The sequence below is a fragment of the Cupressus sempervirens genome, chromosome 9 (genome assembly GCF_028749045.1).
Source record: "Cupressus sempervirens isolate cs-2001-9-10 chromosome 9, ASM2874904v1, whole genome shotgun sequence".
NCBI lineage: Eukaryota > Viridiplantae > Streptophyta > Pinopsida > Cupressales > Cupressaceae > Cupressus > Cupressus sempervirens.
Genome location: NC_143126.1, coordinates 186,292,480 through 186,364,568, shown reverse-complemented (window position 1 = coordinate 186,364,568; position 72,089 = coordinate 186,292,480).

Sequence of the window (72,089 nt, the reverse complement as noted above, 5' to 3'; positions counted from 1 at the left end):
TTAGTATCAAGGTGGATGAGAAAATAATTGGAATAGATTTTGAAATGGTTTGAGATATTTCAAAACTATAGATTTTTCAAATTGCCACTTTTTGGCACACCATGATCTTGCAGATACCCTATTACTTGATATATTATTGATATACATTTATAATTTATTTTAATACATGAAGATTGATTATTTATTATTTAAAAATTAAAATAAATGCTAACTTGATTTTTTATATATAATATTATCAATTCACAAATGCAAACATATGTGAGTAATTGAGAGAGTGCAACACTTACCAATTTATAAATTTAATATAGACATAAAATATTAAACTTACATTCAGTTCAAACATACATACATCACTTTAAACTACAAGATTAGGGTTACATGATTTAGTTTTAGAAATAACATTTTAGGGTACAAGCTGATAAAACTTGGTTAGGTTTAGTGTTAGTGTATGGATATCAGCTAAAATCATGGTTTACATTTACGTTTAGAATATAGTGTCTATATGGTAGGGTTAGTAATATAAGGTTTGAAACTTAACTTATTATCTATAGCTAGGCATTTAAGGATTAGAGTTAGATTTAGGATTGAAGTAATGGTTTCAAATTATTCATTATGTAGGGTTCAGTTAGGATGTACATATTAGGGTCAATGTTACTATGGCTCTAGTTAAGATTGCATTATGGTTAGCATTCAAATTAGGATAGAGTTATATAGCCAACTGATCTCATTGTTGAAGCATAATTTTTAATAGACTAAAGGATAGAATAGGGTTATGGTTCAAGCAGAATGAACTATGAACTAGTTATAGTTAAGTTTAAAAAGTGAATTGTAGTTATGGTTCAAGATTATGGTTAGAGTTGAATGAGTATTATAGTTGAATTAGAGATTATAGTTACCTAAGACTTGGATTATAGTTGAATTATGGATACAAATAGGGTAATAAGTTAATATATTAGAGTTAGAAAAATATTTCATAAACATGTATTTAAGTGTAAATTGTAGATTCAAGTATAGGGTTTATACAAATCCTAAACATAAAGTTTGATTAATATTTAATATGTACAAAAAACTAATTTACAATTACTATTTAGTTGAAATAAATCTAAAACATCAATGTGATTACATGCTTAAACAATCTAAATATCTAATGATTCTATCTAATCATCCATCACTTTAACTTCAATTATGTGTCATATAAATTAAATACATCCAAACATCTAAAATACTAATTTTCTAATGAACATCTACAAAAAATTAAATTAAATGAACATCAAATTATTAAAAAAATGGATAGAAGACATAATCTAAATATAATTTGAATAATAATCCATACAAAACAATAATTTAAAATGGAAATCTAGAATTTTACATATATAAAACTATTAATTGTGAAAAAAACAATAAATTGATGAAATACTAAGGTAAAAAAATGAAATAAAATAATAGAAAATAGATTAGAATATGTAGAAGAGTGAAAAAATAGGTGGGTTTCAATACATAGCTCAAATTGGGGTCCCATTTCCAAGCATAAATTAGGCTCCCAACTCCAAATACTGATCAATAGTAAAAATGACAAAAAATCCCACCCAAAAATTAGTTTTAATATTTTTACAAATTGGGTACCAGATTTTGAAAACTGGATAACTGATTTGTTTAAAATTGGGTGCCAAATTTTTCAATAAGGATTGGACACTCGAACCATAATGGGTGCCTATTTGTAAAGAGGTCTCATTTTGTAGAATAAACTTCCATGAAATTGAGACCAAATTTCTTGCACTTACCCTATAATATAATAAGGAGGGAGATATATATTATGGATGATGTCTTTGGCATTGTTGTCAAATAGGGAGAAGATATGTATAGTTACCATCCTATATTTATGTAAGTGGGAGAGGTGTATGCAGTTACCATACAAGAGATACAAATCAAAGGGAGAATATGATTAGAGGTTTTGTCACTTGATGATTAGAGTTAGAAGTTGAATTGCAAGAAGATGATATGATAGGAGAAGCAATATGGTTGGTATTATAATTGGTGTTAGCACTTAAGAATATTCTGGTATCATAGAGGGAGAAGTTTGAGTGCAAGATTAGAATCTAAATGAAACTAAGGGTATTAATGATTATTTGTATAAAATTATAGAGGAAGTTGTTACTGATAAATCATAAGAATGTATTTTGGATTTGTATGGTAACTAGAGGTGTCATCATCAATGCTAAAGAAGGAGATTATTAGAAACTACAATTGCAACAATTGTTATGTTTTGATTGATGGAAAACCTACTAGAGAAAGATTTACTAATAGTGTAGAGTGCCATATCTATTGATTGTTGAAGAGAATTTTAAAAGATAGATAACTAGATAAACTATTTAAGTTCTTGAGTGATGAAGAGAAAGTATGCTAGAATTACAATGAGCTCTTGATTAGTTAGTTTTTGACAAGATGATGTACTCTTTAATTAATGTATGAAGTATAAAAGTGTTGAGTTAACAACAAGCAAAGCTTAGTGAATAGTAGCTAGTTAATGCAGGAGTTGAAATAGAAGATTAAGGAACTTAAGATTTATGTAGTGCCTACCCTCATTCACATCTTTTCTAGACTTATTGTTATTAGACTATGTAGACTAGTTTTATGTTGATGGTTTAGTGGTGTTGTTTTGACACTATCAGATATTATGATAAGGATTTAGTTGATATATGATGAGATCATTTAGACTTTACATTTCATGTATGTATGATGATCATTACATCGTTTTCAGTTATTAATGATGATTAATTAGATAGTTTATTATCTCATGTGTTTTATTATGGTTACTTACCCCATACTTGCATGTGTATGGTGTGTGTGTTTTCTTATTGTATGGCGTTTCTGATGTGGTTAAGGAAGGGAGTCGTAGTCACCTGCTTAGTTGGGATCTACATGATGCACCACTTCCTGCATTGTCTATTTAGCTTAGCATTATATATTGTATGTACATGCATGGTTTTTCTGCAGGTTGCAGGTACCGGGTATCGACTTCTCTGAATTGCCAGGATGAGCGTACCCTATTATACTATCTCAATGATAAGAGAAGGGAGATAAATTCTCAAGTCCAAATCCCAAACCTAAAAACCATTTGTCCTAGTGAGTTAGGACAAGTATCAAAGTTGAATACCCATCGAATGTGTCGGATGACATATTTCGTGATTTTTAACCCTTTAGATTTATTTTGTATGATTTGTTCTATGATGGGTTTTCATATTTTATCTTGGAGGTCTATGGTGAATTTTTCATTAATTAAGTCTTAACAAATAGATTTAATTAATAAATTATTTATTTGAGAAGATTAATAAAATATCATGATCTTTGATATTTTGATTGTAATGTGAATTATTGGGGAAAAGGAATTAAATAAAAGAAAACTAGAAATTAAAATTAATAATAATTATAAAATAATAATAAAGTAATAAATAAAATAATAATAATAAAAGTTATAAAAGATTAAAATAAAAGTTATAAAATTTAAATAGAAATTATTGGAGTTATAAGCTTACATGGGAATTAACATGTGTCAACAAAACGGGAGTTAGTGCATCAATTAAGCACAAGGTGTCTACAATTCTATGACTCATCAAAAATAATTGGAAAAGACCCATGCTTAGTTGGTGACACCTTTTAGCGCTTTCAAGAAGCATTCCAAAGGTTTCTTGAGAGCTCTTTGTATTCAGGCATTCATAGAAGCTTAGGGAGAGGGTGGAGAGCAATTGGGAGCATTGGAGGACTCAAGAACTCTAAAGAAGGGAGCTTGCTCTGGGGGTTTTCTGAGGAAGAGGGAATTAGCATCAGAATCCGGGTAGATTCTTGTAATTTTACTTATGCTATTTTTGCATCATGCATTTCTATCTTCATCGTGTCTATTATATGTGTCTGAAACTTCTCTATGATTGAATCTGTAATTTGAAATTGGAATCTAGATATGCTATTTGGTTGAGAAGAAAACAATAGAAAAACCCTAGATCCAATTAAGGAGAAATAATTAGATATGAACCGGATTTGGGTTCAAATTTATATTAAATTAGAAAGACAAGATTTGAAAATAAAATAGAAATTTTATGGTGAAAATTCAAATGATTAGATGTAATATTTCTATCAATTATATTTTTAGATGCATATGAATAAACCCTTTTATGGTTAAATTTAGAGAACAATTATTTTAAGAGGAAATTTTTAATTCATCACAAACTGCCCTATCGTTGCTCCTTGGATAGACCCGAACTCAGTTATTCATAATTTTTTTTATTGTAATCAAATTTATTCGATCGCTCCAGTCAGAATTGGCGCGACTTGGCCCTCTCCAACATATTTCAATTTCAGCCCAATCCAACGGTTTATTAGGGAGATATGGCCGTCGTACTGAGACTGTTTTATTCAAAGACAGATATTTCTCCACTTCCCATAACCAAGAGTTCTTTATGCTAAAAATTCACAAGAAAAAAAAAAATATACCAAAGCATGGAATGGATTAAAGATATTATTGCAATCTTCCCTTATTAGAATCTTATTAATATGCATTAGTTTTATATGGTTTATTATCTAATCTAATTAAATCAAATTTAATTAAGATTAGTTATTAGTAGAAGTGTAATTAATTATTAGTCAATCTAAGTAAATGGATTTTTAAATGAGAGAAAATTAAAAGAAAAGAGATTTTCATATCGTGTAATTTTTATAATGTATATTGAATACTATTTAATATATATTAAACAATTTTAGAGTTGTTTAATGAAGATGATAATGTTAAGAATTTGGAGATTATTCATGTTAAAATCTACAATGAGTCTTATTGGTTTGGTGATAGGGATCTTTTTCAAACAACGTTTATATAGACAAAATATTATTAGTACAATTAGCAAATGGAGTCTAGTAGTTTTGAGGAGAAACTTTTATCTATCAAACAAATACATGGGTTAGAAAAAATGTGAAATTTCTCCACTTAATATAATTTGGGAATACGTAAACTGAGACTTCTAAATTCAAATTTGAAAACTTAGCAAAACCAAAACATGTGTTTGCATCGTGTATTCTATATGCTTCTTGTTTTGGATTTTGGGTTAACTAGTGTTGACCAGTCCTAGGTTGTTACCAGAGGCTTGGGGGTTATGAGATGTGTTGGCATGTTGATCTTATTTGGTCTCGATCTTTATAAGCCCAACCATGGTAATGTGATTGTATGCTCTATGAAATGTTTGTATTTACTGTTTGTATTTGTTCATCAGCCTTCATATGTGAAGCTGAGATGTATGTGTATGAGACACTTGAGCTAATCATTTTTGAGTTATCGATCAGTTATCCTTGATTATTTTCTAGTCACCATGATGGGACTGAGATGTGAATTTATTCTTGATGATGTCATGTTGTGACATGTTTGACTCAACCATTTCTGGAGTCTTTGATCAGTATGATTGAGATATATATTTTGGTTATTGAGAACCATTGGATACTTTGATTATCAGTGATACTTCAGTTGCCAATAGAGAGCTGTTGTGTTCATGTTTTTCTATGGATGTTTGCTCATGGAGATTTGATGCTTTTATGCATATTTGATGATTTTATGGATTATCTTTTGTGATTTTGAGATTTATGAGTCCATGAGCATTAGGGTAGGATATCTGCATGTAGTGATGGGAAGTGGCTTGCAATGGGGGTCGGAGCCCTAAGAGGCTGCTAGGGTAACTCATTGTAAGTTGGATTAATAAGTGATAACATTCACACCTAATACTAACAAAATGAACCTAAAAAGATAAGTGTTTTGTTCTCGCCCATGTCTTGAGTGCTTGTACAGGCTAGGATGGGAGTAGTGAGATGCATGGTTGCGACCTTGCATTCCGTAGTATGCCTCGTCAGTATGAGAGGATACTAGTGGACACATGAAATCAGTATGGACCCATGGAGTTTAGCTAACTACCAAGGTAACTTGTACGTGATAATTGCGATGACACTTTCCCACTTGCATAGTAGGTTCCTACATGTCATTGTGTGCCTCTGGGAAGTAGATGTCAGTTTCGTGATTGGAACCTTTGAGTTAGTATACTTTTAGGATTCCTGGACTATAGAGATTTGTGCTATGTGTTATGGATAGCCTATTTGGGACTTGAGATTATCTCCTTAGTACGGTGGGAGTGGACCACTTAGGCACCACGTGGTCAGGTGGTAGTGTATTTTCCACTCTTATCATTTGAGATTCATCGAGACATCGTGGCTGATGCGTCCTTCGTGATGGTGGATATGTATCCTTTCATTGATGATAAGCATATGTTAGATGATGCTATCTTATGCTTATATTTGCATGTTAGATTACTTTCTACATATGATTTTGTATATGTTAGGAGTGACATTCCTACTATGTTAATACCGATGATCCCTTCGGTGATTTGGGATGTTACGCATAGAGGGATGGCTAGGGCCCACGATGGTCTAATGATGCTATTAACGGTTGGGAGGAACCATGCACTTAGTTTATTTTGTTTGATCTTTATGATGGATGTATATGTCTTCTATGATGATGTATCATGTGATTTTCTTTGATGTATCATGGATTAGAATAGGATGATGTACCTTATTTCACATATGTATATTCTTTTAAGCCTTCATACCCTGTGACATGTACAGTGGATGATTGAGCATTTAAAAATGTAATGTATGAACATTGGACTTATCATTATTATTTCATGTGGTTGTTGTACTAGATGGATTCATGTATGTAATTCAACATTAAGAGATCTTAAAGAATGTAATTTGTTATGTATGTTATGTTTACTTTTTAGATGGACATTGCTATTGCTTCCGTTATTGTGAATGAGTTATGTATGGTATTTACTTTCATGTAAAAAAAAAAAAAAATGTTACCAAACTTAGTGAAATTCTAGGTTAATTCTTTGGATCCCTTGGCGGTGCATTACAATTTAGCCAAGTAACAATATTACTAGAGTCTTAGTTATGACCAAGAAAGATGAAGAAAAATATAGTAGTGACTGAGTGTAGTGAAGACTGAGTGAGCTAGTGTAATTTGAGAAAGACAAAACAATAGAGATTGAGCTACAATATTATGACTAAGTGTTAGTAAAATTATAGTTTGTGAAAGAATCAAGTTTAAGACTGACATAGTTGAATTTTTGGATTAGTCAATAATGTGTAGATGATAAGAATTGATGTGTTAGCATATTAAATAGATGAATTGAGTTTTTAATATGATCAAAGGGAAGGATTTGATGATAAGTTTCTAAAACTCTCATGAAAGAAGTAAAATGACAAAATGATCGATAGATTTACTAAATCTAACATATCCCTAAGACCTGTGGTGATGTTTAAGAGGTAAAAGATATAAGCTACCTATTTAAGGACGCATAAGAGATATTTTCTAATGTTGGTTCATTGTTGATTGAAAATTTTATGCAAAACCTATAAAGAACAAAATAGAAAAGGAAAATAAAAAAGATTGGTGAAGTTTGATTACTTGAATAATTTCCAAATAGATCAATTAAGGAGATGATAATGAAGTCTAGTCACTGAACTAGAAAATGAGATGAATGAAGATATGAATATGCAAAGTGATTTCCATGTGAACATATCAAACTTGTTGTTACTTTCTTACCATTATGGTAGTTAAACCCTTTAATCAAGATGACATTCTAATGCAATGATATATAGTCATCTAACCAAGCCACTCCTAATAAGGTGATTAAATAGTGATTAAATAATTTAATAGGGTTAGACCTAGTATTGTATCTAGTAACCTTTAACAAAATTATCTCTTAATCAAGCTCACTTATAGAGGGTAAAAAGTGATAGCATGCTACTTAGTGGTTTTTCCCAAATTAAGTTTCCACTTTAAATCCTCGTGTCATATATGTGTGAATGTTATATGTATGATGTATTCTATTTATTGTTTTTTATTTATAGTTAGTTGGTATATACTAGACAAAGAGTTATGCAATTAATGAACATGTCAAGTTGGTGATAAGTCCCAATATGGACCAAGTAGTTTTATGAGATTTTTAAAGTTGTTTGAGTAAGTAAAAGTTGAATTGGTAGATCTGGATTTAAGGATAATTGTTTCACCCCCATCTCCCTCTCAGTTATTCCAAATATTCTAACACACAAGCTACAATGAGAAATATTGAAGATATCTAGAATTGACAGATCATTGATTCTAAATATGATTAGTAGGCTTGAGCATGGAATGATACATGAAAAATACCTTATTTAAGTTTATTTGCAAAAATTTGAAATTTTCCTTAAAAGATCAAATTCATTTTCAAAACTACAATTTTGTCTTATGAATAAATTGGTTTCAAATTTTTTTTTCACTTAAACTAAAATGTACTAAAATACAAAATTGTTTGACTTTCATATGCAAAATGGAGTTAATAAAATCATTTGACTTCCAAATTACAATGTTCATGATTAAGTTGAAGTGGATGATTTTGAGGTCATATGTATTTTTCTTATATGACCAATGATTCTAGTTGATAATATATAAATAAGTATTTTTTCCTTAGAAATGTAAAATCTAAGTCTCTAGTCAACTCAAGCTTCAAAGAAATGCAAAAAAAAAAATAAAATAAAAAATAAAAATCCTTGTATAGCTGAGAAAAGATAGAGCATAAATTTTGAAGAAGGTATACAAAATATAATAGTTCAATATGATTAATGATGTGCATATTCAACCAATGCAATTTAATCAACTATTGATATGAGAGCTTTCTTGTATTGATTAATTTAATAGACATGACTAGTTAGATGATGATAAGTAATCTTATGTTGACTATATCATGTTTCCTTAATCCATGATATTATATTCATCATTCTAGGTAAGATCATGTATTAGTTTATCAATGTCAATCTTTTAGATCATTCTAATGATCCATCATTAGGATGAGAGAGGCAAGAACACAAATAAATTATTTTTATGCATTCTTAGATATTTGGATCATTCTCAATGATCCATCATGAATGATAGAGATACGAATGTACATAAATTATTTCTATACATATATTGATGCTGATAAAATCACACATAACCTTATGCATAAAATTTAATATAATACTTTATCATATTATTTTCTCATGGTTCTTTAGGCCAGTGACCACAAATAAAATTCAATCATGGTCATGTTTGACTAAATTTATGTCATTTCAAGATCTACAAAATCCAATTGGATTATTATAAACAATAATTACTAGAGATTAATAAAATTTATTCTTTATTATATATACCAAAAAAATAACTGATTAAATAGAATTGACTTCATCCTCTAATAACTAAACATCCTTAAACATGAGAGTTGAGATTATAAACTAATACAAAAAATACACAAAAAAATAATATTTTATATCTTCAAACTATTTCTATAATCTTAAAAGAGTTTCTATTTTTGGGTAGTTTCTTAGCTGAGGTAAAGTGGAGTCAATTAGAAAACAAGCACCACTTAATGGCATCTACTACTTGTTATAGTGTTATAGTTAATTACAATAAAACTAAACTTTAAATAATTTTAATAGAAATAGAGAAACTTAACAAAATAAGTAAATATATTGTGTTATTGTTTGAATATGGAAATTTATACAGAATTTAGAATTTGAATAGTTAATTACTTAAGTGAAACCTAGGTAGTTGGAAAGAGTATGTAAATTAAAAATTTAATTACCTAACCAGTTTTATTGTATATACAAATATTTCTCTCATATAAATTGAATTATTAAAAAAGTAAATAATTTAAAGTAATGAAAATGCACTAAAGTAGTGCAAAATAATTTTTAAGGTTAAATTAAAAAATCAACTAACTAACAAGTTTAGTTTTATACATAAATATTGTTGTCATATTAAAAAAATTATTGAAAAGGCAAAAATAGTTCAATATGGAGGAAGCATTTTTCTCCTTGGAAAGAAGCATCCCTATATAAAACAAATTTGTGCAAGTCAATCATAATTCAAATAATTAATTTATAAAAACTATCATCATTTAAAAAATAAAGCATTGGTGAAAATTAACTTGACAAAAATTTGCATCATAATCCTGTTCAAAGAAATGATGTTGAACTACCCACCTTATAGAATATCAATCTTTCTTAATTATACAATTTGAAGATTTGAAACAATTCTAAAATATATTTTAGCCATTTTGGATGTAGGATCAAATTTATACCTACTAGAAATTTATAGTGACAAAACTAAATTATCCTTCGTCGAGTTCGTGTCCATCACCATCATTGTGTCTATCACTATCGTGTCCATCACTAACGTCCAGTCCATGCCCATCGTCAAGTTCATATCTATCATTACCATTTCCATCACCGATGCTGAGTCTATTTCCATCATCAAGTTTGTGTCCATCACCATCGTTGTGTCTATCACCATCATGTTCATCATTGCTATGTCCATCACCACCTATTTGTTGTCGAGTTCACGCCCATCACCCTCGTGTCCATCACTGACATTGAGTCTATATCTATTGTTGAGTTTGTGTCCATCACCATCATCATGTCTTTTACCAATGTAAAGTCTATGTCCATCGTCGAGTTTGTGTCTGTCATTGTCATGTCCATCACTGATGCCAAGTCTATGTCTATTGTTGAGCTCATTTCTATCACCATTGTTGTGTATGTCACTGCCATATCCATCATCATCATGTCCATCACCAACATCGAGTCCATGTCCTTCATCGAGTTCCTATCCATCAGTGTCATGTCCATCACCAATGTAGATTTTGTGTCCTTTGTCAAGTTTGTATCCATCATCAAGTGTGTATCCATTGTTGTAGTTGTGTCCATCGATGGTGTCATGGCTATCGCCATCATCATTGTAGCTGCATCGATCACAATAGCTACATTTGTTGGCAATCAAACATTGCTCATTGTCAAGGCTCTATCCATCATCAAGGCTTCAACTAGGGTTTTTCATGCCATTGAGGTTTTACCTGTAGCTATAATTTTGTTTGCAATTGAGGTACTCTCCATTCAGGTTTTCTCTGCCAAGGTTCCATTTTTTGACATACTCTTTGTTGAGGCTCCCATGATCACAACACCATTCACGAAAGCTCTTGTCATCAAGATACTCACAGTTGAGCCCCCCTTCACTGATAGTCTCATTACTGAAGCTCTATTCTTCAAGGTTTCATTTGTTAGAAATATAATAGTGGTTGTTGTGATTGTGTCAGTGGGTAAGTTTGGGCCAACATCAACATTTTTATGCATGACCATACACAAAGAGATCATTGAACATAATGACATGAAAGATTTAATCAATTTTTTTCACTGGGATCCTAGTGAAGGCTATGATAATGTTTTTATTAGAGTGGTACAATAGATACTTAACAATAGTGTGGTGTAAGTGAGGTTTGATGACATTTTACTCATTTCACTTGTGTGTTTGGTTTGGGATCTTGGTGACTCAAGATACGACAAAATTTATATTAGAGTGGTCTTACAAAAGTTTGATGGCAATGTGGTGTTACAAAGGATTGATGTCATTTCACTTGTCTTGCCCTCATTTGATTTGGGACCCTAGAGCTATCAATGTTTCATTAGATGACAGATTGCTTGAGGGAAATCAATCTTTGGGCAATGAGGATTCGTCATGTTCCCAAATTTTATTGTAATAATTAAATTAATTAGTTCTAGAATTTAAATAATATAATAAAAGGACCTTTAATTAGTTACTTTAATTAATAAATATTTGTATTTGTGATTCCAATTGATTTAATATATCTTGGACCTATTTTTATTTTAGTTTTTGTTGGTAACTGTTGTCATCGACTATCTTTGTACACTCTCAAAAAGGTTTTTCCTGATGGGTATTTAAGCACGGCTTGTAGGTAGTCATAGATCGGTTGTTTAAATTATTTTCTTTGTACTACAAATTCCTATTTGAGATATCTTCTCTACTTGGCCTATAATACTTTGCTTGGATCTTTCAAATTGGAGCACCATCTTTGTCTATGAGTATTAATTGGAGTATTGGTATTCAATATTAATTCATGCTTGGCATTTATTTGGAGTTGTGTTCTAATATTATTTGCATATGTGTTTGTATGTTCTTTCCAATTTCTATAAAATACTTGACCTACTCCTCCCTTCATACTCCTCCCTCCATCTATACTCCTCCCTCCATCTAGCATACTACCTCCCTCCATCCATACTCCTCCCTCCAATCATACTCCTCCCTCCATCCATACTTCTTCCTCCATTACTCCTCCCTCCATCTATTGTAATACCTCCCTCCATATGTACTCCCTCCAATCATACTCCTCCATTTGTACTCCTCCCTCCATCTATCATACTACCTCCCTCCATCCATACTCCTCTCTCCATTCATATTCCTCCCTCCATTTGCCATACTACCTCCCTCCATCTATACTCCTCCATCCATCCATACTTCCCCCAACATTTTTCATACTACCTCCTTCCATTCATACTCCTTCCTCCATCCATACGTCCCTATCCATCTACCTTTCTTTGTACTCCTCCCTCCACCAACTTCCATCTTGCAACTTCCATCTTCCATCTGCCAACTTCCATGTACCATCTTCCATCTATCATCTTTCGTCTGCCAACTTCCATCCACCAACTTCCAACTGCCATCTTCCATCTCCCAAACTTCAACCTTCCATCTGCAAACTTCCATTCACCATCTTCCAACACCATCTTTCATCCTCCCAAATTCTTGTGTGACATTCCATTCCTCTACATAGGCATATCCATTCCACACTATGACATCCTGCTCCATTGTATGGATTGAACATTTTTCCTTTCAGACTTGCACAAATAGTAAGGTTTGAAAAAGGAAAATTACTCTCTAGAGCCACAAGTTTATAATGGATGGCTTCTCTTCTTTTTTTATTGTATATTATAAGCTACTTTATGTGAATTTCTATGCATTTTGAATCAACACTAAAACAATATTTTATCGTACCCAAGTTTTCTAATAATTTAGATTTTATCTAATTTAGTCTTAAGAATGTTGTAGGGATTTATTTATAATATCATGTCTAATGACTACAACTTATTTTAGTAGAAGGTACATGATTTGGGACAAAGATTGAAGCTAAAACTAATCTAATTACGTCATAAAAAAATGTAGTATTCTTCTTTCTCTAATTCACAAGAGAATTTATTTGCTTCTCCTTGAAATAATTTAATAGAGCTACAAATAAATATCATATGTTTTTTGAATTACTTTTATAAATGATGTATCTCTCTAGAATACTTTGATTTGATTAGTGATTAACATTTAATTTAATATGTTATGTTTTTTAGCTAGAAAGTTATGATAACTTCCATTTGGTCTAGAAGTTGCCCAGCAAGTGTTTTTGGGTTAGATATATGTATAATGAAGATATTATTAGTACTTATAGTAAAATTAGAAACATCTTAATTTGGGAAATGTTTGATATTAAAGAAGGTGGTTGGTTCGTTTAATGATATTGACTCCCCTCTAAATTTTTTGAGCTCTTTTTGTTAAGTTAGCCCCCATTTAAAAACAATTAATTTAATATTAATTTAATATAATGAAGCTGGGAACTTTAACATTGTAAGAACCTTGTCCTACTTTAAAATTACTACATCAACAAATTGCAAAAAGAGCGGAAAAGAACCAATCATAACCAATGTGGAAAATTCAAGACTCATTATCCACTAATTACTTATTATAACAAATAGTTTATTAGCAATTTTAATGAAACATTAAGGTGCTGATTTGCAAGTTCACATCTTTAGAATATTTCAAAAATGTTCATAATTACATCATGATGGTGATGATTAATCACATTAACACATCACTAGTTATGTTAGAGAACTAATTAACACTTAAACTAAGTTGCTGGTCCAAACATACATCAGCTACAATGAATACATCTACATCAGTTTCCAAACTTAAATTACCCTTATATATAATTACATAGCATAGATCATCTCAAAGATGAAAATAAAATAAAAGATAAGTTTTCAATTTCAGTCATGACCTTCAACATAACCTATCTCCAAAGCCATAAGATGTTGTCCATCTACAATATGAGATTGGAGTGTGGCCTAGGCGCTTTTACTTCACCAACCACAAAGTGATTACTCCCCCAAGATTATTTCTGACATGAAGAATGCCCCAACCCTAGCACGAGAAACCTAGCTTCCTTGAAAAAGATGGAGTGGATGGATCCAGTGCAGTCGTGAAACATACTACATGCAATCATGTGCCTAGTAGCCTAGTCACAAAATGTAGCAGGAAATAAAAATAACACTACACATCTACACATATGTAGTAAAACCAAATAAGCATAGCCGCACATACATATGCATTATCTAGACCACATAATTAAATGCGGAAAAAAAAGTGGCTTGGTCAAGCACTTATAGAGCCAAATTGAATGGTAGGAGAAACAAGAACAATATATATCCATTCTATAGAACTGGCAGATAGAAGAAACTAACATGAAGTATCCATTCAATCCTTCACATTGTTGCTACATTACACCCAATCATGAAGGAAATGCACATTTATATGTTGACTTACAACAAGACATTCAAACTAAATCTGATTGCATCAGAATAATACACATAATGCATATGTTCATTCTCTCCTTATGGTATAGTCAATCCCAGTAATGTTGGAATGAGGACTTTTGCTTCTGAAAAACACATAACATAAATGTCCATCCTTTCCTTATGGTGTAGTCAATCATAGTAATACTGAAATGAATTCTATTGTATCTGAATAAAACACATATGATCTTTTTTTCCATATGGTATAGTCAAACACATCAATGCTTATTGAATACTTTTGCAACTGATTAAAACACATATATGGTTATTCTTTTCAGCACAGAAAGAATAAAATGAAACTTTTTTAATAATATCATTAGAATAGTTAGGTACTCAAAAAACAAAAGTTAACTTGGACAACCTTGTTCTATCAAGAATGCACACACCCCCACCTATGTCACTCTATAATTTTCTAGTTGTGACTCCACAGGTTGGTTAGGAATGAGTGGAATGACATGCAAGGTCCAATGTCTATACGCATTTGAATGGAAGGAAATATCAAAAAAAAAAAAAAAAACTATGTGATTTCAACATATTATGATATCTTAGCCATGGGCCTGTCTTTTGTTTTGGCTTTTTATAGGCAGATGCACAGGGGCTGGACTTTATTTAAAATTATTATGTCAGATATGATGTAAAAACTCTCAGGCGCTTTAGGATCCCTGTAAAACCTATTTTTCTTAATAAAAAATATATTATTATATCAATAATCAGAAAATAAAGTAACCACTTGAGAATGCTTTACAATACACACATGTACCTTCTTAGATGTAAACCCAAAAATGTGATAAGTTTGCTAATAAAACTTGGTTCTTATTAATCATAGTCAAAATAATGAACATGAATAGTATAGATGAAACTTTGATCTCAAAAACTGTACATGAAAACACTCTCATCCTCACATAAGATACTAGAAAAGTAATTGCAACACCCAAAAAAAACAATTAACCACTCTTAGCAAGCACATAGAAAACTATTAGCATAAAGATTATCAGAACACTAAACTATCTTTCCTTTTCTTGCGATATATGAAAAGACAAAACAAAGCCATCCAAAAAAACAAAAAGGCATGACACTCTATTCATACGAAGAGAATCACTAAATACCATCCGACAACTGTTACAGGATCACAAGATAGCAAAAAAGATAAATCGATGACTTCATTGTAAGATATAGAATCATATTGCCAAATAAATCAGATTGGACTGGGCAGAGTTTTGTTTTAGGAACCCCATGTCAATTGAAGTATTTCCCAGGTTGGCAACCTATGGCTGAGCAGGGGTTTTAAAGGTGGATAACACATAGCCCTACCTTCCACAAAGTCAAAACAACTAACAAGAAGAGAAATGATGATGACATTAAGAATTGAAACAAGCTGAATCAACTATGTATTCATGGGTTTGATAGATAGTTTGGAACCTGAAGGTGCCTGCAACCGAATCCTTCTGGATGCCATTCTCTCATACTGATGTGGTGTTTGTTTAAACATTCCTCACCCTAACCAATGACTTCTATAACCCATGACTGAAGTTTCTTTCTTTTGCAGACTATGGTGGGTGACAGGAAAATCTATGCCATGGGAGTTTTCCATCTTAGAGCTAGGCTAGAAAGCAGATGCTCAATCATGCAAGACTCAAATTCAAAGTTACATTCCATTCAACAAGGGTTCGAATTCCAGACTTACATATGAGTAGCAAGAATTACATTCCAAAGATACATTCTAAATAGCAAGAATTACATTCCAAACTACATTCTAATAGCAAGATTCAAATTTAGAAGAATTGTAAAGAAAAGACGAGAACCTAGAAATCCTTCATGCCTGACCTAATCCTTCCAGTCTCCAGTCGCCCATCATTTTCATGCCTAGCCCCCTTCTTTTAACAACATCCCGAAAATATAACTGACCTAATTCCAATGTGGTGGCTTCCTCTTTTTAGCTTTGGAATTAATAATAAAAAAAAAAACAAAACGTTCATTTAAAATTATACCTTTGGAAATTAATAATTAAAAAAAAAAAACATTCATTTAAAATTATGGGGCACAAGTATATTAAAATTAAATTCTAAGTTCCTATTAAGCATTCAAAGTGGGATTTTTGTTTATATATCATAAGAAAAAAAACTTATCCATTAGTGTTATATTATAATAAAAATCTATATATACATTTTTTCATAAAACCAAATCAAATGCAACATCTGAATTTCAACTTGAACTTTCAAAGTTAACTTTAGTAAATGTAATGAAAAACAACATGAAATCCTATGTGATGTGTGTGGTGACACGGTCATATCTGATGCATCTCCTTCCAAGAGGCTAGCTCTCTCTACCTCACCACACTCTCATCATGACAATTCTTGCATCGAATCAGACACTCACAACCAACAAACAATGAGTCAGTACCCATCATAATCAAACATATCACAACTTAATTACACAATCATTAAGAAGTAAATACATCAGCATAATCACATTGACATTTAACAACACATTTTATGGAAACATTATCATAACATAACAAGTTATGTATTCTATCTTAAAATAAATCATTTAATTTTTGGTGTAATCTAAGATGTTAAACATCATTTATCTTAAAACAAGATTAAACCATCTTAAACCAAGTCAGCATTTAGCTATTCACCACAGAAGCAAGAGAAAGAAAATGATTTAAGAAGAGATGTGAATTTTTAACTCTTTTTGTTAAATTAACCCCCATTTAAAAACAATTAATTTAATATAATGAAGTTGGGAACTTTAATATATATCGAGGAAGGCTTGGATATTGCTTCTGAAATTACTTTTCAATTAATCATTGTTACAGATAGGCAATACTGGCTGTCCAACTTAAGGGATCAACTAGAGCATGAATCATGCCTTGTGCATCTTGATGGCTTAAATGAAATTGTAGTTCAACAGTGTTTATTGATCCCTATCTGTGTAGGAATTCTTGGGCTTAAAAGCTCAGTCATCTGGCACTATATTTTACAGTGAAAAGGATTATAGGAATGGTAAAACTGCCCTGCTGTTCCACTTCAAATAGGCAGCAGTAGGATTCAATATATTATTGTGCTCCTAAGTTGGATTGGGTGACCAATCACAAAGATCTTTATTAGCATGGGATGCTTGTGCAAAATCTTACAGTACAAGAATTTATAAATGCCACCTTGCTTCACTCTACTTTACTGAGTCGTATTTACAGCTTAGCGAGTTTACCCCTGTAGACAGCATTTTTTTTGAGAAGGATTAACAGGTGTACCAAGCTGTATTCCAAAATGGTACTGTTGAAGTCATTGAGCATCTCTATGCCTTTTCGAGTGGTGGATGATCTGTGTAAGCATTCTTTAGTGTTTTTATTTTTGGCAGTTTTCATGTAGATGTGGACAATATTATTAGAGATGGTTTGTTGCTCGTCTCTCCGTTGTATAGAGTATTTGCATGGGATATGTAGGCCTTTCTTGTTCAGTATGTTTGCAAGAGACTATTTCGTGGTCTGGTTACTTTTTCTCATTGTTATAATTATCTTTGGTAAATATAATTTATAATTTATAATTATCTTTGGTAAATATAATTTATAATTTAATATTCATTTAATAATGTCAAGATTTATTATTGTATTTTAGTGGGGCTCAGAAGACTCATCTTTCTGTATGTTCCATCTTAATCCATTTCTGATATTATAAACTAAAGAAACAAAACATAATCTTAAACATTCTTATTTAGTATCTTAATTAAAGAATATCTAATTAAATATTATTTAATCTTAGTTTTATAGACACATACATATATATACAGACAGATTTATAAGCCCCCATGTGTGCACAAATACGTTTACATATACCCAGTTTTGATTTGAGATTTTCAAGATGATTTTGAGGGGATTAAATATCACTTTCATTAGTGTTTATGTTAATAATATGCTTGTAGTCATAAACAATGAACCATAGTTGCACTTGTATGTTGCAAATATTTCATCATAGAGATCTAAAAGTTTGAAATGTATCTTGAACAATTGAATTTATTTTGAAAAATTAAAATTTATCTTATCAATAAATTGTCTTCAAATAAAGAAAATGGTTTTCACATGAATGGTTCACTTAAAATAAAAATAAAACATGAAATTATTTGACTTTCATATTGTAGTGCCTACCCCTAGTTTACATTTTTCGAGCTACATTTATGATATGATTGCCAAACTCTTTTAGGCCAATTTATGTTTGATGAGTAGTATTATTATTTTAGAGATTATCAGAGGATGTTTACACTCAGTTTATTATATGATGAGATTACTTGGTACTCTATATTTCGTGCATGTATGATGATTATTCAATGGTTTTAGTTATCAATGATGATTAGTTAGATGGCTTATTATTTCATGTGTCTCTTATGGATACTTACCCCATACTGCATGTGTATGGTGTGCGTGTTGTTTTATTTATGTATGGTGTTTCTGATATGGTTAAGAAAGGGAGTCGTAGTCACCTGCTAGTCGGGATCTACACGATGCACCACTTCCTGCCATTGCCTGTTTAGCTTAGCATATTGTGTTTGTACATGCGTGGATTTTATACAGGTTGCAGGTACCGGGTATCGACTTCCCTGAATTGTCAGGATGAGCGTACCCTATCGCACTGTCTCAATGGTAAGAGAGGGGAGATAAACTCTTAAGTCCAAATCCTAAACCCTTTAGCCAATTGTCCTAATTGATAATTAGGACAAGTATATGAGTTAAGTACCCTCTGAATGCATCAAATGATGTAATTTTGTGATTATAACCCTTTTTGTTTGATTTGGTATGTATTTTTCTATGATGGGTTTTCGTATGTTGCTTTATGAGTCCTTGGTGTATTTTCTATTAATTAAGTCTAATTAAAAAGACTAATTAATGATTTAATTTAATAAAGAATTATTATGATATCTTTATAGTTAATTAATTAATTAATTAATTAAATAAAAGAATTAAAGTTGGAAATTAAAGTTCTAGATATTTTTAGAACAGGATAATATTTATTTAATTTAATAATAATATATTTGGAGTTCATTTTAAATAAGTGCTAAATACTATTGTTATTTAAATTAATTAAATATGTTATCAATTAAATTCTAAAATAAATTAAAAAGTTGAAAGATATTAATTTATTAAGAATTCTAGATCGCATGATCTAAACATGAGTTAAATATAAGAATTAAATTAAAAGATTAAATTATAAAAATTAATAATGTTATTTTAATTTCTTAAAAGTGCACATAAGATTTAAAATAATAAATTAATTAAGAATTGAAGTCAAGTGAAATTTTAAATAAAGTTATTTAATCATTCAACTTAATGTGCATGAAAGTTGAATGCAAAAGAATTAGAAAAGATAATAAAAGTTAATTTGGAGTTAACTGAGTTGTGCAAAGAGTCTTCTCGGGTAAACGCACAATTAGTGCCCCGAATTGAGGAGAATTTGCTTATCACAACTTTGGGGGTTCATTTTTGGGGGGATACGAATTTGGACGAGAATTTTTGGGGAAGACAATTTTTGGAAGCAAATTTCAGAAGGCTGATACGAAGAAAGTCTTGAAGGGGAAGGTTATTGAGAGGAGCGAATTCGCATACAGTTCCTGGAGATTGCATAATAGCATCAGGATCAGGTAGGGTCTTGTGTTTTTTATCCATTAAATATGCAATTATCCCTTCCTGCCTTCTTCGTGTCTGGGGTTTGTAGATCTGAATTCTCTGTGATGAAAGTTTTAAGCTTTCAATATTGTGAATTTATTAATTATTCGTCAATAATTTCTGTATCCATGGAGACTGGATGAATTAATTAGAACCATTGTTTTCTTGATTTAGAAATTAAGATCTAATTTGATAAGGGTTTTGTTTTAATGAAATTGAAAAGTTCTAGATAAATAAATAAAAAAATAAATATATATATAAATATATATTTATATTTTACATATTTATCCTTTGGAAGAAATTTCTTTTTTATTAAAAAAATTAAACAAAATTAATTTTGTTAAAATAAAACTTATTTTATTGTTATTAAAATAAAATAAAATAAAAAATATATAAAAAATATATATATAAAAAAATATATATATTAATATAATATAGTGGGGGGGGAGGGAATCACCCCGTACCCGTCCCCCACTGTCGGCAGGCCGACAGTACCTGCGTCGCAGGTACTGCGACGGCAGGTACAGAGTACCTGCCGCCGCAGGCCCTGCGACCGCAGGCCTGCGGCCAAAGCCGACGGGCTATAAACGTGAGTGACAAAAAATAAAATATAAAATTTTGTTTTTTCATTTTTTTATTTTTTTTATATAATTTTTTAAAAATTATTAAAAACGAATTTTATTTATTTAAAAATTTTAAATAATAAAATTATAATATATTCAATTTTTATAATAGATTAAACTTTTTAAATATTTAATAAATAAATATTAATTGCATAGATATAGTTGTAAATTTTAATTTATTAATAATTTTGCTTAAATATTAATAAATTAACAATTATTAGTGGGATTAAAATAAGTAATTAGATCTAATGAATATTGATTAATTTAATTAAAATTAGTTTAATTAAGTTAATTAATAATGAATGTTATTTGACTAAATTATAAATTTGGATATTGATTTAATGAAAGTTATTATAGAAATGGGTTATTCGAAAAAGGGTAGTTGTGAAAACTTTGTTACTTGAATTCGACATTAAACTAAAACACAAACCTTACCTTAACTTAAATAATATACTTTCAGATCCAATCTCTGAGACTTTGATGTTGTCTTTGTACTTTGAATGTTTTGGGGTTGGTTTAGTGTTGACCAGTTCAGGTTGTTACTAGAGGCTCGGAGTTGTGAATGTGATGTCATGATGATTTGGTCTCGATCTTTCTTAACCTGACCATGGTAATGTGATGAAGTGCTCTATGACATGATTGTGTTTACTGTTTGTTATTGCTTTCCAGATTCCTTGTGTGAAGCTGAGGTGTATGTATTTGAGAATACCTAACTTAACCATTTTTGAGTCTCGATCAGTTATATTTGATAACCATTTCTGAGTCTCGATCAGTTATACTTGTATTACTTTCTGGTTGCTCATTAGAGAACCATTGGATTTTGTGACTTATTATTGATGCCTTCAGTTGCTGATAGAGAACTGTCGTGATTACATGATTACTATTTGATGTTATCTGTTGCTCATGAAGAACTGATATATTTTGTGGATTATCTTTTTATGATATTTTCAGTTGCTCGTATAGGACTGAGATGGTTTTATTATGATTCTTTGATTTATGAGTTCATGAGCTAGGGTAGGTTATCTATGTGTAGAGTCGGGAAGTGGCTTGCAATGGGGGTCGGAGCCCTAAGAGGCTGCCTTGAGAAACCCATTGTAAGTCATTTTTAATAAGTGAAAACATTTACACTAAATGAGAGAAAATGAACCTAACAAGATAATTGTATGTTCTCTCCCATGCCATGAGTGCTAGTACAGACTAGGATGGGGTAGAGAGGACGCTTGGTTACGACCTTGCATTCCATAGTATGCCTCGTCAGTACGAGAGGATACTAGTGGCCGCAGGATCAGTAGGGACCCGGGATTCCTAAGGGATTGCTCGGGTAACTTCTACATGACTTTTGCGATGACACTTTCTCGCTTGCATATTAGGTTTCCTACGTGTCTTGTGGTACCTCTGGGATTTAGATGTCGATCTTTTTAGGAACCCTTGAGTTAGCATACTTATAGGATTTCCTGGACTTAGAGAGTATTTATGATTATAGGTTTTGTTATCCTATTTGGGATTTGAGACTATCTTCTCAGCGCGGTGGGAGTGGACCATTTAGGTTCCACGCGGTCGGGTGGTAGTGCTTTTACTCTTACCATTGAGATCCATTCCGTGGTCACCGTGGTTGGAGATTTCGTGATTGGCATTTACCTACACTATGTTCTTGGATTAGTATGATGGATGGTTAGATTTTATGATAGATGTTTTATCATTATGGATGTATGGATGTATCATGTATGGTGAATAATTTTCATATATTTTTACTGTAGTTTGTATCATGGATTTGAGGATGTTGTATCTTGATCTTTACATATGTATATTCTTTTAAGCCTTTCATACCCTGTGACATGTACAGTGGATGAATGAGCATTCCGAATTAATTTGCCAAGGAGCATTCGGAACAAATGTATATTATGGACATTGGAGTTTCTGATTATTCTTTTCTATGTATGTGATAGTTGTTAGACTTAGAATTAATTAAATTTAAACGTGACTCAACATCTTGGGATCTTTAAGAAATGTAATTTGCAATGTATGTTTGTCGATGATTACATGTTATTGCTTCCACTACTATTTGTTTGATGTGTATGTCATACTTTCGCATTTAAAAAAAAAAAAAAATGTTTAGAAAACTTAGTGAAACTTTAGGTTAATTCTTTTGGATCCCTTGGCGGGGCGTTACACATATGTAAAATGGAATTGATTTAGAAATGATTATGATTGACTTACATTTTAATGCATGTATTATAGTGGTATCTTATGAGTGGCTCACATATCAATGCAAATAAAATATATTTTAAAGATATGTAGATGTTTCAAGCATGTCAGAAACATTGAATGGTGTTTACATAATAAACGTATTACATATAATTCTAGGAATATGTTAGAAGTGTTGAAGATTCATCTCATTCCTCTTTATGCTAGTTCATTCTTTATATGTGAAATCTTTAATATATGAGACACAATAAAAAAAAAATCTTAGTGAGATGCATATGTGACCAACACTTTTAGTTTTATTTGATAATGCTGAAATAACTAATTTTTTCTTAGAAACGTAATATTAGAGTCATTGTCCTTATTTATTGTTTTTCTCCAATTTTGTTTCTTTTGGAGTTTCTCAATAAATAAGTTGTATAAGGTTCATTAACATGTCCAAAAATATCAAAGATTAGAGATATTGAACTATAAATCAAATCAAATAAAAAAATTCTTGCCAAACTAACAATGACTACTTTGTGGCTCAAGATTTTGAAAACAAATAAATAAATGTGTAAACTAGATTATGAGCCTATTTACTCTTCTTTTTCTTTATAAAACTTACATAACTTGTGTAATAGGTCCAATTGTGGCCCATAAAAACCCAATATATTATTGAAAATGAAATGAATATTGTCTAGATACACTATGGAGACAATTAGAAAATTAAAGTAGTAAAACTACCCTCTGTCTAGCCATTAATAAAAATATTTGGAAGGTTTATTCACCATTCCTTTTGTAATACAAAGGGACATATGTCATGCCATGAAAAATTCACATCTTTCAAAAATTTGCATGCCCTTGGGCTTTTATGGTTTACTTTATACAGGAACAGTTTTTCAAACTGATAGCTTCAACCTCAACATGATGTGAGATCAAATAATATTTGTTATTGATATGCTTGGTTTGATCATGAAATCTAATATTATTGGATAATATTGAAGAAAACCACATCTATCAAGGATTTTTCGAAGTCACATACTTTCTTTGGCGACTTAAGATAATGCTACATATTATGCTTCAATCATAGAGAAATTAGGAACTATTTATTTATTCTATTTCAAAATTATAATTTTTTTCCAAGAGAGAAATAAAAATATTTATGAGAATAATCAAAGAAATTAATCACTCTAAAAATATTTGTTAGAATAACGAATGAGATTGAGTTTTCAAACCTTTGAATATTTAATGCCAAGATTAAAATTTCCTTACTTTACTTTATATAAACTAAGATTAAATAGAATATTCAAGTTGAATATATTGGAACCAATAAAAGAAATTAAATCAATGATCAAGATTGAACAAAGTTCTCTACACTTCACAGTCTACAAAACCAAACCAAGGTGTATTCCTTGTTTACAATGTCTATTGTAGTCTAATGCAATTTATTCGATATTGTATATATCAAAGAAATATCTTATTCAATGCAACTAAAAATCAACATAATTAAACATGAGAGTAGAGATTTTAAACTAATACTCATAAAATGCACAAATAAAATTAGATATTTTATACTTTGAAACTATTTCTAGAATTTACAAAGATAAGATAGATAAAATAAGATAAGATAAATATATTAATGTCCAACAAAAGGCTACAAATAGGTCTATGGGACTGAGAACTTACAACTAGAAAGATAACCTCAACCTAAAATAAAAACACCAAATGATACTCACGACATAACAAGAATAAAGTCAAACAATAGACGAAGGGGGGAGAGAGAGAGAGAGAGAGAGAGAGAGAGAGAGAGAGAGAGAGAGAGAGAGCATGTCAAATGGCCTTAGAGGCTGACCTTGGCTCCCATGTAACACCCCACCAAGGGATCCAAAAGAATTAACCTAAAGTTTTACTAAGTTGCCAAACAATTTTTTTATAAAAAAATTCATGAAAGATAAACCATTCACATCAAACACATAGTAGCGAAAGCAATACCATACAATCAACTGTAAGCATACATAACAGGTTACATTCCTTAAGGATCCCAAGATGTTGAGTCACATTTAATCTAATTAATACTAAGTCTAACAACTACCACATCCACATGAAAGAATAAATAGAAAGTCCAATGTCCATATTACACATTTGTTTTGAATGCCTATTTAGAATGCTCCATCATCCACTGTACATGTCACAGGGTATGAAAGGCTTAAAAGATTAAAAATATGTAAAAATAAAGATACATCATCCTCATTGAATCCATGATACAAGTGTAATAAGGTAAATGAAACTATTAACATACATGATACATCCATCCAGCAATAAAGATATAACAACCATCATAAATGATAACCGGGTAAGTGCACCAAGTTGTGGTGCCAAAAGGGGGGTATAAGTGGACACCTTTTTTTTGAAATCAGCAAATTCTGGACTTCAACAAGAATTTGAAGATAGTTACGCTCAAAATTTTAAGATATGACAAAAAAAAAAGTCGTAGTCCTTTGAATCTAGTTTCTAAACTACTAATTTTTTTTCAAAATGGTTTAGTTTTAGGTCCTCAAAAAAGGGGGCCACAGAAAGTGGTACTGTTTACTCCAAAAAAACATAACATAGTACAAAGTGTGGCCCCCCTAAAATTTTAACTTTTTTTTTGAAATTCTTTAATCGCTCTAGTCAAAAGTTACCTAACACTATGTAGTTTATCCCAGATTTTTCGGGTAATTTTATAATGTGTATTTTTTTTTAATAAATTTTTAAATTAGACCTATCCCAAAAACGTGAAATATCTATGTGCTCCCCCTAGAAATGATTGAAAACTAATATAAAATCAAAACTTCTTTTTTTCAAAGTGTGTAGAATGGAGTCTAGTTTCTAAAAAACTAAGTTGTTACAAAATTCGATGAATGAGCTAAAATCTATAGCCCAATTAGTACATGGTGGTTTTTGACAAAAAATGAACATACATTCAAAAGAAATTATAGATGAAAGACTTAAAATAGTTCAAATTAAAAATAAATTATATGGTTAGATAGCTAACACAGAGACCTTTAATGTTATGTAACCTGATCTTATCGATACGCAACCATGAGGAATCTTGAAGGGGAGCACACAAGAAAAATCAATCATTTTTTGTATGTTTGTTGGAAAACACGTCTCAGACTTGTTTATAAACTCCAAACCTTTGGGTTGGATCTCCAAGGAAAAACCAAGCCTTAGGCTTAGTTTTAATGCAAAGCTTTGAATAGCGCATGCGCCCTATAGCGTGCATGCCCTATTAAAATGCTATTGAATTTGAGGTAGTGCGCACACACTATTGAGACCTAAATTGCAAACCAAAACCAAGAGAGAGCTAGGGGGGTGGGGCAAGGGAATGGCTATTTGTGTGTGTGAGAGAGATAGAGAGAAAGTAGGGGATGGGAGAGGGGAGAGAGGAAGTGAGAAAGAGTAGGGGTGGAAGAGAGAGTATAGGATAGGAGATAGAGGAAATGTGAGAGAGTAGGGGTGGCAAAGAGAGTACAAGATGCAAGAGAGAGGAAGTGTGAGAGAGAAAGTAGAGGTGGCAAAGAGAGAGTATGGGATGGGGGAGAGAGATTGAAAGTAGGGGATGGGAGAGAGAGGAAGTGTGAGAGAGAGTACAAGTTGGGAGAGAGAGATTGAGAGTAGGGGATGGGGGAGAGAGAGAGTACGTGGTGGGAGATGGAGTGGGAGAGGAAGAGTGAGAGAGAGGAGGATGGGAGTGCATGTGTGTGAAAGAGAGAGAGTAGGGAATGGGAGAGGGGGAAGATAGAGTAGCTTGAGAGAGAGTAGGGGATGGAAGAGAGAGTAGGCGATGGGAGAGGGAGTGGGAGAGGGAGAGAGAGAGGGGGGATGGAAATGTGTGTAAGAGAGAAAGAGAGAGAGTGTGAAAATGTGAGAGAGGGTAGGGGGTAGCAGAGAGAGAGTAGAGAGAGAGAGAGAGAGAGAGAGAGAGAGAGAGAGAGAGAGAGAGTGAAAGTAGGTAGTGGGAGAGGGAGAGCAAGTGAGAGAAAAAGTAGAGGATGGGAGAGGAGAGAGGGGGGATGGGTGTGTGTGAAAGAGAGAGAGTAGGGAATGAGAGAGGGGAGAGAGAGATAGAGAGAGTAGGGGATGGGATAGAAAGAGAGTAGGCAATGGCAGAGGGAGTGGGAGAGGGAGAGAGAGGGTGGATGGAAGAGAAAGAGATTAGGCAATGGTAGAGGGAGTGGGAGAGGGAGAGAGAGGGGGGATGGAAGCGTGTGTAAGAGAGAAAGTAGGGGATGTGAGAGAGTGTGAGAGAGAGTAGGGGTGGCAAAGAGAGAGACTGAGAGTAGGGGATGGGAGAGAGAGGGAGAGAGAGAGAGAGAGAGATAGTAGGCGATGGGAGAGGGAGTGGGAGGGAGAGAGAGAGGGGGAATGGAAGTGTGTAAGAGAGATAGAGTTGGGGATGGGAGAGAGTAGGCAATGGGAGAGGGAGTGAGAGAGAGAGAGGGGGGGGGGGAATGGGAATGTGTATAAGAGAGATAGTGTAACGCCCTGCCAAGGGATCCAAAAGAATTAACCTAGAGTTTCACTAAGTTTGCTAAACATTTTTTTTTTAAAAGTAAGAATGTATAACATACACATCAACCACATAGTAGCGGAAGCAATAACATGTAATCATCAACAAACATACATCACAAGTTACATTCCTTAAGGATCCCAAGACGTTGAGTCACATTTAAATTTAATTAATTCTAAGTCTAACAACTACCACATACATATGAAAGAATAATCAGAAAGTCCAATGTCCATAATATACATTTTCTCCGAATGCCTCTTGGAAAATTAATTCGGAATGCTCAATCATCCACTGTACATGTCACAGGGTATGAAAGGCTTAAAAGAATATACATATGTAAAGATAAAGATACATCATCCTCAAATCCATGATACAAAGTACAATAGAATAAATGAAACTAACAACATACCTGATACATCCATACATCCATAATGATAAAACATCTACCATAAAATCTAACCATCCATCCTAATAATCCAAGAACATAGTGAAGGTAAATGTCAACCAAGAAAGCTCCAGCCACGGTGACCACGAACGGATCTCAATGGTAAGAGTAAAAAGCACTACCACCCGACCGCGTGGAACCTAAATGGTCCACTCCCACTGCGCTAAGGAGATAGTCTCAAGTCCCAAACAAGGTATCAAAACACAAAACACAAGTACTCTCTAAGTCTGGGAAATCCTAAAAGTACACTAACACAAAGGTTCCAACATAGATAGACATCTAGACCCAGAGGCACCACAAAGACACGTAGGAAACCTGCTATGCAAGCGAGAAAGTGTCATCACAAAAGTCACGTAGAAGTTACCCGAGCAATCCCTTAGGAATGTGATTCCTGTGGCCACTAGTATCCTCTCATACTGACGAGGCATACTGCGAAATGCAAGGTCGTAACCAAGCATTCTCTCTACCCCATCCTAGCCTATACTAGCACTCAAGGCATGGGAGAGAACATACAATTATCTTATTAGGTTCATTTAAGTTAGTATTTAGGTGAGATGTTTTCACTTGTTAAAACAACTTACAATAGGTTACTCTAGGTAGCTTCTTAGGGCCCCGATCCCCATTGCAAGCCACTTCCCGACACTACACATAGATAACCTACCCTAAGCTCATGAAATCACAAATCAAAGAATCATAATAAAATCACCTTAGTCCTATACAAGCAACTGAAAAACATCATAAAAGATAAGCCATAAAAATTACATCAGTTCTTCATGAGCAACAGGTAAGCATCAAATAATAATCATATGATCACAATAGTTCTCTATCAGCAATTGAAGGCATCAATGATAAATCACAATACTGATCAAAGACTCCAAAATGGTCAAGTCAACAGATGACATCATCAAGAACATAACAAACACTTCAGTCCTCTCAAGCAACCGAAAGCAATCCAAGTATAACTGATCGATGACTCAAAAATGGTTATCAAATATAACTGATCGATGACTCAAAAATGGTTATCAAATATAACTGATCGAGACTCGAAAATGGTTAAGTCAGGTATCTCATAAACATACACCTCAGCTTCACACAAGAAGACTGAAAGCAATAACAACTAGTAAATACAATCATGTCATAGAGCACTCCGTCACACTACCATGGTCGGGTTAAGAAAGATCGACACCAAATCATCATAACATCACATTCACAACCCCGAGCCTCTGGTAACAACCTAAACTGGTCAATACTAGAACAAACCCCAAAACTTCAAAACATAGACAATATAACAAAACAATATAGTTCATATTCTCACTGCTAGATTGATTTGAACATATGTAATCAGGTTAAGTGTAACATTTTTGTTTCCAGTTTAATGTATGTTTTCACGAAAATAAGTTCACAGTTTGACCTACATGTTAACCCATTCATCTCATAATTAACATATAAATATAACCCATATAGATATTCGAATAAAATTGTACAATTACTTTTCTTTTGATTCTAAGTCAATTAATCAATATAATTAGAAGGAAATTATTTATTTAATTATTGAAATAATGACCTATTATTTTAAATAAGAAATTTCAATTTAACTAAAAATCAATCCTATATAATCTACAGTTCTATTAACAATTTAATTAAACTAATTTTAATTAATTTAATCAATAATTACTGTGCTAATTACTTATTTTAATATCTCCATTAATTAATAATTTATTAATATTTATCCAAAAATTATTAATAAATTAATACTTACAAAAAACTATATTAAATGCATTAATATTTAATTATTAAATATTAATAAAAATTATTATTAAAACATTATTAAATAAAAACATATTAAAATTTATTAATAAAATTTTTAAATAGTAATAAAACCTTTTTATAATTAACATTAATTTAATTGAAAATCAAATATAAAAAATTGCGTATTTTTTTATAAGCCCGCTTGCTTAATTATAAGGCCGCCTGCGGCCTGCGGCCTGTGGCAGTACTCTATACTGCCGCTACCGCAGTACACTGCGGGCAGGGACGGTAGAGCTGCCGGAAAGGTACGGGGGGGTGTGGGTATTCCCGCCCCCTCCCATAATATTAAATTTGTGTTGTTTTTTTTTTTTAAATTTATTTAAAACTTTTTAAATCATTCACCTCCAAGTAAAAAGCATATTATTATTATTATAATTAATTAATTAATTTTTATTTTTATTTTTTATTTTTTAATTAATTTATTTATTTATTTATTTTAAACATTAACAATTGCAATCTAATAGAGAAAATAATTCCAACCCTACGAATTTTCTTTTTAATCTCAAAACTCTCCCCAAATCAATTCTCTCTCTTCTCTATTTTAATACAATCCTAAATCTCGATTTAATTTTGTTGAAGGATGTTCCTAAACAATTTTTTTTTAATCTAGATTTACAAATGAAAACGAATAGCAAAAGATCCAGAACGAAGAAATGATATACTCAAGAAGACAATATTCTTACAATCACGAAGTAGACAGAACATATTAAATTTCTTAAATCATTTAGGGGTCAAAACACCAGACCCTACCTAAACCCGATGCTAATATGCAATCCCCAAAATCTGTAAGAGAACTCGCTCCTCTTCAATAACTTTCTTCTAAAAATCTTTCCTAGAATTCTCCTTCTGAAATTTGCCTCCAAAAACTCTCTCCAAAATTCCTGTCTCCAAAATTCATGGTCCCCCTTCGTGTCCAATATCTGTCGTCCCCTCAAATGAACCCCTAAAGCTGTGATAAAGAGTTTTCTCCTCAAATCGGGGCACTAATTATGCGTTCACCCGAGAGGACTCTTTGCTCAACTGGGTTAACTCTCAAATTAACTCTTATTAATCTTTGCTTTATCTTTTTAATGCATATTAAATGAATCATTAAATGACTTTATTTAATTTTTCCACTTGACTTCTATTTTTAATCTTTATTACTTTTAAACCCATGCGCACTTTATGAAATTAAAATAACATTATAATTTTCTCTTATTTTATCTTTTTAATTAATTTCTTTATTTTCAATACATGCTTGCATCATGCAATCTTACAACTTTTAATAATTAATATATTTTCACTTTTTAATTTATTTTAGAAACTTAATTGATAAAATATTTAATTAACTTAAATAACAATAATATTTAGCATTTATTTAAAAGTGAACTCTAAATATATTATTATTAAATTAAATAAATATTATAATGTTCTAAATTATCCTTAAACTTTTATCTCCAAATTTAATTCTTTTTATTTAATTAATTTCTCAATTAATTAAATATAATTAAATATTAAAATATCATAATAATCTTCTATTAAATTAAATCATTAATTAATCGTTTTAATTAATTTTTTTAATATTTAAACTCATGCTTAGATCATGCGATCTAGAAACCTTTAATAATTTAATATCTTTTCTACTTTTAATTTATTTAAGAAACTTTAATTGATAAAATATTTATTAATTCAATTAATAATAATATTTAGCATTTATTTAAAAATGAACTCTAAATATATATTATTATTAAATTAAATAAATATTATCACATTCTAAAATTATACTTAAAATTTTTATTTCCAAATTTAATTCTTTTTATTTAATTAATTTCTCAATTAATTAAATATAATTAAATATTAAAATATCATAATAATTTTCTATTAAATTAAATCATTAATTAAACTTAATTAATAGAAAATACATCAAGGACTCATAAAGCAACATACGAAAACCCATCATAGAAAAATACATACTAAATCAAACAAAAGGGTTATAATCACGAAATAACATCATTTGATGCATTTGGAGGGTACTTAACTCAGATACTTCCCCTAATTATCAATTAGGAAAATTGGCTAAAGGGTTTAGGAATTGGACTTAAGAGTTTATCTCCCCTCTCTTACCATTGAGATCATGCGATAAGGTACGCTCATCCTGGCAATTCAGGGAAGTCGATACCCGGTACCTGCAACCTGCATAAAATCCACGCATGTATAGACACAATATTCTAAGCTAAATAGACAATGGCAGGAAGTGGTGCATCGTGTAGATCTCGACTAGCAGGTGACTACGACTCCCTTCCTTAACCACATCAGAAACACCATACATAAAGAAAACAAAAACGCACACCATACACATGCAGTATGGGGTAAGTATCCATAAGAAAGCACGTGTGATAATAAACCATATAACTAATCATCATCGATAATTGAAAACATTGAATAATCATCATACATGCATGAAATATAGAGTACCAAGTCATCTCATCATATAATAAATTGAGTGTAAAACAACATCTGATAATCTGAAAGTAATGCTACTAAACATCAAGTATAAAACTGGCCTAAAAGAGTTTGGCAATTAAAACAAAATGTGAACTAGGGGTAGGCACTACAGATAGAGTAGGGGATGGGAGAGAGTGTGAGAGTTTGAGAGAGAGTAGGGGGTGGTAGAGAGAGCTTGTACAGGATGGGGTTGAGAGAGAGAGAGAGAGAGAGAGAGAGAGAGTATGAGAGAGAGTAGGGGATGGAAGAGAGAGAGTGAGAGTAGGGGATGGGAGAGAGAAAGTAAAGAGGGAAAGAGATTACTTGAGAGAGAGAGAGAGATAGTAGGTGGTGCAAGAGGGAGTGGGAGAGGGAGAGAGAGGGGGGATGGGAGTGTGTGTGACAAATCTAGAGAGTAGGGGATGGGAGAGGAGAGAGAGGGGGGGGATGGGAGTGCGTGTCTATGAAAGAGAGAGAGAGTAGGGGATGGGAGAGGGGAGAGAGAGAGTAGGGGATGGGGGAGAGAAAGTAGGCAGTGGGAGAGGGAGTGGGAGAGGGAGAGAGAGAGAGGGGGGGAATGGGAATGTGTGTAAGAGAGACATAGTAGGGGATGGGAGAGAGTGTGAGAGTGTGAGAGAGAGTAGGTGGTGGCAGAGAGAGATCGTACAGGATGGGAGAGAGAGAGTGATATTAGGGGATGGGAGTGTGAGAGAGAGTAGGGGATGGGAGAGAGTGAGAGTGAGAATAAGGGATGGGATGGGAGAGTGAGAGAGAGAGTAGAGAGGGAGAGAGAGAACTTGAGGGAGAGAGAGATAGTAGGTGGTGGGAGAGGAGGAAAGAGAGGGATGGGAGTGCGTGTGAGTGATCTAGAGAGTAAGGGATGGGAGAGGGGAGAGAGAGAGGGGGATGGGAGTGTGTATTTGCAAAAGAGAGAGTTTAGGGGATGGGAGAGGGGAGAGAGAGAGTAGACCAAGAGAGAGAGAGTAGCGGATGGGAGTGTGTGAGAGAGAGTAGGGGATGGGAGAGAGTGAGAGAGAGAGTAGGAGGTGGCAGAGAGAGAGAGTAAGAAGTGGGAGAAGGAGGATGGGAGTGTGTGTGAGAGATCTAAAGAGTAGGGGATGGGAGAGGAGAGATGGTGAGAGAGATAGAGAGAGTAGGCGGTGGGAGATGGAGAGCGAGAGAGAGTAAAGGATGGGAGAGGGGAGAGAGAGAGAGTGTAGGGGATGGGAGAGGGGAGAGAGTAGGAAGAGAGAGAGTAGGGAGAGAGAGAGTAGGGAGGGTGGAGAGTGATGTGTTCTCATATAGTGTGTACTCACTATAGCGCGTACGCACTATGTGAAATCACCTAAAAATGGTCAAAAAGAAACTTTGGGGCCCGTTTCATTCATTCTCTGCTTTTGTTCTATTCTGCACTCTGTTATCCCGACAAAAATTGCGGGTTTCAACACAACAAACACTCTTTCAAGGTGGAAAACACTATTTCAAGCTAACAAACACTATTTCAAGGTGGCAAACACTTTTGGAAGCTAACAAACATCAAATTCAATCATTGGATACACGATTTGAAGAATTTTTGAATATTCCTTGTATAGAAAAGGTTAGTGCAATCTATTTTAAATATTGTTTGTTGATATATAGATACAAATTTGATTATAATTTGACATGTTGTTTAATATATAGTGAATTCATTGAAATTTGTATGTTTCAATGAAATGTTATTTCGAAATGGTTAGAAATTTGACAAGTCGTTATATATATATATATATATATATATATATATATTGTGTATTCATTCAAATAATTATAATATTATATGTATTTGAATAATTTGTAATTTACACATTTTAAGTAATTCAAATGTTTGAATAATTTGACATGTAGAAATCATGATCATGCCAAGGAAGAAACCAAAAATTCAAACAAATGAAGATAGGGAGAGAGATTTGGCAATTAAAAGAGATAAAATGAAATTACTACATCAGCAAAGAAAATTGCAAAGCAATAATGAAGAATTGACTTTCGAAGAGGATCAAGAACCACCGGTACCAAGAAACAAAGAGGAAGAATTGGAAAGACAAAGAGAACGAATGAGACTGTTACGTTCAAGAAGACAATTGAATTGTGAAGTTACACCATCTTCTAATGTTGGTGTCATAACGTCTGCTACACCATCTTCTAATGTTGAAGTCATATCATCCTCTCATGTTGAAAAGACACCGATTTGTAGATCCAATGATATACACACTCCATCATGTCATGTTGAAGGCACAACATCAACACATCAAGTAGGTGATATTCCATCTTTTGCATCTTATTACCAAGGCACATCATCTTCGGTTAAAGGTACACAATACACTCAACCTTATGTTGATGTTCAAAATGTTGAGAGAATTGAAGAGATTATAACACCTTCTAGAATTCATTTTAGAAGACCAAAATATTTGATTGATATTGATAGTAACATTTTGAAATCAATGCTTGAAAAGATTAGCAAGTGTACTTGTCAAAGAAAAGTTAATCGTATGTGGAGATTATTTTTTGATGAATTAAATATTACAGGTCAATGCCAATTATTTGTTGAAATGATGAGGAATTTAAAATTTAGGCCTATCATGAAGATTCTTGGGCTAAGAACGATGGATGATTCAAATGAAAAAAACATTGTAAAGAATCTAATGAATGCTTATGACAAAGTGGGTTCTAAATCACGAACCAAAGATAGTAATATCGCAAGATGAGTACTTACATCGACAATAGTAAGTATCCAAATGAAGAAAGCTCGAATCATGAGAAAGACAAGCAAAACATTGAAAATTGGTAGAGGTACTCTAAGGAGAGCCATGCTAAGGCGTGAGAGATTGGAAGATCCAACAAAAAAATGAGTTATGGACATTTAGCGGTAGACTACCACGAAAGGATAAAGAAATTAGTGAAGCCTTGAAATCATTGATCGAAGATTTTTGGAAAAATAACACACGTGTTTTCCCTAATCAAAGAGATGTTGTAAGAAGGAGGATTGGTAGCCAAAATCGCGAGCCACATGCAAAACATTTTTTGGACACAACTCAGACACAATTTTTTGCAAAATTTATTGGTATGTATCCTTAATATGATTACGTAATAAATATATTTATTAATTAAAATGATTAAATTGATACATACCTCAGGACTCGTCGAAGGGACAAAAAATGGGCCTGGAGGATCACTGCTAGGCCCAAGAACACTTTGACCCTAAATTTTGAACAATGTCAATAAATCCTAATTAATTAATCATTCACTATACGTATGAAATGTGATTAAATTAGTAATTTACCTGTGTGTCAATGCCAAATGTCTCATTCAGGAACTGGTCAATGACAAGCCCATCATCTGCACCATCTCTGACATGAGTGCCAAATGTGCATAGGGATCTGCATGAAGTGCACATGTGACCACAACGTATAGAAGGATCCCCCTCAACTAATGGGCTTGTGGAATGGATGAGGGTCTACGTCAAAGCATTAATGGTCCCTAGAGTGCTGGCTTCTACATGTTCCTTCACAATTGAAGGAGTAATCACATGCTCACACTGTCGATGGACCACGGGTGCCCTAACTACATTAGGGTCACGACGTGCTCCGGACCTCTCAAATGATGACCCCCCACCTTGACCCTGGGAGTCTAACATATCAAAATAATTGGGGATCTCCCCAAGGACAAACTCACAATATAATTTCTTCAAAAAATACATGGGGACCTCGTGATTGTTGCAAGAGGGGCATCAAAAACCATCCACCATCTATCCCAAAAATTATTTCTAATAGCATCATGTATGCACCAATGGATGGGGAATCATTTAGTACCCTCTCTAACAGTATTTTGCTCATCGGGTTTTCTAAATAATGCACATATACTACCTTTTGGTATTTCCTTTTTTTTAACATCTTCATATGACAATTTATTTGCATAAAATCTTTTTTGTTCATCCCTCTTAGCCCACCAAATATCTAACTGACCACTAATTGAGGCTATCTGAGTGCTAATGGATTCGAGGGATGATGCCAATTGAGCCCTCATTGGATTGGTTTGTTCGGATTCTTTCAACCGAGCAATGATTCCTTCTAATTCAGTTTTGCCTCTCTCTATTTTATTTCTTAGATTTTCTTGTGTGCTTGGTGGAGGTCTTGCAATTGGTTCGGGTTGTGGAATTTGTTCTTCTTCTTGAGGAGGGTTTTGGTTTTGGGGTTCTTGAGGGTTTTGATGTTCTTTTGGATTTTCTGGTTGATTATGAACATTTCCTGATAAAAAATCAATTGAAATTCAAATAAATAAACAAATCTAAATGAAATTTGTAAAAACCCTACAAAAGAATATAAAAAACTTACAAAACAATATGAAAAATATATCAAACAATGCAAAGTTAGGTTTATATCACTTACGACGTCGTCATGGGTGCGCTTGTGGTCTTGGATTTCATCGATGAGGAGGCATTTTGGCAAATGGTGGTGCAAATGTTGAGTCTTCAACTCACGTACGTGCTGCTCACTATAGGAGTAGAAGAAAATGGTAATGAAAATGATGGGTTGCGAGTTTGCAGCCCATCATATATACTTTTTATTTTTTTAAAAGCGCGTACGCGGTGTTTAAAATAGGAAAAAAAAATTTCCTTGTTACCTTTTTGGCACCACAACTCGATGCATATGCCCAACCATCCATCATAAAACACATCTAACTAAGTGTGCGGTTCCTCCCAACTGTTAATAGCATCATTATACCATCATGGTGTTGGAATTATGATATAGTTGTCATTAGTGCAAACACTTATTCAATTCTAAATGCTTATCTAGCTCATCACTTAGTCTATAGTGTATACCGAGCATTTAGTGGTTACCTTGTAAGTTCAGCAGGAAAACAGTTCTCACTGAGCATTCTAGAGGACTTAGTGTTTATCGAGTGAAAAAGGTAAATGAAAGACTCATTGTTTATCAAGTAAAGCAAGGTAAACGAAGAAGTTAGTTTCTACTAAGTGACACTATATCTACCGAGTCACCAATGGTTACCGAGTTTCAAGCAATGTTGTGTGGCTAGTATGAACCAAGCCTCTACTCCTACCGAGTGCATGACAATGCCGAGTAACATAGTGGATGTCATGTATCAGAAGGTTACCAAGTCAGCTTGAGAAACTCGAGTTTTCTACTATCTGGCCGACTCTGTAATATTTTGTTCACTTAGTTTTGGCTGACCTTGCAATTGTAAATATTGGAATGGTATATATGTCATGTATGATATCATTTACAGTATGGATGGATATGAAAAATAGAAAGGGAGTGATGTTCACATATAAAGAAGGTATTGCTATATTTTGAGAATAGTGAAAGTGAATTAGTAGCAAAGTAAAAGGAATACAACAAGGTCAATATAGGAGTAGAAAAGTTATATCAATTACATTAGATGATCAGTGCAAAAAATGATCTTATCAGCAAATAGTTGTAAGCATATCCATTGCTTCATCCTAATAGGTGAATCGATTTATAAATCCTTTAATAGGATTGACTTAACAGTCTTTTTGTAAATCTCCTAACAAAGTGCATACTTCACTGTATGTTTGTAAATCCTCTAACAAGGTGGATCTAGCAGTCCTACTTGCTCCTAACAGGGTAGATCACTAGAAGTGATCATTGTAAGCTTTAATAGGAAAATTATATGCTATAGTATTGAAGTTTTGTAGGCATCATCCCCACCCCACTTTTACTTTCTAATTGGAAGATTTCTGGGTCACCAAATCATTGTGTTCATGTGTTATGAATGTTTATCTTTCCATGAATATAGTGAATTTTAGTGTTGAATTGATTTAAAGTTTTTAAAGTTAATGATTTACCCCTCCCCTCTCAGTAACTTAGCTAGTCTTGATTATTTCCAACAATTGGTATAAGAGCATTTTGGTTCTCAGGAAAAAGCTTGACAGCTTGAGCAAAGATCAAGGACAATGGAGATATTCAGACTTGACAGATCTATTGAAAATGAAAAGCTAGATCTAGAAATGGCCATGGCTCAACTCAAAGAAGCAAAGGAGCATCTTTCTCAATCTATAAATAAAAGGAAGGAACTTGCAAAACAAATGAATGATCATTAGTATGTTTAAGAAAAGATTGAAGACCTTTTACCATCAAGCAGTTCAAATGAAGCTAATGAAGCAATCAAGGAACTCCTAGCAAAGAAATGTTCTCTGTAGGAAGAAGTAAGAAAGCTTAAAAGAGAACAAGGAATCCAATCAATCAAGCTATGTGAAGTTTTGGAACAGAGAAACAAGGCAAATGAAGACTTAGAGGCAAGAAATAATCAATCCCTTCAACATGAAGATCTTGTAGGTCAACTATCTAATGCAAATGAAGAAATTATGAATCTAAGATCTGAGAATGAAAGTTTGAGAAATGATTTAATCACTAAAAGACAAATCAATGCAAGCTTACAAAGTGATCTGAGATTTGAAAGATAAATCAATGAAAGTTTGGAAAATGACTTGATCATTGAAAGGAAAATCAATGAAAGAATGATGAAATCTCAAACAGACATGACTCAATTAAATCAACTAAGTGAGCAGAATCTTCATAGACAAAAAGGTAAATTTGGACTTGGTTATAAGGAAGAAGGTGAAACCTCCAAACAAGGTGCCCAAAGGAATCAAAGACCCACTTGCAATCACTATGGCAAGATAGGTCATACATCAAACAAATGTTGGAGTAATGGAAAGAAAAAATTCAATGGTAAATGCTTCAACTACAATCAAATGGTCACAAAGACAATGAATGCAAAGAAAAATCAAAATTTGAAGGCAAATGTTTCAAATGCAAGAAACAAGGTCACAAGGCATCTGAATGCAAATAAAAAACATTCAATCCAATAGAACAAATTGTTAAAGCAATATTTGGTTGGGACTGCAATACTTGGTGCAGGTGTCACTATTGTGGAGAATATGGACACATTGGGATAAACTGTGCAAGACATCACCTAAGGAAGAAGGATACAACCATAAGATATTATACATGTATTGAACTTGGTCATATAGCCAAGAATTGCATGAATATTGGAAGAATTGAAGATGAAAAGAAAGCTAAAGCTGATAACATTCAGAAGCAGATGAGACAACAATGGATTCCTAAATCTACCAAGCAAGACAATTCAAATGATGGTCATGTCACTCAAGAAGTGGGTGACTCTACCATTTCCAATTAGATTTAAGAAGAATCAAGAATTGCATCTTCTAGCCATATCTTAAGCAGTTCTAGAGTGAAAGAGTGCAAATGATCAAATCAATATTTTAGATACAAGGATCAAAGAAAAGTCATCATTCATCGTGTTGCATCTACTAAGCAAGGTTGGCTAAAGACCTTACCGAGCTAGGTTGGGAGTATCAAGTATTTTTTTTGACCACTAAGTTGCAAGGTTTTACAGAGTAAATCAATGATAGACTAGCAAGAACTATGTCATCTCAGCCAGCTTCATACTGAGCGATAATGACAATATTTCAATCAAAAGGGTAGAATTCGATTTCATTTCTCACCACGACTTTAGAATACTTAGAGCTAAGAGATTTCTAGTTGCATGCTAGTGATTCCAAGAGATTTGAAGTGAATTTCTTGCGAAGAATTTGTTTGAAGAATTTATCATCCACTGAGTAGCAATGGCATCTGCAAGCAGTAGTAGCAAGAAGGCGAAGAGGGGTTCTGAATTGCTCATGAAAGGAGTTGAATGGAAAGCCCCAAAATTCAAACTAGTGACCACAATTGCTGAATCACTTGACCCACACAAAGCTCAATCAAAAATTCCACCTAAGGTACTTCTTATTAATGATATTCGTTCTCATTTCAAATGCACTATTCAAGAAATTGGTACATTAGATATGGACAATACCCTGGGACAATTATGTGTTGATGGAGTCCTAAAACCTGAGAAGAAAAAGGCTTGACCCACATTCTGTGCCTACCAATGAATTTCCAAATTAAATGGGTGAGATATGTTCTAAGAAATGTACACAATGGTTAGTTATGGTTGGAGGAACCCATATTGATAACCAAGAAGATGATTCATAAAATCACGGGTTTGCCTATGCTCAGCAAACCCAAAACCACTAAAACTCTAGGTCAAGATGAGTTGCAGAACAAAACCCTAATGGATTGGGACAGAAGAGGACTAAAGCTTAACACTGTATTTGACATGGAACTTAGGTTTGGCATTCATGTAATTGCATATAAACTATACAATTCTAGCAGATTGAATAGTGTACCATGTGAGGCTGTGGATTTAGCATTTAAGGTAGTAAAGAAAAATCTGGAATATGACTTGGAAAAATTACTGTTGAAATAGTTAAACAAGAATATGGAAAGTATTAGGAATTCAAAGAATAATCCTTGTAAATTTAGCTCATTTTTAATTTGCTTGTTCTTTTATGTACAAAAGTTTTTCCCATCCGAAGGATCTATAGTGTTGAGAAAAGATGTTCCAATTCTATATCAGATTAATGAGTTTATAGCAGAAATGGGTGAAAATTTTGACAAAGTCATGGATAACTATTTTGAAGACTTCAAGCAAAGGATGAATAACAGGTTCAGAATTCCTCCTAAGCTTGTTGAAGATTATAAAGACGATATATGTTTCATGGTTGATTGTGATAAAATGTACATATAGGTAGTCATACCCTGAGTGGCATGGGTAAATCCATTGGCTTATGAATTAAATATTGATGAAGCAAGAGACATCATTGAGGCACTAGTGAATGAACCAACTATTCCTAACATCCCTGCCTTTGGAACTTATGATGAAGCAAAGGCCATAATTGAACTTGAGATCAAGCTTCCTCAGGCTATCACCAAGGGCAAGAGAAAGCTAGCAAAATTGAAAACTACATCTAGCCTTCTAATGCTAATCAAGGGAAAAGGTGAGGATGAAGAAGAAAATGAACCAGATGATAAGGAAGAAGATGAATCTGAGAAAGAGGCAGAGTCTATGAAGAAGAAAGGAAAGGTAATTATCACCAAACCTTAGGTGGTCTTCACAAGAAGAACTAGGAAAGTAAAGAAGGAAGTTGTATTCAGCAAGCCTCCTCTCACATTTGAAGAGAGATTAAAGCAATTGGATGCAGGTTTAGGCTTGTCAAATTTCAAAGCATTGAAATATGAAACCAAAACTAACACTAAGAAAATGCAGGTTGAGGAGCTAGTACTCTCCAAGATGGGTAAATGGAAATATTCCTCTGACCAAATTGCCCCTCAGATTTCCACTGAACTACTAGCAAGGATTCAACCAAGGTGGGAAGCAACTGTAAAAATGGTAAAGGATATATATGAGCAATCCTTGAGATAGTTGCTACTGAGTCTCACTAATGCAGAGGTGAAAGAGGCATTGAAGAAAAATGAAGATAAGATGACAATTAGATTTCACACTTGCCTGATTTTAATAAAAGACATTGAACGAATAGTCAAGGATGCCATAGAAGTGTGGAAAGGCATCTATCATCTACATAAGCCATCTAATCACCAGTTAAAATCAAAGATGATGATGAAGATGATAATGATGATGAAGAGATTGAGGAAGGTAATGATTCTATGACTATGGATGTAACTAATGAAGACTTAGAAGAATTAATGAAGGACAGGGAAGAAGAAATGGAGAAAGAAGTTGAAGAGGAAGATAAGGAGGAAGATGATCTAGTGAAAATTGCAGCAGTAGTTATTGCATCCCTTCCTCACTCTCCACCTAAAACTATCACATCATCAAGGTTGGAGTCAGCTTCAGCAGGTTTTGATAGCATCTACATCAGATTTATCATCTGCACCTGCCACATCATAGCTCCAAGTATCATCAATGGAAGTGTCTACCACTTCATCTACCAAGCTACAACCCTCATCATCAACTACCGAGTCATCCTCCTCAATAGTCTCTACAGCAGTAAGTACATCAAGTGTGTCAACCTCTACTACAGTATGTATAGTAAGTGTACCCATTTGTACTACAATTTTGCTAGCTACATTAGCACCAATTTTTGCACCAATTAGTTCTCCCATTATAAATATTCTAGCATGTACATCAGTTTTGGGAGGAACATCAATTTTTGATATAGTTAGCCCTTCTCTTAGCCTTCCTTTAGTTGGTCCTATTCCAGTTCTGTCAGCCAGTCCAACCTCATCAACCATTGTTTCTGTTTCTAAAGGAAAAGATGTAAGCACTACAGAAAAATCAAATAAATTCATGCTTACTAGCAAGGCAATGGATGAGGACATAGATTTGGATAAGGACATTTTCATTCCAAAGATGGATTCAGATACTACATCAGTTGATGAAATGAGACTAGTCAGTCAGCTATTAGAGCAGAAGGCAAGGCAGAAGCAATTGAGGAATGAGAGAGATAAAGAGTATAACATAATTGAAAGTGCTAAGAACATTATTATAGAGGCTATAGGTGTTGATATTGATTCATCTCAACACATTTTGTTACAACTAGAAGAGGTTGTAAATACATTCAATGAGGACATCTCTGGTCAAGAAAAATTGATTGAAAAGGCCGAAAGGAAATTTGATAATAAGGTGCTTGAGCACATTGCTTAGCATATTGCAATAAAACAGGTAGAATTGTCCACAATTTTGGCCAATCTTGAAAATTCCTTTAATAATGTAACTTCACTTTTTGCCAAACTTTGTGATGTTATTGAATACACCAAGGAGATCAAAGAAAAATTGAATAAAATTGATGAGGATATGAAGGTCAGTGCCCAAATGCTGCAACTTGACCCCAATTCAAGTTCATCCCATCATCTTAGAATCAGATTTTTGTCAAAAAAGCAAGCAAAATTGTTGAGAGAGGAAGCAAGGATCAGGTCTACCTTGATTGACATTAAGAATATGATCCTTCCTATCATGGACACAATGCAGAAACACATTGCCTACTCCAAAGCATTGATCCATGACAACAATTTCTCAGTTGCAGATCATATGATTGAATTTTTAGCTGAAGTTCAAATAACACTCTCCACCTGAAAAAATTTGTAAGAGAATTGGTATAGACTTTGGCTCTTATTCTCAAGGTACACTCTGAGTTTATCTCCCATTTTGGTATCTCTATGTAAATATATATTGTTTAATTTGGCATTATTGTCAAAAAAGGGGGAGATAAAGTACCAAAGAAGAGATAGAGATATTTTTAAATACTCTGTGCATATTGTACGAGGGAGATATATGTAAATAAGGAAGCTATGTGTAATAGATTTACAAAGATCAATTTTGAAAAATCAAAATCAGTATGTCAAATTTTGCACATAAGTTTTGACTCATAAGTGTTTTTGACACTAATGCCAAAGGGGGAGATTGTTGGAATTATGATATATTTGTCATTAGTTCAAACACTTATTCAATTATGAATGCTTATCTAGTTCATCACTTAGTCTACAGTGTATACTGAGCATTCAGTGGTTACCTTGTAAGTTCAGCAGGTAAACAATTCTCACTGAGCATTCCAGAGGACTCAGTGTTTACCGAGTGAAAAAGGTAAATGAAAGACTCATTGTTTACCAAGTAAAGCAAGGTAAATGAAGAAATTAGTTTCTACCGAGTGACACTATATCTACCGAGTCACCAATGGTTACCGAGTTCCAAGCAATGTTGTGTGGCTAGTATGAACCAAGCCTCTACTCCTACCAAGTGCATGACGATGTCGAGTAATGTAGTGGATGCCGTGTATCAGAAGGTTACCAAGTCAACTTGAGGAACTCGAGTTTTCTACTATTCGACCAACTCTGTAATATTTTGTTCACTTATTTTTGGCCGACCTTGCAATTGTAAATATTGGAATGGTATATATGTAATGTATGATATCATTTGCAGTATGGGTGGATATGAAAAATAGAAAGGGAGTGATGTTTGCATATAAAAAAGGTATTGCTATATTTTGAGAATAGTGAAAGTGAATCAATAGTAGAGTAAAAGGAATACAACAAGGTCAACATAGGAGCAGAAAAGTCATGTCTATCACATCAGGTGATCAATGCAAAAAGGGATCTTATCAACAAATAGTTGTAAGTAGATCCACTGCTTCATCCTAACAGGTGAATCAATTTATAAATCTTTTAACAAGGTAGACTTAACAATCTTTTTGTAAATCTCCTAATAGAGTGCATACTTCACTATATGTTTGTAAATCCTCTAACAAGGTGGATCTAGCAGTCTTACTTGCTCCTAATAGGGCAGATCACCAGAAGTGATCATTGTAAGCCTTAACAAGCAAACTTTATGCTGTAGTATTGAAGTTTTGTGGGCATCATCCCCAACCTAGTTTTACTTTTTAATTGGAAGGTTTTTGGGTCACCAAATCATTGTGTTCATGTGTTATGAATGTTTATCTTTCCATGCATATAGTAAAATTCAGTGCTGAATTGATTTAAAGTTTTTAAAGTTATTGATTCACCCGTCCCCTCTCAGTAACTTAGCTAGTCTTGATTATTTCCAACACATGGGCCCTAGCCATCCCCCACATGTAACATCCCAAGTCATCGAAGAGATCATCAGTATTATCATAGTAGGGACATCACTCCTAAAACATACTACATCATATGCAGAAAGCAATCTAACATACTACGACATATGCATAAGAAATCTAATCATGAAAAATAAGGCATAAGATAAGTAAATAAAATCATCTATCATATGCTAATCATCAATATAAGGATACATGTCCATCATCATAATCCAAGAATAGAATGAAGATAGATGCCAACAAGGAATGCATCAGCCATGATGTCTTAGATGGATCTCAAATGGTAAGAGTGAAAAAGTACTACCACTCGACTGTGTGGGACCTAAATGGCCCACTCCCACTACCCTAGGAGATAGTCTCTGCAGAACCAGAATCAATATGCAAAGAACATTAACAAATGAAGTAAACATTCACAAACCAAAAACTAAATTCACATATATGCTTAGACTAAGAAAGAAAATAAAAAGTGCAAACCTCACAAGAGAAAACACTCCATGCTTTCTTGATTCTGTAGATGTGTCCTTTTGTTGTGGATGTATGCTCAAGATGCTCAAAAGCTGCTTCAATGGAGATGGGTAATGGAAAATTGGTAGCTTTGTGAGCTCTCAATTTGGCATTATAAGGGTATGGTTGATGGCTTTGGTTCTCAAAATAGCATGGTAACTTTAGCTCAAATATTGTTGATGAAATGGCTTGGGATGGGATTCAATTTATAGGCTAAGGGGTAGAGGGATGGAGGGCTTAGATGCAAGGATGGATGAAGGCTTAAGGAGGGCTAAGATGCACTCAAAGGGGAGCACATGGATTGTGCTTGTTTAGCACCAATGGGAAGGTGACACTTGTCACAAGGAGGATGAGTGTGAGAGGGTAGGGTTAAGGGTTGGTTAAAGTCATGATGAGTGGGGTTGAGTATGTAAGAGGGATGTAAGAGGAATGAGTGTGGAAGAGGGAAGAGTGTGGAAGATGGGTGTAAGAGTCATGAGTGGGTTTGTAAGAGTCTTTTATGTTTTGTAAGAGCACTCATGACTTAGTGGTTGGGTTTTTTTGAGGGGAGACTTTGGTTGGATTAGGAAAGTCTTAAACTTGTTTAAGGAATGTGACAACATTAAGGGGGTGGATTAGGCTTGGGTTTAGGATTAGATTAGAGATGTTAGAGATGTGCAAGTGGATGGCATTAATGAGGGTGAGTGAGTTAGTGGCTAAGCTTGGTTAGTATGGGTGGATGGGGTGGATTAGGCTAAATGGAGGATTAGGGATAAGTTAGGAGTTTTTGAATTTGAGGATTTCATTTATCAAATAGATTTATTTAATAAATGGGGATTTTTGGAATTAGATAGAAGAATAGGATTTAATTGATAAATAATAGATTATTTGATTTATCAATTAGGACTATAGATGATTAATTAAATTAATCAACTAGGGGATGAAAAAGGATTAATTAAATAGAAATTTAATTAATAATGCCTTTTTAGATAACTAAATAGGATTACTAAAGCGATGTAATCAAATTTAGGTGTCTACAGTCTCAAGTCCCAAATAGGATATCAAATCACATAGCACGAATACTCTCTAAGTCTAGGAATCCTAAAAGTATACTAACTCAAGGGTTCTGACACAAATCAACATCTAATCCCAGAGGCACCACAAAGACATGTAAGAAACCTACTATATAAGTGAGAAAGTGTCATCACATGAATCATGCTAGAGTTACCCTGGTAGTCTCTCAATAGACCCCAACCCCCTAGTGATACCTATGCAGCCACTAGTATCCTCTAATATTGATGAGGCATACTACAAAATGCAAGGTCACAACCAAGTGTTCTCTCTACTCCCATCCTAGCCTATACTAGCACTCGAGCCATGGGCGAGAACATAAAATTATCTTATTAGGTTCATTTTAATCTCCATTTAGTGTAAATGTTTTCACTTATTAAATAACTTACAATGAGTTACCCTGGCAATGACTTAGGACCCTGGCCCCCATTGCAAGCCACTTCCCAACACTACAAGTAGATAACCTACCCTAGGCTCAATAAATGCACAAATCCATAATCACATAAAATCAGCCTAGTCCTATACAAGCGACTGGAAAAATACCAAAAGATAATCCACAATAAGAACATCAAATCTCCATGAGCAACTAAAAATCATCCATTGATAATCATGACCACAACAGTTCTCTATTGGCAACTAAAGGTGTCAATGATAATCACAATATCCATTGATTCTCTACAAGAAACCGTAAGGAATCTCAAAATAAACCACAATATCCATTTGTTCTCAACAAGCAACCAAAAAGCATCTCAAAATAAGTAATATTGATCGAAGACTCCAAAATGGTCAAGTCAAACATGTCACAATATGACATCATCTAGATCAAAACAAACACTTTAGTCCCATCAAGGCGACTGGAAAGTAATCCAAGTATGATTGATCGATGACTTAAAAATGGTTAGGTCAAGTGTCTCATATACATATAACTCATCTTCACTCAAGAAGATTGATGAGAAATAACAATCAGTAAATATAAACATCTCATGGAGCATACCATCACATTACCATGGTTGGGTTTTAAAAAGATCGAGATCAAATAACATCAACATGCCATCACATTCGCATAACTCCCAAGCCTCTAGTAGATGTCCTAATTGGTCAACACTCTAGGACCACCCAAACCCCGAACATGGAGAGCATAAAGAACAAGATACAAACACATATTTTAGTTTTCTTTTGCAATCACATGGTTAAGCCAAATGTTAGGTTTCAGTTTTCATTTGAAGTATACTTCAAGTATATAAGATTCTTCATTTAATCTCCAAGTCAACCCATTTATCTTTTCGAATAAAACATAGAATTATCCCTCCATTATTTTAAACAATTGTCTAAAGTAAACAGAAGATAATAATTTACTTATTTAAATCATTGAACTAGTTCCCATTGACTTTTAGATAAAATCATTCACATTATTCAAAACATTAGAATAATACTTATCAACTTTCAAATAATTAGTTTACAATTTCCTTAAAACACTTCAAGGACAATCATTTATTTAAAATAATTTTCATTGCTTTTAAGTAAAATCAATCTCATTAATAATTCAATTATTTAATTCCACTAAATACTTATTAATATCTCTTTTCTTTTAATTTGCCCTCATTAAAAAATCCATTTACTGAAATTGACTAATAATTAATTAGACTCCTTCTACTATTAACTAATCTTAATTAAATTAAATTAAATTAGATTAGTTAATAAATCTAATAAAACTAATACATAATAATAAGATTCTATTTTAATTCAAATCCAAACCCGAATCAATTTCCAAATCATGATTCTACTAAGGGAATATTGTAATAATATTTTTAATTCCCATAACTGGATGAAACAATATGCATGGCCAAATTACAAAATTGAAGATTCATTCATAGAGAATTATTTGGACACACATAATTGACACGATGAAGACAAGAAGGGAAAGAGTGTAATAGAATATGTGAAATAATCATGAGTGTCTACCTAAACACTGATACTAATTCACCATGCCTCAGGAAATTGTAGAGAAGCTCCTCCTCTTAGAACCTTCTCCTTTCTGAAAATTCCTTCCTTCTCCAACATTCGCAATTCCTCAAAGAACTGAACCGCCCCCCCCCCCCCCCCCCCCCCCCCCCCACCCACCGAAGTGACTAGGAGTGCTTGTAGAAGCATATGAGTATGTAGAAGCATATGAGCTTCTTAAATGCATGTAAGCTTGTCCATACACACTAGGAGAGCCTCTATATAAAGGCCTCTAAGATGCATCTAAAATGTGTCTAGAAAGAACTAGGAGATAAGCATGGGAACTAAGAACATAACTTCCACAACAAGAAGATAGACATGATGAGGTCTCTAGAATGTTGTAGACAACATGTGCTCAAATAATATGCTAACTCCTAAGTGTAGACAACACGTGCATAATTAGAGTGCAAACTCCTGTGTTGTCAACATGAGAACTTACAAGAGTTCGCATACTCCTATGTGAATAAATATTAAAATAATTCACCTTAATTTATTAAATTTCTTTATTTAATATTCATTTGACTCCTTTTTAAATTAATTTATTAATTTTAAATCTCATGTACTCACTTTATTAAATCCACTTGTTTTATCTTAATATATTTTAATCACATGCATGCATCATGTGATCTAGAATCTTTTAATAATTTTAATATCTTTTCCACTTTTAAATTTATTTTTGAAACTTAATTGATAAAATAAAAATGAGCTCTAAATATATTATTATTAAATTAATAAATATTATCACATTCTAAATTTAAACTTATAACTTTTATCTTCAAATTTAATTATTTTATTTAATTAATTTCCCAATCACTTAAATAAGATAAATATCATATTAATTTTCCATTAAATTAAACTATTAATTAAATCTTTTAATTAGCCTTAATTAATAGAAAATACACTAAAGACACATAAAGTAAAATACAAAAAACCCATCATAGCAAAACACATACAAAATCAAACTAAAAGGGTTAATATCATGAATTATGTCATTTGACGTATTTGAAGGGTACTCAACTCAAATACTTGTCCTAATTTTCAATTAGGACAAATGACTTAAAGGGTTGGGATTTGAACTTTAGAATTTATCTACCCTCTCTTACCATTGAGATAATGTGATAGGGTATGCTCATCCTGACAATTCAGGGAACTCAATACCTAGTACCTGCAACCTACATAAAATCCATGCATGTACAAGCACAATATATACTAAGCTAAATAGGCAATGGTAGGAAGTGGTGCATTGTGTAGATCCCGACTAGTAGGTGACTACAACTCCCTTCCTTAACCACATCAGAAATGCCATACAGAAAGAAAACAAACACACACACCATACACATGCAAGTATGGGGTAAGTATCCATAAGAAAACACATATGATATTAAATCATCTAACTATTCATTGTCAAAATTTGAAAACACTAAATAATCATCATGCAAACATGAAATATAAAGTACCAAGTAATCTCACCATATATCAACTGAATCTGAAACAATATTTGATAATCTCAAAATAATGTTACTAATAATTATCAACATAAAACTAGCCCTAAAAGATTTTGGCAACAATAGAAAAAATGCAACCTAGGGCAAGCAATACATCCCAACCTATAGGAAAAGTGTCTTGAATCACCACCTTGAGGTTTCTGATCTCTGGCCACTTTCCCTCCTATCGAGTAGCCATAACAAGAATTTGAGCCTACTTAAGTTTGATCACTTGTGATCTAGTAATATCTTCATCAAGGTAAATTTTAGCAGAGAGTGAAAAGCTTCCTCTTTGCCCTAAGAACCAAAAGGAAGTCAAAAAGTGAGAGGAACCGGATAAAGAGGGTGCTATCATGCCCAACCCAGGCATAGTCTAGTGTGATGTTAGTGATATCCAATTGGTCCTTGAGGAAAGAGTAACTTATTGAAAGCGGCTCTGAAGAAGAAGGAGGAGGAGGAAGATGGAGACCATGAACTCGCAAGTTGAGCTGACGAGCATGCCTAACCCTTTCATCTACAATCTTAGTTTGGATTGGCTTCTCCACTCCAAGGAGAGAAGTGGAAGTAGAGATGGAGATGTGGTTGTTGGAAATAGATGCCCATGACTTCAATTGTTGTTCTATTTTGATTTTTAAGGAGGATTGTTTGTTGTCAAGTTCAGACTATTTCCTTAGTTGGTCGAGATCAGACAATTGCAAATTGATTATTTGAAGTTGGAGTTGAGCAATATCCATATTAATTGTAGTTAACCTTTTAGGTACATCTAGGTTCTCTTGCATATGATAGTAAAGTTGCCTCTTCAAATCAGTTAATGTTCCTGAAAGTGTCTCATGTAAGAACTGCATAGTACACTGGAGAGATTGATTCTCAACTTTGACCTTAATAAACCTATCATGGAGACTAAGAGAAAGTGAAGATGATGAAAGTTTCCTTATAAAACATAGTTTTCTCTCAAAGGAGAGGCTTATATTTTCAATTGAGTTTGTATTTGAGAATTAGAAATTCCAAGAGCTACTATAGGAGACTTGGACTGTGTACTTGCAATGGCTTTTATCTCAAGTGGGGTGTTAGTAGTGTGACAATTGGAACTACTACTATACAACATGGGATCTTCACATAACTGGCTCCTTGTCCATGTATCAAAATCTAAGATCTCATACATATTACTATTGTTGTTCACTAAACTTTGAGAGAGTTAGAAGTTGTAGTCTAAAAACATTTTTTTCCTTCGATGTAAGATGATAGTAATGGTGATCGCAAGGATTCTTCAGAGATAGCATGTGATTTCTCACTATTGCATGAACATAGCCAGTTGAAAGCTCATTAGGTCTACTTTGGGAGGAGGAAATTTTTTTATATAGAAGTCATCATGAAAATCAAGGGTAGGGATTAAAAGGTGAAAGAATGGATGACTAGAATAATATAAGAATGGAGGGGATTAAAGGCTAAAGAATGGAGGGATGAGATTGAGTGGTTAGTAGAAAGATATAAAGTCCGGTACAAAATGTATTGAATATACAACTATTTAGAGATATAAAGTATGGTAAAAGATGCATTGAGTATATAAAAGAGGATTCCAGAGTAAGGTATTTAAGAAAATATATCAAGTCATAAAGAATTCACTAACATTCATTGATGAAAAGAGAAGGGGATGAAGTATCTAATATCATGTAAAAACTAGGAGTTACATGAAAGAGGAAAGCAAAAAAAAGGAGTTAGAGGATTTTCATAGTATTAAACAAAAATAAATAGTTTATCCCTCGTTAGATTTATATTTAGAAGTATATAATAGTATTAAGTTAAAACAAAAGATTTTAGGCATGTTAATAGGATTTATAGGATTAATCCCCCTCTACAAAATGTTGAAGAGGTGGCATGGATACCATTTGATAAAGGATGAACAAAAAGCTATTTTAATGGACCTTAATGATTAGAGAAATAATTTTGATGGAAGGGACAACTGGTTTTTTTTGATATGATTGACATATGTTTACTATATTATTAATTGAACTAAAGTCATTCTAATCCTAAGTTAAATGGCATACATGATTGTAATTTTTTTAAGACTCCAATAAAATCTAAAGATTGCTTGTAATGTAGGAAATACTTTAGCCGATGCAAGCAAGTACATGACTCATTAAAAATATTACTTGGAAATTAAGGAAAGAAATAGTTCTTATTGACTCTCAGAATGGAGAAGAATATGTAGCATTTCTGAAGCCACAAAAGAAATCATAGGTGGATCATTCCTTGATGGATTGCTCATCAAATTAATTTTCTTAACACATTTACCTTTTAGAAACAAAAATTACAAATCAATCAGACAAGAATATTAGCTTTGAGTATTAAACCAAGCATATCACTTCATCTCATATCATGTTGAGGCCATATCATACATTTAAAACAAATCCTCAATATATTTACCAATCATTTGTACCAATCAAAGAATTTTTTTCATTGTGTTTTGGTTGTTATGATTTGAGGTTGTTATTTGCCAACCTATATTATCTTGTAAATGTGTTAAAACTTGTTTTATTATTTCTCTTATAAAAGGGAAACTAATACTTTGCCCTAAACTTTTTAAAGTATTCAATGAATATATTTATCTTCTATATTCTATTTAATCTTAGTCTACAAAGGAAAGTTCTAAGTCTATAATAGACATTTTTATATTGCAAATCTTAGAGAAAATTTAAAATATCAATTAAAAATAATTTCAAATTATTTGTTTATTTCTACATTTGAGCTCAATTTAGTTTAAACACTTCAGATTTTTAGTGTTTTTTATAAATATGATTTTAAATTCAAAATGGCTAAAATGTATTCACAGCACTTTTAAATCTGTAAATTGTATAATTAAGAAAGATAGCAACTCTATAAGGTGTGTATTATTTTGTCATTTCTTCCAACAAGATTATTGTGCAAATTTTAAATTTTAAATTGTAGAAATAGTTTCAAGATATAAAATATTTTGATTTTATTTATGTATTTTGGTAGGTATTTTTAGAATTATTTAGAATAACTTAGAGGGGGGGTGAATCAGTTATTCAAGGTCCAAATGCCCTATTAATACCTTTTTACTACTTTTAATAAATCCATACCCTTTTCGTCTATTCGAACTTAAATCAATCATATAAGCAAGTTACAGTAAATCAACATGCAAAGATAGAACATTCAAGATCAACACATGACACAATGATTTACGTGGAAACCCAATTTGGGGAAAACCACTAGTAACATGCTACTTGATTCTCACTCTTCTGAAGTGATGCCCTATTAAAATCCTACCTTGTTAAAGGCTTACAAAACACTGTTAAATGTGACCTTGTTAGAGGATTTCACAAAACTATTAGGAATGGGCCTGGTTAAAGGTCTTTAAAACATTCACTTGGAATGTCACCCTGTTAAAGGATATTTCTAATGGCTGTTAAACCAACCTAAGTCCATAGGATTTAGACTTACAGTTACAATTTCTAGAAAGTAACAATAATGGTCTTTTGATCTGATATAATTTACAACATACTTTGCAGATTCCAGATCACACTTTCAGTTCAATCCTTATGCTTGGCTTTAATCTCTTTAGCTTTGACTGCTTGTCTTACTCTCAAGCTTCGTCTCCTTGAGTCTTCTAACTCATTCTGCCAATGCAATGATCTTTGTGGTCGTCTATACAAATAGAATTTTTGTGCTATCTTCTCCTAGGCACATTCTTCAGCATTTCATGCTTTTATGCTTGACCATTGTCTCTCTTTCCTTCTATCCCCTCTCGCTCTCCTTTTTTTCTCATTAACTTATGTCTTCTTATATAGAAGTCTGATTTGCCTTTACCACTCAATTCTGCCTCTTCAATTTTAGGGTTTCAAAATGGATTAGGTAGGATACAATGTATCTACCCCATATCTTGCTTTCTTCTTGAAACTTCGCCAGTTGTATCTTAAAAATGTTCTACATGGTGTTCTGTGCCACCAACTCATCATTCTTATCTTCCTTTTAATTCACAAATTTCTAGATAACAACCTTGTCAGCTTAGATCTGGCAAATCTTCGATTTCCTAAATAATGCAGCAACTCAACATTATTGAGTTACTGGTGCTTGGTACCTCTGTGTTACTCGGCACCTATACCAACTTGGCACTTGAACTTGCTCAGCACTTGAACTTACTCGACACTTGAACTTACTCGACACTTGATTCTACTCGGCACCACTCGACATCTGAAGTTTACTCGGCGTTAACTAAAACTTGCTTGGCTCTAACTAGCTTGCTCGGCTCCTTCTCTCTAATGGACTTAGTTTGAGCTTTAAAAAAGACTTAGGTAAAACCTTAAATCTTTGATATGTTTCAGTGTGCCCATTCTTTGTAGTATGTCATCAAATACATTCTTTCATCAATGGCTTAGCTGATCCTTCTACTTCATTACAACATCATAACTTCAACCTTTCTCTAGGTATTTTAGTTACATCTTATTAATTGCCTCCACCTTGACAATCCACTAATTGATAGTATTTGGATTACTAAAGCAATTGTCATCCCTACAAGTAGCAAGTTTGACATCAATGACAAAACAATGATTGAGGACATTCTTTACTAGTTCCATATTTTATTCCAACAATCTCCCTCTTTGGCATTGATGGCAAACCAAATAGATCAAGTAATCAATTCAGTTACCACCAAGATTGTATACGTTGTCTTGATGTATTTCACTACTGATATCATATATCTCCCTCTTTCATATATATATCTCCCTCTTTCTTTGCATTGTTCAGTTAGCTACATATTTCTCCCTCTTTGACATAAATGCCAAAGATGTAGCATTATCATGCAAAATATAAGCTTTTGCTTCTTGTTGTTTTTCTCCCTCTATCACCATTCTTGTGACTGATTTGGAGTTTCTGTACCTGTTGTCATCCTTTGCATCAACCTATTAATATTTCAATGATTTATTCTTGTTGATGCAAGGCAGATTCCTTGTTGCCTTAAATTGCTTGGGTTAGGGGTATGACCCCCAACTTGCCTCTAAGATATTCATAGGAATCCTTAGGAAATGGTTTGGTGAAGATATCTACAGTTTGTTCCTTTGTGTGAATGTATTCCAACTTCACTTGTTTGTCTTCTACCAATTCTCTGACATAATGATACTTGATTGCAATGTGCTTGGTTTTTGCATGCATCACTGGATTTTTGGATATGTTTATAGCACTTGTATTATCACAATACAATATCACTGATTTTGTTACTTTTTCTTTCATTCCATTCAATAGATGTGCGAGCCATACAATGTTTGTACAATTGACTGCAGCTGCCACATATTCTGATTCTGCAGTGGACTGGGATATACATGTTTGTTTCTTGCTAGTCCAGGTAACCAGCCTTTTGCCTAGAAATAATGCACCTCCACTTGTGCTTTTTCTGTCATCAATGTTTCCTCCCCATTCTACATTTGTATATGCATTGAGTTCAAATTTTCCATTCTTTTTGTAGTATAGACCAAAATCATTAGTCCCTTTGAGATATCTCATTATTCTTTTTACTGCTATGAGATGATTTTCTTTAGGATTAGCATAAAACCTAGCCACTATTCCAATTGCTAATGCTATGTCTGGTATACTACATGTACAACATATTGTAGTTTTCCAATCATGGATCTATACATTGTTTGATTGACTTCAGTTGACTCATCATTTTTGGACAGCTTATTTCCTGTGGCCATTGGTGTGCTGACTAGTTTGGATTCCTCCAATCCAAAAATTTTAAGAATTTCTTTGATGTACTTTGAGTGTGTAAAAAATATTCCATGTTTAAGTTGGTGTACTTGCAATCCAACAAAAAATTTGATTTCTCCAAACATAGACATTTCAAATTCATGTTTCATTTTGTCAGCAAAGCCTTTGCAAAGTACTTCCTTACCACCAAATACTATGTCATCCACAAAAATTTTAGATACAATAATGTCTTTACCTTCTTCAGCTTTGATGTACATGTTGCTATTATCATCAATTCTTTCAAATCCAATTTGCACTAGATACTTGTGAAGTCTCTCATACCATGCTCTAGGTGCTTGTTTCAAACCATAGAGTGCTTTATGTAGCTTACACACCATATCCCTATTGTTCTCATCAACAAATCCTTCTATATGTTCAATGTAGACTTCTTCTTCTAGTATACCATTTAAGAAGATATATTTTACATCCATCTTATAGACTTTGAAATCTTTGTAGGCAGCATATGCAAGTAAAGTTCTTACTCCTTCCATTCTAGCAACAGGAGCGAATGTTTCTCCATAATCTATTCCTTCTTCTTGAGCATAACCCTTGCATACTAATCTGACTTTATTTCTGGTAACCTCACCATTCTCATCTGGTTTGTTTCTAAATACCCATTTGGTACCAATCACATTCTTATTAGTTGGTCTGGGAACCAACTCTAGGTTTTGTTTTTCCTTATTTGATTAATTTCTTCTTCCATAGCTTTATACCAGTCATCATCCTGTAATGCACCATATACTGTCTTGGGTTCAGATTTGCTGATCAGACATGTTTCATGTCTAAGTCTACTCCTTGTCATTGGTCTTGCATCTTTGTCACCAATTATCTGTTCAACAGGGTGATGTCTTTTTACATATTTGGATAATCTTGGCTTTGTCCTTATTTCCATGTTTGATCTTTCGGATTCAAAATCACTATGCACTTCATTGTCAGGTTGTTCTTCATTATGTGTACTGTCTTCAGAATCAGATTGTACATTTTCTTCATTTTGTAACTTGGCTTTTGAATGCAACTCGACATTCACTGGTTGTGAATCGGCTGAAACTGACACTTGTTGATTTTCAATTTGATTATCATCATCCTCATCAGAAGTCATTCCTTCATAAGAATATACAAAGGTTATGTATTCTTCCATTTTCTTTGGTTCTTCAGCTTGGACTTCTGTGTGCTCATCGAAATTTACATTTGCACTTTTCACAATTTTGTTAGTGTTAACATTCAGTGGAGTAACCAAGAAATATACCTTCATCACTTTTTGCATCAAATTTTCCATTTCTAGTATCCTTCAGGATAAAACATTTGCAACCAAACACTTTGAAATGTTTTACATTGGGTGAGTAACCATACCATAATTCAAAAGGTGTTGTATTTGTACCTTTCTTGACTTTTACTCAGTTTAGTGTATGAACAGCTACACTTACAACTTCTCTCCAGTATTTTAGAGCAACATTCTTTTCCATCATTAATGTTCTGGCACAATCAATCATAGATCTGTTTCTTCTCTCAGCAATTGCATTCTGTGGGGGAGTTCTAGGAGCTGACATTTTTCTTTTGATTCCATTGTCATTACAAAATATCTCAAATTCTTTTGATGTAAATTCACCACCTCTATCTGATCTTAGACATTTTAGGCTTTTTCTAGTTTCCTTTTCAACTCTGGCCACATACCACTTAAACATTTGAAAAGCATCAAATTTTTGTTTTAAGAACATAACAGTCATCATCCTAGAATAGTCATCAACAAATAGCATTATGTATTTATCTCCTCTATAGCTTTGTATTTCCATTGGGCCACATAAGTTAGTGTGAACTAACTCAAGTATCTGTTTAGATGTATAGTTCTTGCTTTTGAAACTTGACTTTGTCATCTTTCCTAGCTGACATTGTTTGCATATGATATTATCAGGCTTTTTCAGTTTTCGTAGACCTCTGACTTGCTTCATTTTACTGATGTTGACTAGATTATCGAAATTGACATGACATAATCTTCTATGCCATAACCATTCATCATCAAATTTTGCAAATAGACAAGAAGCATCATCCATATCAAGGTAAAATAAATTACTCTTTGTTTGATCTCCTTTTCCTATTAGTTTACCATCAGTATCATAGATTTTTGTAGTTTTGTTTCCAAATTCCACTTTGCAACCTATATTTCCTAACTGTGAGACACTCAATAAATTGTAGTTTAATCCTTCAACATAGTATGCATTATCACATGAAATCTGTTCTGTGAGCTTAATGGAACCTTTTCCTTTGATTTGACATGGAGCATTATTACCAAATCTAACACTATTTCCATCATACTGAGTAAAGTTGACAAACTTACTTTTGTCTCCTGTCATGTGATGTGAGCATCCACTATCTATGATCCATCTGTCATTCTTGTTTATACATGTCACCAATGCTGTGGCTTCTTCTTCATCAGATTGGTCCTTCATGGCTACATAAACAACTTCATCATCATTATCATCAGAATTTTCTTCAACAATATAACACTTCTTACCTTTTTCTTTGTAATCTCTTTTGTCATCATCTCTTATGTTCTTGTATTTATTGCCTTCCTTGGAATCCTTTTTCTGTGGACATCTTGCAGCAATATGACCTACTTCATTGCAATTGAAACAAATGATAGGCATCTTACCTTTGAATTTTCCTTTGCCCCTATGAAATCTTCTAGCAAGCAATGCTTCTAATTGTTCCACATCTTCCTCATCAGTGCTACTGTCACTAGATACATACTTCATTTTTCTTCCTTTCTTTGATTTCACCTGTTCGGCATCTTTCAGTGATAACTTTGCCTTAAAAGAAGATTCAACATTTTCAGGTTTGTAGTTGTCAAAGTTAGATAACTCAAATGCAGTGAGTCTACCTCTTATACCTTCAAAGCTTAGATTATTTCTTCATATGCATCTTAGTGTATGTATTGTTGATACTCTAATAGCATAGGGGTGAACCCACAATACTAGGTACCACTTTTGTGGGAGGAAGAAACTTCAAAAAAATGACAAATTTTCGCATCTCCATTTCTCGTACGTTTGCGCGAACACCCCAGACATGTTCGCGCGAACATGTTTCCGCCGAGTGTTTGCGCGAACATATCGTGCCATGTTCGTGTGAACAAGTACGCAACACATGTTCGCGTGAACATATATTGACAAAATTTTTGGTGGCTTAAAACGTCTTCTTCACTTTTCCAAATTCATTTTTACGGCGAGCACTGTTCATTGAGCGTTCGGGTGAACATGTGACTTGAGCAACTTCTGTCGACATCATCTTCTCATTTTTGTTCTCATTTTCATTATCGCTTATGTCAAAATAATATTAATTTAATTTTTTCAACGTTTTTTAAGTATTATCAAAATAGATTTTAAAGTTTTCAATGCATTCTTTTTGTGTTTTTAAAACATATTTGAATGTTATATAGTTTTTAATAGTTTTGAAAATATATTTGAATGTTATTTACGTTTTTAATAGTTTATAAAACATATCTAAATGTTAATTTAATATTTTTATTGTTTATTTATATTAATTTAGAAAACAGAAAAATATTATGTAGAAAACATTAGAAAACATTAAAAAACATTAGAAAAAATAGTAAAAAATATGTAATATAAAATTTAGGAAAAAAATTAGAATTTTTTTCAAAAAAAAATTTATGAAAACATTAGAGAATTTATAATTTAATATAAAATTTACAAAAAAATTATAAAAAAATATTACAAAAACATTAGAAAATTTATAATTTAATATAAAATTTTAAAAATTAGAAATATTTTTAAAAATATTTTTAAAAAATTGAAAATTTAGAAAAAACATTAAAAAAATTTAGAATATTTAGAAAAAAATATTGCAAAAACATTACAAAATTTAGAAAAAAAATTACAAAAATATTAGAGAATTTATAATTTAATATAAAAAATTTTAAAAATATTAAAAAATAAATTTTAAAAAAATTAGAAAAAATATTAGAAAATTTATAATTTAATATAAAATTTAGAAAAAAATTTATTTTAAAAAAATTGCAAAAACATTAGAAAGTTTAGAATTTAATATAAAATTTAGAAAATAAACTTAGAAAAATATTACAAAAAAAATTAGAAAATTTATAATTTAATATAAATTTTTAAAAACAAATTTAGAAAAAAAAAAAGAAAAACATTAGAAAATTTATAATAATATAAATTTTAGAAAAAAAATTTAAAAAAATATTAGAAAAATATTGGAAAATTTATAGTTTTCAAATATTTTGAAAATAAATTTAGAAAAACATTAGAAAAAATATTTTTAAAATAATTAGAAAAACATTACAAAATTTTAGAAGTCAAATTTAAAAATATATGTGTGTGTGTGTGTGTGTGTGTTAATGTTAAATGTAAATATGTCAAATTCACTTTAATGTCTTAATCTTAGAAGTTTAATTAAACGACATATCTTAAGGGTCTAGATCCTGAATTGCACATGTAAAAATATAGATTAAAATGTATAATTTTTTATTTTGAACATAGATGTATATGTATATTTATTCATGGTTAAAAGTAAATGTATGTACATATTTTTAATAAATTCACATTTTTATATGTATAATTTGTGTATATGTTAACTATTGATCTTAATTTATCTTATAACTAAGTGTAATTAACTATATTTAATAACACATGTCTTACGGGGAGATCCTAAATTATACATAAGAATGTAGATTAAAATGTATATTTTATTTCATAAATGTACATGTAAATATGTTCATGTGGTAGATATAGATGTACATACATATGTTTTCAATATTCATGTTTAAATGTACATATGTTATTATTTTTAATGTCTTAATAATTAGAAGTATATAATTAACTATATAATTCAATGACATGTCTTAAGGGGAGATCTTAAATTATACATATATAAGAATGTAGATTAATTTGCATTTCTACCTGTATGAATATAACATACATGTACATCCAAACCCTAACCCTAACCTAACCAAACCCTAACCCTAACCATTATCCAAACCCTAACCTTGACCTTAAAATTTAATTTCTAAACCCAATGTTATAAATGATAATAAATACCCTAAATCATAATCTTGAACCAAATCATAAACTTCATATGCTAAGTTCCCTTATCCTAAATTCTTAACCATGGATTTTAATATTAACCCTTAAATTTAATGCTAGAAATTATGTAAGTTCGTGTAAACCTTGACAATGTCATAAGGTCTTAAATCTTACCCTAAAATTGAGCCTAATTACACTAAAACCCTATTTGAAAACCTAATTGAAGCCTAACTTACATAAAATTAAAATAAGTTGACCCTAATCCTAAATTGTTAAAAATTACATTTGAGATACATGCACATACATGAAGTATGACCCTTGTTTTAAATGATATATATGTAACCCAACTTGAAACCTAAACTTCAAAACATTATTTAAAAAAAAAAAAAAAAGGGGGGTAAAAATTTATTCAAATAAAACCAAATTACAGAAGGCCTCAAACCTAACCAACCAAAACACCAACCCAAAACCAATTACATTCTATCCTTTTCCACTAATTGCTCAAAAGTCCTAGCAAGATCAGCAGGAACATCATCCCTAATAGAAATATCCCAATCAACACCTTTCTCTGATGCCCATTTTTCCAAGACATTAGCCACTCCATTCCATTCCCTACGAATATGACAGAAAGAGATCCCATCCACAAAGCTACTCAAATGGAGAATCTCTCTAACAATAGAGGCAATTTGCCAGCTAGATTCATCCACTCTCAGATTATTTATCATATCACAACAATCTGAGAGTCAGACTCACACACCATTCTCCTTCAACCAAGAGAACAAGCCCACTCCATAGCCACCTTAATGGCCAAAGCCTCCATCACGTTATTGGATTGAACTCCTTTCTGAATAAAGAATATGAAAATAACATTGTCATCTACATCTCTCCCAATCCCCCCCACTCCAGCCAGTCTAGGATTCTCACGGGAGGAGCCATCAGTGTCAATCTTTAGGACTGCATCAGGAGGAAGACTCCATCTCCCCACTCTACAAACCTTCATCTTTCGTGGCTGAGATCTCTTACTGCTACTAGTTCCAAATCCTTTATCCACTAATCCTAAATTCCTGATAATATGAGAATCACCAGGATCTACCGGCTCTAACATATCACATTTAGCAGAGATAGTCTCTTGAAGCCTGGTTAGGATCAACTGCCATAGTTTAGTGGCTCCCAAGTTGGAATTATAGAAGATCTGATGGTTATGCTCCAACCAAAGATTCCACAGAATGAAAGAAGGTCCAATAGCCCAGGCCACCTGAAGGAATTAAGTTTTCCTAGGGGGTCTGCCAAGGCTGTCCCAAAATTTAATAAGAGATTCAGCATGAATACGGCTATGGCACCATGCCTCCCACCACTTATTCCAAATGTTTCTAGAGAGAGGACATAAGAAGAAAACATGAGAAACATCTTCCCCATCCAACATACATAGGGGATAGAAAGAGGGTCCCTAAAACCCTCTTCGCTGGAGATTATCCCAAGTAAGACACTTATTTTGCGTAACCAACCATAGAAAAAAATTACATTTTGGCCAAGAAAATTTATTCCAGACCTTCCTCCACCAGGGAACCACTTGAACTACATTACATTGGCTATCCAGCCGAGCATATCCCTGGGCCACACTAAACTTACCTTTTGGGTAAGGACCCCAAGCCAGGATGTCTTTGTCTTTAGAAGAGCTATAAAGCCTAGCAGAGAGAAGATGCGCCGGTTCAACCTAAATCTTTGAGGAGCCCCCTGTGGGCCAAATTTGTGGATCCTTCCAACTAGCCACCTCCATCAATCCACACCTCTGAACAGTCTTGAAGCGAGCTACCATAGTCCAACTTGCAGAAGAAAAAACTTGAAACAAAGGCAAAAGGTGGGGAAAACTGGAGAGAATAGGAAGGTGGCCATCCCAAGAGTCCTGCTAGAATAACACACTTAACCCCTCATTACAGATCCAGAAAAGGCCATCCTTGATAAGAGGAGCACCCCTTTTAAGGGTGTCCCAAATAAAGGACCCCTTACCATTAAGCTCAAGTCTAGGAATATCCTGGACCTCCACTCCTAAGAAATACTTATGGGTCAGAATCTTGGCCCAATCTCGATCTTGATTCTTGCACCATCTCCAGTATAACTTTGCAGCAAGAGCTTTGACACCGAGAGCCATACATTTAAGGCCTAGACCCCCAACAAACTTAGGCAAAAAAATTGTGTCCCAGTTGACTAAGCTCCATTTAGAGGATTGGAGATTGCCTGACCAAAGGAATTGTCATGACAAAGCATCAAAATCTTTCAAAACTCCACGGGAGGTGTTTGCACTAAACACTTGTAAATAGGAAGAGCCTGAATCATAGTCTTGAGCAGGGTAACCCTCCTAGCAGATGAGAGCCACCTATGAGTCCAGTGACTCACTCTGCTAATAATATCAATCAAGAATTTCAAACCTCGAAACATTATCATTTAAGTGTAATATAAATAATTTATTAGGTACCCTTTAATTTAATTCTCTACTAATACCCTCCAAAATATAATAAAATCTTAAAATAACAAATTAACTCTAACCATAACCAAACTCTCAACTTTAAAGTTATCTTATACTTATATGCAAATTAATCTAGGTCTAGATGTGTTCCAGATTATCTAGGTCCATGATGTGCGATGTATGTTTAATTACATGTGTATAATTTTTAATGTTAAAAATAAAAAATATGTACAACAAAAAATTTAGCTCTTCATACATTTTTACAGATATGGCTTCACACGATATGCTTGATGCGGCTTCTAGTGTGACACCTGATGTAGTTCCTACTACTTCTCCTACTACGACACAGGTTGATACAATTCCTATTGCAGCACCTAATGCAGATCTCGATATGGCTCCTCGTGCAGCTCATGGTGGGGCTCGTGCTACAGCTTCTAGTGGGGCTCCTCGTGTACCTCAACATAGGGCTCGTCGTGCAGCTCATGTTCCAGCTCTTGGTGTGGCTTATGTTCCAGGTTAGGCTGCACCTGCAGCTCCTGCTAGAGGTCCTACTGCACCACCTCCACGCATCGATATTGATGCATAATTTGCATTTTCAGAGCATGAGGTTACTAGACTACAGCACTCTATATTGAGCTCTGATGATGGTGTTTATAGAGACATATGTACTACGATATGTAGGAGTTTATAGGATTTGATAGCTAGGTTTAGAGGTCACCATTCATTTACTCCTACCATATTAGCTTCCATATCTAGGGAGCTTAGGGCCGAGGTTTCAAGAGATGCATCATTTGATGACGTCAAGAGGGTAGCCCCCAAAGACGTCATCTAGAGAGAGTTATTTCCAGCTTATGAGGGGACACAGGGTAGGGTGAGAGGCTACAGAGTCACACGATGTAGAGACCTTATTATTGCTAGCATGATCTATCCATGATTTTTAGCTGCATATGGTCGTTATCCTAATAACGACCAAATACCCCTTTATTTTGCACAACAGTTGTACGTTGAGTTTCGTATAGGGCTCAATGTCAACTACTTGGATATTCTTGATTATTACGGATAGGGGCGTGGTCGGGTGGAAAATCATGACCAGTACCACAGTGTAGATCGTCAGCCACTTGTAGATCTTAGACAATTTTTTGGACTAAGGATGCCTCCTGTGATTCCTACACATGCGCCTATTATAGATAGAGTTGTCATTGCTTCCCAAAGGGAAGCAATTGACACTATTAGGCACATTGCATCTACGATAGCTAGTATCACATCAAATTCTATTGGTCGTTATCTTCATAGTTGACGTCCTCGTCCACTTGGTCGACCATCTTCACATGCATCTAGTAGCACTTCAGGTGCCTCCTCTGATGATGCATATAGAGCTGCTGGGCTACCACTGCCAGGCAATATTCGTGGTCTTTTAGGACAGCAAACACATATGGATATGTCACTGTATTTTTTGGAGGATATGTTGCACTTTATTAGCTATATTTCTGATACACAGAGGATTCTAGTACACGCGGTGATGGATGTTGTTAGACAGCGTCAGAGCCCCAACATAGTTCCATAGACATAGGTCACCACACCAGTGATAGATGATACACCTATGCGTAGCTCACAACATTTGGCACCAGACTCACGACACTCTACAGATGAGTCGAGCATATGAGTTGGAGATGTCCATATCACAGCTGAGGGCCTTGATGATTTTGGTGAGCAGTTGCGAGGCCTATCTAAGATTGATACTAGTTCGACCCTGGGTCTTTCATCATACATGGACCTGTTATTCGGACCTGGCAGCACTAATTCTACACCAGATGTACTCAACCAGTTACACAGTCCACTTCACTCAGACTTACTAGCAGTTGGACATGGAGTTTCAGGCTCAGGTGCATCAATAGATGATATGATGGAGCTTGCTGATCATCCTCCACCTCCGAAGACCCAGGTACATATATAATTTATTTTTAATTTTAAATATATATGAAATTTAAAAATATGTTCATTTATTGAAAAATTTAGTTCAGATATATATGCAGATATTTAATTTAATCTTTAACTTGTAATAAATTATGTAGGCACAGGTTGCTGAGCACATGGTTACACATACTGTTGGTTCAGGGCATCATATACATGAGAGAGATGATTCTATTGAGGCACCTGGTAGTGCTCAGGTACTTGAGTTTTAAATAGTTTGTTTAAAGTTATTTAAATATTTTGAAAACTAGATATATATCTATATATATATATATATATATATATGCAAATTTGTATTTAATTTAAATGTATATGTACATGATGCACGTATATATATATATATGTTTTAAAGATAGAACTCTAACACATGTATGCATATATTTATATATATTTGCAGGGCTTGGTTGATGCACCTCAGTGAGAGGATGTACAAGAGACTCGATCAGAGGGTCGTTCTGTTCGTATGCGTCTTGAGGGGTCCTTCTAGTAGTAGATTAGATTTATATATTTTTTGATGCATATATATTGGAGGTCCAGTTTACATGTACACATGTGTATTTCAGTTCCTTGATGACATCCATGTACTTTCACTTTTTATTTGATTATTGAGTATTTCAGTGTTAGATACCATCACATGTACGTATATATGACTTTTTATATTTTGCTACATTCGTATATTTATTCAAGATTTACAGTTTGCATTTCAGATACATAGAGATACATTAGATCTGTAGATGTTTATTCTTGAGATGTGTATATGTGTACAAGTTGATAAATGAATTTAAATTATTAAATTCATCCATGGTACAATTAATTTAAATTATTAAATTATATAATTTTTTAATAAACTAAATTTGATAATTATGAACTTATGATCATACAATTAAAAATATATTTAATTCAAGATGAAATTCAATAGTTTGAAAAAAAGTTGATATTTAAGAATTGTAACATAGATAATGAAAGTGTTGAAGTATAAAAAATACATAGAGGGTACTATGCAAGACAAGCAAGCAATGTTTGAATTATGTGATGCAATCCCTAATTTGTGTCCCAATGAACTAATTGGTTTTGGAGTTCCTGGGAAACCTATTGGCGATTTCAAGCAGAACCTCTTCCCCCATGACTATTCAGGAAGCACTTCCACAAATAAAAAAGTATTGGCCTTCATGGGATCAGACGACAAAACAAAATTCCATAGACTCAAGACGATGTGGCACTGTCCTTATTGATCAATTGAGAGTTATGCTTCAGAATGCACGAGGGCAACTGCAAGATAGTGTGCAAAAATATATACTTCAAAAGTGTGAAGAGTGGAATTTGGTATGGGTGAGGCTAGGTGACCTCGTCCCTCTAGAGCTCCATGAGATAGAGCTTATATTAAAATTTGATAGAGATCACACTCATAGAACTTCTTGTCCGACTGACCGCTTGTGTTGTTTGGGTAATTCATTCCAAACAGATACAGTTGCATATCATTTATCAGTCTTGAAAGCATTATATCCTGATGGCGTCAGAGTACTTTCTCTATTTTTTGGTATTGGTGGAGCAAAAGTTGCTCTTCATCAATTTGGAATACATTTAAGTTGTGTTGTATCTGTTTTAAATTATGAGTTTCCTCGCATTGTGATGGAAGTGAGAGAAATAATGCACTCAAAAGCCTCAGCTAGTAATTTTTCTTGATCAATGTGTAGGCTCATATTTTTTGTAAATAACTCAACGTTAATAAACTACCTGAAAAATAGAAAATTGATTTTAACCAGAACAGAATGTTCTCTACTGATTTTAAATTGTCAAATCAAAGGATTACATACCCTAACTAAGAATAGTAATTTTTTTCATTTTCAAATTAATTTTATAAAGGTTTACAATCATAAAATACTTTTTTTTTAATGAGAGTTCAATTTTTAGTCGTCCAAAGAATTTTTTTGAACCGACTCTAAAGTGGTTTGTCGTGGAAGTTTATCATCATAATAATGTTTCTGATCTTCTTTAACAGATGGTTTTTAATTATAACTTTTGGAGGACCTCCGTGGGCTTAGAAAGTATGCGTTTTGTTTTACAATGATACAAAATCACCATATTTATTGTTTGCAACTACTTGAATTTCCTTGGAACTTTCTAAGGTGAAGTATTATTAAATTCATCCATGGTACAATTAATTTAAATTATTAAATTATATAATTTTTTAATAAATTAATGAAAATAAAGAACTTATGATCGTACAATTAATCTAAACACATTTAATTCAAGATGAAATTCAATAGTTTGAAAAGAAGTTGATATTTAAGAATTGTAACATAGATAATGAAATTATGTAAGTTCGAACTAACTTCTAGCCTATTTATATCGAGTTGTTAAATTATTAAATTCATCCATAGTACAATTAATATTATAGTTTTAAAAATAAACTAATGATAACTGAAACTCAGATATTCAGATTAAAAACACAATTTCACCAAAGTTGATATTCACAATTTCACCATAGTATGTAATTGAAAACACATTTCACCAAAGTTGATATTCAGATTATTATAAAATAAATCTCAAAGGTCTAATCAACCATGATGTACACTTATAACATGCAATATTTTTTCATGATCTTCAGTGTCTAGTCTCCACTTGCGACGTGCACGCTTAAGTTTGAATGGATGCAGACAAAGCCCTGTAGCAACGACCAGGTGGCTATATTGTAAAAATTTGTTGTCAGGTTGATAATCAACAAAGTGTATTCCATATTGGACTATTTTCTCTTGCTTCAACTATGTCCCCTCTATCACAACAGAACCTATACCACAAATTTAAGTGTTTTAAAATTTGACAGATATGAAGTTACTTAAATATATATATTTATTTAAATATATATGTGCATGTACATATGTATATGTATAATTTACCTATGGGGAACAACATTCCATCACTTTCTTCAAGGTCGTATAACTTTGTCCTCTCTGCAGTACACCGCAATAAATAATAACTGACACATTCATGATTTCCAGGCTCAACAATCACTGCAAAGACATCTCCTACAAAACAAGTATACATGAATGCATGTGTACAATATATATAAGACAGTTGAAATTGATAATTAAATAAAAACTTGAGATTAATTTTTATGATACTCACCCACTTTTACCAATCCAGAGATATGATTATAATCATTAGAAATCAATGGAATATCATCAAAATTTTCATCTTCTTTATCAAATTTATCGGTAACATCAAGTCATACCAAAATCCATGCACCTGTATATCCATGTGTCTGATTGATGCATTCTTCATAGTTTTCATCAATGCAACTATCACAAAAACATGAGCATTCCCTTGTCTTCAATGTCCAATTGCAATTATCTGTACTCGTGACTAAATGTAAAGAACATGTCTTTCCTATCCTCTTGCAACCATGCATGTTTTTTCTATTGACACTTGAAAGTTCGTTAAATTGAAAATATAGAAAAATTAAGTTTAAACTTCAACGAATTCAAAAATAAAACTTAGCAATAAAATTTTATAATTTAATCATGCATAAAAGTTAAATAGACGTACACATCCATACATGTTATCTCCCAGAAGACTCTATATGGTGTCTGTCGACTCATCGTTGATGATGTCCCAACCTCATCTAATGCAAAATGAGTCTTACACCATTCAACAACATCATGTGCATCATTTACAAAAACTCCCTGATAATTCATTTGATATTTTCACAAAGCACGTTTGATGCAAGCTCCAACACCATCATGTTCACTTTTCCATGACCACTCTCAAAGAAATTCCATATTTGTTTTATATTCTCATTGCGATGATATCTACATAATGCATAAAATGGTCTAGATGATTTAAATTGTGCGGTACATCCATCAGACCAAACATAATGTTTATCAACGTTTATGTTTCTTTCTTTCAAATAAGAAAAGAACGTATTGAAGCAATGTTCTACATAGCGAATGTCATGTTCTTTATCATCACTTATATAAAAATGATATTCCTTTATAATTACTTGTGCTTGAACTATACTCTAAACACCATCCAAATCTAACTGTGCATGTCTATAAAAAACATGTACCATAATAGTAACCTGCTTATTAAAGTAATAATCTGATTGAATTGCTTTCTGATGAACAAATGAATAGTTTTATGCAAAATCAACAACTGATACAATTGTTCCAAGTGGAAAATTATCTCTCAGAGTTTGAAACTGTTGTGCTTGCCACTTTGCAAAAAATGCATGACAAATATAAGGTTGAATCAATTTCTTAAATCTGTGCATAAATGTTAGAACATGCAACTCCTCTTCAACATATTCCAACCTTTTTGTTTCTTTCCCCAACTTTGTTTCATTCTTGACATACTTGTAACTTTTGCAATTCAATATTTTTGTTACATCAATATTTTCAGTTTTCAAAAGAAATAGAGCCAATTCACCACATGTTTCACATAATCCTTTGATGCAATTTATTTGACCAGCTGGATCATCCATGTTGTCACACAAAATGGATGATATAAACTCACTTCTCCTACTAGGAGGAGCAACATGAAAACCATATGTGTCTTCTACAAAATTTCAAAATACCTGATAGTGGAGATCAAACTCAATATGATGATGACAACAACACGTTTCAAACACTTTGTTTGACCTCACAAAGTATGGCTTCAATTTTTCAAACAATGTTTGCCCAACTTTTACATTAGGATGTTGACTACAAAACGACACATATAACTCATGCTATGTTGTGTCCAACCAATGTTTTGTATGATGTTCATATTGACCAGGTGCAATCCTATGCCTAATAACATCTCTACTATTTGATGAAGGACGAGTGCTATCAATCCAAAATGATATGATTAATTTTTTTAATAACTCTTCAATCCTATCAAAACGAGGTGCTCTACACATGATTGCCCAATTGCCCTCCATAGTACTATCATCCACAATTAATCTTCTCTTAAGATATTCTCTCATTTTTTTCCTACTAAAACCCATTTCACACGAAATTGAAGATATTTGTCTATTTTGGGTCATATTCTTACTTACAACAGACATCAACATCACTTTTCTTATCGTAGACTTATCTTTAGTTCGAGAGTGTTTTCCTATGTTTCTCAAACCTTGTTTAACATTTTCAATCAAATCAGTTTGCATGTTAGAAAATCTTCTCTTTTTTGATGTTGTGTTTACACCTAACAATTTCAATGCCTCTTGCAACTTTTTTTGTGTAAGAAAAAGTGAAATCAACTGAGCTTGTTCAAGTGTTTCAGTATTATCAAATTGAGTCATAATTTCTCTTATCTTCTTCTTCATTGACCTTCTCTTAGAAAAACTTAATGGTTGAACACTAGCTGCAAGTTTTCTCAATTTATCTACATCCATTTTAAGTAAATGATCTAAATTCTTATGAGAAATACCATACTTTACAGATTGGACAATATTTAAGAGTTCATCCATACTAGTTCCTGCACTTGATCTCGACCCTTCTCTGATTTCTGTTACTGGAATTTCTATAGGGACCGATCTTGAGCCTTCTCCAACATCCATTATTTGAGATTCAACAAGGAAAGATTATGACCCTTCTCCGACTTCTGTTATTTGAACCTCTGTAGGGACTGATCTTGAACCTTCTTCAACATTCATTGTTTGAGATTCCGTAGGGAGTGTTCCTGACCTCTCTCCCATAGGAACTACTTGTACTTCTATTGAGCCTTCTTCAACATTTCCTTCACCTTGTTTAATTCAATGATAACGTGCCACAATTTTTTGAATATTTCTTTGTTCTTCTTCATCAGATCTTTTCCTTGCATATTTGTTTTGTCTTCCTCTCTTGTTTCCCATTATAAAAAAAAAAAAAAAAATTATTCCTTGCCTCAAGATAAATTTCGTGCAGTAACCAGATAAAAAAATCACTGTACATATTTGTCTGTCGCTGTCAGTACTTTTAAATTATTTGACAGAAATCAATAGAATGCAGTCGTTTGCAACAAGACATAAATATTTTTCATTATATGACTGAAATTTGTGAGTCGCATTCTTTACAAGTAGCAAAGCACCAAATCCTTCTTAAGCCATCATTGAATCACAAACAAATAACATGGTATGAACACTATAATGTTTGTCCTAAAAAATAATTTTTTCTTTCTTATAAAATATATAATTGTTTTGTCTCTTTAATTTTTTCATTCTTATTGTAGGACTAGAAAAACGAGTTAAATGCGTAATATTCTGTGAGAAATCACAAAACTCAATCAACATACATTAACATCCACTAGTCTACCATGAAATCTAAACTAATCAAAAAAAGTAAACACAAGGTTAGAAACCCCCTCTTTTATTTGTAGCTCCCATGTCCTTCTTTTTTCTGCAAATGATGTAGCTCCAAAGTTTCTTAAAATGCAAATTTAGAGTGTTTTGAGTGATTTAGAGTGTTTCTTAAGGTCTTGGGATGCAATGCAAGGTGTGGAAGTGCAGATTAGGGTTTTGGAACCTAGAATGAAACACCTAATTACCAAGTGCACCCTAAAACTACCAAGTGCACCCTGAAACTACCAACTATGCCCATGAAGTGTGTAGTTGGTAAAATAGGGTTGCAGTTGATAAAAGAGGTCAAAACTTGATAATTAAGATGTGGGTATGCAAGATATGAGTGTTTTTTTATATTTTTAAGTGTTTAGGGATGTTATGCAATGTGAGGAAATGTTAAATGACCTAGGGTTTTGATATGCAAAGTACAAATGTCCTAGAGATGTTATGCAAGTGCAAATGCAAGGTGTCATTTTGAAGGTATGCAAGATGAAGATTATGATGTGCAAAATGAAGGTTAGGGTTATGTTTTGGACTTGGTAAGGATGTTAAAGGTAGGTGTACACAAAGTGGACTATGTAAGGGATGGTTTCCTAGGGTTGATAATGACGTTTAGGCTATGCAAAATGAGGATAGGTGATCAAGAAGACAAGTTGGTTGATGGACAATTTGATAGGGTTTGATAGTGAAAATGATGTTAG